Genomic DNA, 55,366 nt, shown 5'->3' on the forward strand with positions numbered 1-55,366 from the left:
TGTCCAGTGTTGGGGAATCCAGCACTTCCCTGGGGAGATTATCCCAATAGTTTTCATCGTGAAAAAATTTCCTCTTGTATCCAATTGGAATCTCCCCAGGAATAACTTCTACCCATTACCCCTCGTCTTTTCCATGTGACTCCTTGTAAAAAGGGAGCCTCCATCTTTGTAGCCACCCTCTGGAACACAGTGATAAGGTCTCCCTTAAGCCTTCTTCTCTCAAGGCTGAACAAACCCAGTTCTCTCAGCCTTTCCTCATACCGCAGGCTTTCCAGTCCTTTGATCATCTTGGTGGCCCTTCTCTGGACCTTCTCCAGCCTGTCCACATCTTTTCTGTATAGGGCTGTAGGACTGTTGCACCTGCAAAGTTCAAGCATGTAGAAGTGCCTGGGTCTCCCACGCTGGACGCAGTCCCTCCTGCCAGGGGACAAGGCTCCACCTTGCCCAGCTCCTTCCTTGCTGCCAAGCTCTGTGGACTTCTGGTGGACCGGCAATGGGTTGCATCCCCATGCAGGAGGTCTTGCTGGCGTTTGGGAGGTGAGCCGTGCCTCATTACCTCTGCTGGGACCCGGCATGTGACCCGGCACAGCCACCGGCGAACAGAGCACTTTGTTCTCACCCTTTGCACTTCCCCGCGGCGAGCTGCCCTCTAATCCCCCCCAAGGAGGGATTTTCCTCTCCCACCCCGGCTGCCGCTACCTCCGTCCCCTTGGAGAGTGCCAGCAGGGTAATCATTTACTTCCTGCCACAAGCCACTCCTTCGGACTTTTCCTTTGACCTTCAGACCGAATCGCCAAAATAAAAACAAGGGGAGGGAGAGGGGTGCGGGCTGCGTCCCGCACTGGAGGTGGCCGTGCCTGCCGGCCCCGCTGCTGCAGCCCAGGATCCTCACTCTCCGCAGGTAACGCCGATTTACTTTCTCTGTGACTATCGCGACTTTCCCTTCTCTTAATGAGGTCCAGAAGCTGTTTGGTAGAAGCAGAGAGGTTTGTGAAGGACTCGTCCCTCGCTGCCAGGGACCCAGCTGGCCGGCGGGAGAGCTGCTCCCCAGGGGTCTGCCTCAGGGACAGCAGCCTGAAGAGGAGGGGGTTTGATTTCCAGCAGTGAGTTTCTTTCCCAGCTGTGGAGGAATCCAGAGAGAAGACGATCAGCCTCTTTGCTCCCCCTGGAAATATTGTACTAGGTTGGAAAGGTTTCTTGTATTAACTGTGCCTCCCTCAGGAAACTTCCATCACAAGGAGCTTCCATCAATCTGCTTGTGTCCGCAGCCCTGCACCAGCTCACCTCCCTGGGTGAGCTCCCGTGGGGAGCAGCCACGAGTGTTTCCGAGGTAATTTCAGGAGCTGGCAGATGAGCAGAGGTAGCTGGTGACTGACCGTGCATGTCCCCACATCCCTGAGCCACCTGCACAGGGAAAGGAGGCTCGGGCTGCACTGGGCTTTTGCAGCCAGCACCAGCAGGGTGAGGGTTGCACCAGGAATTCCAGGTGGTTTTGGCCGTGGTCTCCTGGGCTGCGTCTCCGTGGCCGGGCTCAGGGGTGCTGTGTCCAGCATCCCTTTAACGGGACATTCCTTCATCCCTTGCTGGCAGGACAGGGAGGGCTGCTGCTGCTCGGTGCCAGAGCAGGGAACAGAGACGGGCTCAGCACATTTCAGCTCGAATCTGCTGCTCTTCCACAGGGGCTCAGGGGTCCCGACAATGCCTTGAGCAGTGCTTGGCCCAGTTTGGACTGGGCTGCCCGCTGGATCCAATAGATATAGAATAATAGAATGGTTTGTGTTGGAAGACGCCTTTAAGATCATCCAGTTCCACCGCCCTGGATGGGCAGGGACACCTCCCACTAGACCAGGTTGCTCAAAGCCCCATCCAACCCTGAACACCTCCAAGAATGGGGCATCCACAGCTTCTCTGGGCAACCTGGGCCAGTGCCTCACCACCTATTTCTTCCTAATATCTGATCTAAATCTCCCCTCTTCCAGTTTAAAACTGTTCCCCCTCCCTGATCCAGAGTCCCTCCCCATCTCTCCTGGAGCCCCTTTAGGGACTGGAAGGGGCTCTAAGGTCTCCCCGGAGCCTTCTCTTCTCCAGGCTGAACAACTATATAGCTCTGCTGGAGACAATCTCTGGCTGTGCTGGCACCAGTTGCTTCCCAGGTTTTGCATGTGGATAAAAAGGGGTGAAAACATGCATCCCATGCCGTGGATCGAGCAGGGTGGAGTGGAGGCATTCCCGGGGACGCTTCACTCACAAGCTTTCCTAAGGAAGCCAGAGCTGTGCCAGCAGTGAGGGGCCTGGTTTCGGGCTCTCTGAGCCGTCTCCGAGCTGCTAAGCCTTGTTCAATCCGGCCGGGAAACTGCCTCTCTGCCCTTGTCCCTGCCAGGCCGGTCACACTCCTGGCTTGAGCCATGGGTGGTGGCCCTGAGCGTGCACCCTGTGCCAGGCTGACTGCGCTGCAGGAGAAAAGGGGTGCTCAGACCCAAAAAATAGCACTTTTTTTTTTTTAAAAAAAAAAAAGGGCTCTAAAACATAGGCTGTAATGTGTCCTGAAGTCCTGCTGGGGAGGAGAAGAGCGGACACCTCTCCTTGCACCTTCTCGGAGGACAAGGCTGGCCAGTCAGCAGAGGAAGTGTCCCTTAGAGTCAGGCTGCTTCGTGTTATTTATTCACTGAGACTGTGCCTACACTTAAAAAACACTCGGGGGCAAGGAAGTCCCAGCTAACTAATTTAATGGCAATAATAAGATCAGGCGTTTATTCCTCTGAAGATGTAAAGGCTTTAAAAGAGATCCATAATATTCTGCCACGTTCATATTTGTAGAAATGGAGGCACAGAAAGTTGCGAGAGTTGCTCAAGCCCACTTCAGCCATCCTTCAGAATAAAAACCTGATTCCCAGTGCCCTCCTCTTGGCTCCTTTCACTAAAACACGGAAAATTCCCAGCACCCATGTGGCACTCCGTGGCAAAATCAAGGGCAATGCAGAACCCTGGCTTTTTGAAGCTAAAAGAAAAATATAGAGAGGGAGGGAAATATATTTTAAAGAACCCCACCAGTCATCGGAAGTCTATTTAATCTTTCTTGAATCCTCTTAAGATAAAGAAATAGGCTCTGACCTTTCAAAGAATACCCTATCCTGTCCTATCCTATCCTATCCTATCCTATCCTATCCTATCCTATCCCATCCCATCCCATCCCATCCCATCCCATCCCATGCCTATCCTGTTCCTTACCCAACAGAGATAAGTGAGTAGCCAAACATTTCGGGTCACCTTTCACTGCAGGTCGATGGAAACTTGCTGTGTGCCCTCTAGAGAAATATTTGTTTTAATCTTATCTGGACCTTTCCCTGCAATTCCGATTGCTCAGGACTGCACGGCTCCACTTCAGTGACACGTTTATGATTATGGTTATGGATATTGCTAGATAAGGACATTAAGATAGTACATCTTTTCCTATAAAGTAGCATATATGCATAGCGTATAAAATGTTATACACTTCTCTGCGTGTAGAGGCAACAGGCTGGACCTGTTGTCCAGCCCCCGAGAAGCTGCAAACGTGGCTTCCCCAGGGTGAGCGGCACTGGCCAAGGAGGGACCAGTGGCCACAGCTCGAGGGGCCACGCAGCCCTCAACCCTCTACAGGGCTTGGGGAAGTAGAGGCAGCTTTCCTCCCTCGGGGTAAAGGGAAAATGTTTCCAAGCACAGGCAACATCTGGAGGCTCCGTGCAGCTGAAAAAATCACCTTTCTGTGCCCAGGGCTTGTTCCCACTTTGCCTGATTTTGCCCCCGTGGCCTGAGGGAGCCCAGCCCAGCGCACAGAAGGGGTTAAACCACCCGAGAGCTGCTCAGCGCCTCTGGACCCTGATCCAGCCAGAAGTTTTCCTGGCATGGATGTGCTCTCTGGAGGGCAGGGGAACACCGCCCCCGCACTGAAGAAGACAGCAGTGCTGGCAAAAGCTAACGCTGACACAAGTTGGCCTCTGGCTTTACTAGAATTGATTAATTTTGGAGCGTGTGGGTGCTGGGCAGGGGAACAGGCCAAGCCCAGCGCAGCGTAAGGGGTGCACGGCCATGTCCAGCAGTACCCGTAGGGAGGGGTATCTGCGTGCCAGTATAGTCTATGTGCCTTGCAAGCGCTCCCACATCCAGCAGCTCCTTCAACATGGCACTAAGGTGTCCTGTGGTGGGCAAGGGGCAGCGCTGGGCAAGGGGCGATTGCTGCTGCTGGCTGTGGGCAAGGGGGAAAGTCTCACCTCTTGTACGTGGGGAGGGCTGCCCGGGTGGGCAGCACACTGGAGGCTGACCCTGCTCACATCTACCTGTCCCACTCACGTCCTCCACCATGGGGACAACCGCTTGCCCAGGTCACCTCTCCAGGGCGAGTCATGGGGCTCTCCAGGGCAAAGCCCTCTGCAGTTGCCCCAGGCATCTGGTGGCATCTGGTGTTGAATCCTCAGGTGAGGACCTGCCCTATGCTGGGGATTTAGTGGCAGTCCATGTGTCCTGTGTGCTTCCAGGGAATGCCTTCTCCTGTGCCAGGGAGCCACCAGTGCCAGGGCAGTCACCGTGGGTACAGGGAGGATGAATTGGGTCTCAGGTCCTCAAAACCATCAAACAACAAAATCCTTTCCCGAGACCAGAAATCTGTGAATTTAACAGTCGTAGGGTAAATTTCTTCTGTTGCACAGAAGTCAAACAACCAACCAGTACCACCCAGCTCTCCTCCAGTGCCCTCCATCGGCCAGTCCCAGAGCGCTTTCCAGAGGAGTGCAAAGAGAGGGATACCTGAGGGGTGGCACAGCACCCTGATGATCTCCACCAGACCGAGCGCTGGGTGGGTGCTGGCCAGACGAGGCTCAGGGAGCCGGCCCCGTGTCCTGGAGCCGTTTACCCAGCTGGTGGGCAGCCAGCACTGCACCCCAGAGCTTTTTTCTCCTCTTACTCCTCTGCCCTTCGCCTTTGCAGCCGGAGGAACACTGGGGGTCTGCATGCACTGCTTCCTGAGGACGCCCGGTGCCGGTGGCTGAGCTCCCATCACAGCCCTAAGGAGAGGGGACTATTTCAACTGCTTTTATGTACGTGGCCTGGATGGAGCCCACCTCCACTGCCCTGGGGAAGACAAAGGGTAATGCTCCTGGCTGGTATGGTGTCACTGACCCCCCCCCCAGGGATGGTGAGAGCATGGAGGAGGCTTCCCCATGGAGGTCTCCTGCCAGCGCTGGGTTGCGGAGCAGCTGGCAGAGGGCAGAGCCCCATTGTGCGCCTTCCAGGTGGGCTCCAGCGGGGCTCACCCTTCCCAGCATGGGCTCCCATGGGACCCACGGGGGAGCCGGGAGGTGGTTGTGTGTACGGAGGGTGGCAGCTTCCCATCACGCATCTGGCCCTGAGCTACAGCCAGTGCCCGCACAGCCCATGTGTGCCAGCGACCCTTACAGACGGAGCAGGCAGGATGGACAAAACCAGCCCCACCTTTGCTTCGTCCATCAGTAACCATTATCACTACTGGCCACACTCCAGATCAGGCATTTTATGTATTCTAGCTGGTAAAAAAGTTTCCTTGCAGGACCCTTCTGCTTTCTCTTCTTTGGATAGAAAACGGGTTTTTAATGAAAGATGGCTTTCTGTGGAAAATCAAATCAAGTAGATTTTGTTGTTAATACCAAGGTTTTTATTGAACAAAACAAAAGCAGCAGATATTGATTTGAAAATGTAAGTTAGCTGCTGAAAGTATTCTGAAACTTGACCATTTCAATGAAAGCTGAGGCAAAACCAGAGAAAATAAACACATAATAGGAGATACTTTTAAAAGCTGACAATGCTAACAGCTTGAGGATGTTGGCTGAGCAAAAAATTCAGGCTTTGACCTGAGAGAGAACAATATTTCAAGCAACACACTGCATTCCCTCTCTCGTTACACATGGCAACGAGCACATTGGATGTTTCAGATGTTTTCCTCCTGGTAGCTACAGTCTGGGGTTGGGGACCTGTCCCACCGTGATCAGCCCCTCCGCTCCCCCGGGAAAGCTGGATTTTCTCCTGCTGCAGCCACACATGGGAGATTTTATAAGAAATGACAACAGAAGCAAAAAGAGAATGTTTTATTTTTAATGAAGAGAGAGAGAAGACACCAGCTCCTTTTGCTCAGCGCTTAGTCTCTGTTCTCTCAAATCACTGCATGCCTCTGAAACCAGGTTTCCCCCTCCGTGCGTGTTTATGTTTGCATTTAATACTGCTGCAAAGTGCCGGTGTGGCTGCCCTGGGCTGCAACCTCCCCGGGTCGGTGGAGAATGTTGGAAAGAGCAGCTTCTTCTGGGTTTGACCTGAACCAAATGACAGTTTTGACCTTCCTCCAAACTACAGGACAGGGGACAAATTTCCAGCTTATTACCATGTGTAAAAATTTGTTATGAACACCTGGGATAGCAGCCAGGGTGTAATTGGCTCCTACCCACCACCTGCACCCCTCCCTCCTCATCCAAACCTACCACCCCCACCTAAATTCTCACTCCTTGGGTGGTGTCTCTTCATTTTTTGCAGCTGATCAGCTTTTCCTCCTCTCTTTAAAGGGCTGCGGTGAGCTAGCAGCAGTGGCATGCTTGTCCTGGGAAGGTGGGGGTGTTTGTGGGTTAAATGAACTGCTGCAGGAAACAAAGCTGGTCCCCTCTGAGTTCTAGGAAAGAGCCTTGGGCTCTGGGTGTGGTGGGGTGGGCTGGTGTGAGGATGGGGAGTGAGGGGTCTCTGTGCTCGCTGGCCGGGAACTGCTTCCCGTGCTTCAGGACGCAGCCTCTGCTGGTAGACGTGCTCCCAGGTTTGTTGGATGCTTTGTTCTCTGTTTTCATGGGATTGGATTTTCTGCAAAATGCTGCAAGCTTTAGCCACCTACTTTTTTTTTTTTTTTTTCCTCAGCTCTGCATGTAGCTTTTCTCTAAAGTATGGAAGGTTGTTTGCCTGTGGGCTCCAGCTTGCTCAGAGCCAGGGCTGCTTAGCTGGGGTTCCTGCTCTGGATTGTGGTGTCCTGGGGTGTAGGGGTAAGGATCTTCAAGAGAAAATGGGGCAAGCCAGAAGCTCTGCAAAGGGCAGCTAAGAAAGCTTCCCCAAGCGAAGAAGGCCTTTAAAGTCTTTCCTAACCTCTTCCTGGGCTTGCTGTAGTGTCTCAATGGGAATGAAAGTGGAGCTCAGTACTGGCCTGGAGCTACCTCTTAGATGTGTACCAGGGGAAAGCTTGGCTTTTTTTTTCTTGCCAGTAAAAGCATGTGTTTGCAGGAATCCTCCTTCCTACCTCCCCCTGCGCTCCTTCTCTGGGCTGAAACTGGGGCATCTCCCCCTTTCGCTGCATGCAGCCCCTCTGCTGGGTGAAAGCTGTGTGCTGCCTTCGGTACCCCTCTCTCAGCCTTGCTCCTCCAAACCCCGCGCTTCTGCCAAAGTGTTGCCTGCCATCCCGGTGACAGCCTGCCAGGCCTCCTTGCCTCTCCGTGCTGGCAACCAGCCCTTCCAGGAGCAGGAGAGGATGAGGCACTTGCTCGGAGGGGTTTGCAATCTAGGTTAGGTAGGAAAGGATGCTGAGAGCTGTGACATCAGGGAAGAGGGTGGGAAGCAGCTTGCAGATGACGAGTCTATGAGGTTGCTGCTCCGTGCAAGGTACGCGTTGCATTAGTAATGTGTTTGTAGCAAATAACGCTGGGCTAGCATGGGAATGTGGGTCACCGCTGGCAGAACTGGTGAAGGAAGAGGGAGCTGCTTCTGCTGTGCTGGGAAGAAAACGTATGTTACTGAGGGATGTTTGGTGGGGGGGGGATTTAGCGGCAGTAATGTCTCCAACTTGTAAGTAGCAGCTTTATCTCGTGCGAGCGGGTGCCTGCTGCCTGGGGGATGCCTCTGGTCTGGGCGTTGGGGTGAAATGGTCTTTGAGGAGGGGGCTGTGGGGTGCAGCGGTTTGTTCCTGGTGTGTAATAGTCACATCGGATCAGGAAACTCCTTGGTTTCCTTGCTGATGCTCTCTGTGGCCCTGGCCGTGCCTGAAGCATCCCTGCTGCCCCAGCAGGCACGAGGCGGGATGCAGCTGGGCATGTATAACCAAGGATTCCAGCGTATTTTCGTGACCTACTTCTGATTCTGTTGTTCAGCGTGTGTGCGCTCAGGAAATCTTTGTGCTTCAGGGGGAGTAGGGTTTGTTAGTGATAAGGAAAAGTCTGGCTGCTCAGGAGATTTAAACTGGAAGCTGACCTGGCTTTGGAGGTGGACTTGGGCTGGAGAAGGTGGCTCTGAGCCTGAAGAGAAAGTGATACAGGATGGGGATGTACGTTATCTTAAATGTGTGGGATACTTCATTGCAGAAAGGAAGTCTTGTCTCAGAGCAAGTGCATTGAATGAAATAGCGTTGCTGGAAAACGCTGCCCTTGGTCAGCAGGGACTTGTTGAGTAGCTGCAGTTCCAGGAAAGCAGCAGTGGAGCAGGACGGGGCTGGTGGAGGGAAGCATGAAGGGGCTGCTGGGCTGTGGCCCTGGAAGTTTTGCTCAGCAGCGATGCTCCTGCCCAGCCGCAGTTGTGGAGACCTTGCTAAAGCAGCCTTGTCCAAGCCCCTCGCAGCAAGCCAGGAACTTGTCCTGCATCCCGTGCTGCCAGCAAATGCCCCCAAGGCAGATGGATGTGTTTCCATGAGCCCATGTGCTCCCCACAATGCCGGAGCTGTGACATGCCCACCTGAGCCTGAAGAGAGTCTCTTATGTTCCCCTGAGTCTGGGATGAGAACAGTGTCTATGGCAGCAAGCTGAGCCCAAGGCCAAACCCAAGCATGTGGAGGGGTTCAGATTTGGAGGTCAGGGTTGGTGTCCCTCTGCTGTGACCGTGATATTGGCTGGTCTGTGGAGCAGCCTGTGGGACAGACGCAGCCCCTAGGCAGGCATTGGATGACCTTCAGTAGGGCTCGGTGAGCCGAGGAGAGCCAGACTGTCAGGGGAATAAGGACTATGCCCGGTGGGAGGAGATGGGGATTGATCTGTCTGGGTGCTGCCCACATACTGTCCCTAACTGGTGGGTGCCTGCTGGGACAAGTTCTCCTACCTGCTGCAGGGCAAAGTATCCGACAAGGTCAGGGTCTCAGACCAGCCTGATGTTGTAAGCTCACCCACTGAATGGTTTGTGGGTTTTTCTTTCAATTCCTGCTTTCTCCTCCCTGTCCATTCAGAGACTCTAAAATCGCAGCCTGGTTTTTGGCTCCTCATTAAATCTGCCCTCAGGTCCCAGAACTGCTGGTGCTGCCCGGTTCAGTAGCTCTCTGGAGTGCGCAGGTCCTTCCATCTGGCAGATCCTGCGGGAAGAGCTCTGTAAATGGGCTTATGTTTACCTCAAAACTTGTCATACAAACCCCTTGCATGGGGAGATGGGCTTTGGCACCCAGTGCTGCCAAGTCCTTGGCCCATAGAAGAGCTATTTCAGGATGAAAACTTGCTTGTGTCTACAAAGGCACCTTTTTTTGGCACATATGTTTCTGTGAATGTTTTGATTCTTTCCAGTAGCAAAACTAGGGCTGAGCCAGGGAGTAAAACTGAGTCTTGGAATATTTTTGTTATCTGCTCCTAAAGCAAAACAAGGAACTCCTCGGTACAGGTTGCACTTCTCAGGCTCTTCTCTTGCTGGCCCTGTGCTGGGAGGAGTGGGTTCAGGGCTTTGCCTCTCTGCGAAAGGAGAGGTGTCGATGATGGGTGATGGCAACCACTTGCATGGCTGAGCAGCAAGGATGCTCCACGGTGGGAATCCCAGCGTCTGGCACTGGCTGTGTGTCCTTGGGCAAGTCACTTACTTGCTGCGACGTGTGCGTGCTGGCTTACCTCCTGCAGGGCCCTGAAAGGTTTCATTCATGTCCCTAATTACTTGCAGAGTCCTGAATGAAAGGGGCAGTGGATGTGCCAAGTGTGTGACGTATCTTAGTACAACATTGTCCTTGTGAGCACTCTCCTCATCCCTCCTGGGGACCCAGGGGTGGCTCACGGAGGCTTGGCGGTGATGCTTTAGCCCGAGTCCCCTCTGCCATGGGAGACGGTGTCTGTTTTGTGGGACTTCTCCCTGTCCTGTGAGCTATTGAGGGCTCCTGGCAGGGCTGGGAGGGGAGCTGTCCTGGTTCCTATAATTTCCTGGTTATTTCGGTATGTGGGTGGAAGGGGGAGGAGGGCAGCTGTGGAGAGAAGAGCAAGGTCAGTGAAGAACAAATGTGCCTCTGTGCGCTTGTGATCGCGCCGCCAGCTAATCGGCATCGGTGCTCCAACTTTCCTCGCAGAACTCATCAAGCACGGCCGCGAGAGGTTAGGACAAACCATCAAGGCCTCCGGCTCCAGGCTCTGCTCATAGTGAGTACAAAAGGCTCCCAGTGGGATGAGAGCCCTTTAAAAGCTCATCCCGATCACCCTGGGCTGGCTGGGTGGTGAATGGAGCTGGCTGGCACCGGCCAGATGTGGGCAGTCCCCGGGGACAGCCGCCAGTACCCGCTGCCGCCCAGCATCTCCTGCCATGGTCAGCCCGGCCGGGGAGCAGGGGGGCTCTGGGATGGCCGTGGGTCTCTGCCTGGCGGTGCGTGGGGACAGAGAGGGGGAGCACCCACAGGTGAGATCTGGGGGAGGCTGGTGGCATCTTCGGGCCCCTTTTTTGGAAGGGGCAGGGCGGAGGGTGGCTGGGGGGGACAGGGGCCTTCAAAGCCTCCCTGGGATGTATGAGAGCTTGGTGGGGCTGAGGTGGGGGATCGACAGAGCTCTCTGGGGCAGGGGAGAAGGATACAGAGCTTTTTTCTTTTTTCTGTCATCTCTTTAATCCCAGCTTTTGCAAGGAGTGTGGGGGAACCCTTCAAACCAGGGGGAGGAATCCCTGGGGTGGCAGGACCTCTCCCTCCCCAGCGATGCTTGAGCAGGGAGGGTCCCAACCAACGAGTGTTCAAGTCCAACTTTTCCAGCCCCAGCTGCACTGGGCAAGATGAGAGCCCTGTGCTTTAACGCTGCTGCTCCCTGGGCAAACCCTGGCTGCCACAGCCAGCCCCTCTTCCCTGCAGTGTCAACAGCCCCAAACTGCCTTAGCCTGCCCTGGTCCGGGGGGGCAACCTCTGGCTGCTGCCAGCCTGGATGGCACGTGGTGGTGGGACCCAGCTGGACCCTCCTGGCTGCCCTGTGGGGACACTTGTCGGGTTGCAGGTCTGGGTGCCACAGCATCCCTGTGGGGGGGGGTGGGGGCTGTATCTGGCCATGGCCAGGAGGGCTGCAGCCTCGTCTGGCCCTGATGCTGTGTCACTGCTGGGGCTGTGCTGGTCTTCACGTATCAGTGCCCTAACTCGTTGCTGCCATTCCAAATCTAGGGCTAATTGTGGCATTAAATATGCTTGTGCTTGTTCAAATCACTTGTGCACCCAGGCACCTTTCCCCCCCCCCATATCCTGTCAGCATGCCCCCCCTTGGGGGCAGCTGGGGAACTCATCTGAGGTCTCCTGTGAAGGAGGGGAGCATGCGCTGGGGTCTGTGCTGATCCCTGGCAGGTTAATGGTGCGAAGCTCTTTCTCTCTTGGATTTTTGTTTCCAATACTGGCTTGCTCTTCTTTTCCCAAGTGCTGAACGAGTTGCTTTTTTAATGGATCGTTCCCGGAGCCCGGACAAAAGCAGCCAGGTGAGATCATGGCTCTGAGCCAGCAAGTCCTCACCATTGGGATGAAGAGAGGGGCTGGTACCTGTAGGAGAAAAGCAAGGAGGAGAGCCTGTGTTAGCTGGCTGGGAGTCTTACTGCTGCCTTGTCCCTGTGGGTGATGCTGGGTGGAAAAAAAGGAGAGCACAGAGACCCTATATAGCCTTTTGGACAAGGCATAATGCTCTCAGGGTCTGGGGAGGGGAAGATTCCAAGAGAGCAGGAACAGGAGGAAGACTGTGTGTATATATACATAGGGAGGCTGCAGCTCTGTGGTGCTGGGTGTGCATAAAGCCACCTGCAAGGCTCCAGACTTGGCAGTTTTGGGGTTTAATGGGAGTGGGCAGAGGGCTGCAGGGTCTGGGGGTATGCTGATGTCCTGCCGCAGGAGTGCTCCTCCGTCTCAGAGCTGTGCACAGGGCTTCTTGCTGAGCACAGGCAGAAGCACAGACTTTTGTCTCGGTGCTGCGGTGAGCGATGGAGCCACACAGTGCCTTTTTTCTGTGACGGCACAGCAGGTCTTGAAAGCCTCAGGTCAGGAGCCAAGCAGTCGCTTAGTACTCTTTTTCTTTATGCTAGTATGGGACAAGGACTTCAGCACAGACTAGCTTAGTACAGCCTCCAGCTTGGGGATGATAGTGCTGTAGTGCACAGCTCTGTTCTCCCTTTCCCCATCACTCAAAAGCTTGCCAAAGCATCCACTCTGTCTCTTGCTGATGGATGTTTATCAATGGCTCTGTGCAAGTGATGCTGTATTGAGGAAAGGAAAGTACAACCTGCAGCGAGGTCTTTGTGACTAATGTGATTGTTATCCTCCCTAGCCTTCAACACCAACTGACAACATCAACCTTGGACCTTCTGCTAATCCAAAGTAAGCTCCCTGCAAAAGCCAGGTAGGGTGTGAGCCGGAGCTTGCAGTGAAGAGATCTGGCAGGGGAATGCAGTTGCTCCCTGTGTCCTGCATGGGTGGTGCCTGCGAAAGTCCTAACAATTACATTACTTGGCCTTTAATACCATGTGTATCATCAACACACCAGCTCTCAAGACATTTAGCTATAGCTGGTCCCTGTTATCGTAATCATCCTCTCCTGCCCAGGACTGCAGCCCCTTGTGCCATCTCTCTTCAGAGGTAGTAAGGGAAGATCTTCCTCATCACTGCTGGCTCCCTGACTACCTTTCTCTCTAGAAATGGGGATAAACTGGGTCCCCTGTAAAGGTGCCAGTTGGTCCTGGCAGGTGCTTTCACCTGCTCCTGTGTTCAGCAGGTGGGGTGCTGAGGTATCATCATCCTCTGCTGGGCACACTGACATAGGCGGTGCAAGCCCTTCACTTGCTGGCAGCTGGGAGCGAGGGTCACCCGTCCAGTGCCCTTTAATCCCTTTCACAAACACCCGTGTATACAAGAAGGACCACTGCTCTGATGGTAGCGTTGCTGTTGCATGGTTCTCTCCCAGAAACATTAACTTGCTTCATTCTTGCCCAACAGTGCCAAGCCAACAGACTTTGACTTCCTGAAGGTTATTGGCAAAGGAAGCTTTGGAAAAGTAAGTGGATTTGTACAGGTGGGCTGTAGCTCTTCAGAGGCAGCTTGGAAAGATTTCCTTGCTGAAGGAGTTCCAAGCTGTGTCCTTTGCTTGCACCTCTCCTGAGGAGTTTGGCCTGAGTGGGCCTGAGACCAGAGGAGTTTTCATAGTCCATTCTTACTTTGAGCCAACCTGCAACCTCGAAGGACAGAAGAGTGAGGTGTTTTGTCGTCAGGGTAGTGACGGTGAGGAGCAGTACTTGATTTAAAATAAGCCTCAGACTTGTTCAGCTAGCAAAAGATCCCTAGACAAAACTGTGCCTTTTGAGATAGCAAAGGTCCACTTCAAATGGGACTGTCCCCAGATGCTCCAAAACTACTTCCTATTGGGTGTGTAAGAGATGTATGTGGAGGTGTTGCGTGCCTTCTTTCCGGGAATTCAGTGGGATGGAGCTTGGTCTTTAAAACCTGACCCTCTGAAGCTGTAATCTGTGTATGGTCATTCACAAGAGTGCTCAGCTAAGGAAATGCAAGTGGTAGAAGGTGAGAGACTCAAACCTGTGACCAGGACTTTCTGTTGCAGGTTCTCCTGGCCAAACGCAAGTGTGATGGGACTTTTTATGCTGTGAAAGTCTTGCATAAGAAAACCATCCTAAAGAAAAAGGAGGTATGACTGCTCTCCTTGGCTGCTTCTGCAAATAGTGGTCAGTCTATGAGCAATCGTTGTAATACAATTGAGATATCTTGTGGCTGGCATTCTTATAGACAGCTCATGTGTTAGTTTTCTCTGTGCCACAGGGACATGGAGACGAATCAGGTCAGACAGAGTGTGGTTCCCTTTCTGGGCCTGGAGATGACCCTCTTGGGCTTCCACTTGTTTTTAAAACAGCAGTCAGCCCCTACAGCAGACTGGACTAGACCCTTGCCTGAAACTCTGTTGTCTTGCCTGTTTTTTTGATAGCAAAACCACATCATGGCAGAGCGTAATGTGCTCCTGAAAAATGTCAAGCATCCCTTCCTTGTGGGACTCCATTATTCCTTCCAGACCTCGGAGAAGCTTTACTTTGTGCTTGACTATGTAAATGGAGGAGAGGTGAGTGTGTTTACAGGCTTTACCTTAATCCTCTATTTGGTCCTTCCCAAACACGCTGCTTTATTGTGTAAAACTGTTTCTTGTCAGCAGACAATGATGTTGAAGTAGGATGTTGCTTTGACTGCTGGCAAGGACCAGCCAGGAGTAGCTCACCTGTAAATTGAGTGAAGATCTTGCTGGCTATGCCTGAGTCAGATGATTCCCAGGGCAAGGATGCTAAGCATGTGTTAGGGATGTTTTAAAATCCTATGGAGAATAAGGGAAATACTGATGTTGGTGAGCTTTAGGCAAAACCCACTTGTGGGACAGTTCTGGATCCCAGCGTAGTGCTTGGGTGATGCCACTGCAGGATGCTAGATTTCTTTTTTCTGTCCTGCAGAAGCTTACCTTTTTTCAGCTGTCTTTCTGTGCTATCTGAAACTGGCTGGGAGAAACTGTTAACATGGATGTCTTGCCCAAATAGAATTCATATTGGGGATCTTGGTCTGCTCAGCTGTGCATGTATCACTTTTCATGGCTGGACTACCACTATAACGGGCCTGTGAGTTGTAGCAAGCTAGGAAGCTTAACTAGATCAGCAGATGACCATGTTTTTGGGCGTGAATTCTTCAGTGAGATGGTGATATAAGAGGAGGACAAATGAAGCAGTTTCTAGAAAGGTGTTTAGAATGCTTAAAATCACTTGGATTGGACTTACTTGGTGTGGTTCTTGTGCCATTTGCTGCAAATCAGTTTTCAGTTGAGTAGCCAGCTTTCAGGCTTGCTCTTGATATCCTTCAGATTTTTTTTCAGGGAAGAAATGATCACCCTTATGATCTGTTTGTAGCTCTTCTTCCACTTGCAAAGGGAGCGTTGTTTCCGTGAGCCTCGGGCCCGATTCTATGCTGCAGAAGTCGCTAGTGCAATTGGGTACCTGCATTCTTTAAACATCATTTACAGGTAAGGCACATGTCCTCTCTGGGGACAGCAGGGACACCAAGTCTGCCCAGCCAGGCTGTGTGCAGTGCTGGGGAGGAAAAGGGCTTCACTGGGGTCCTGCAAAATGCAGGACAGGAGTAGCTGAAGAATGTCCTACCCCAGACAAGACAATGCACTGCTGGCACTTATCCTGCAGAAGGGGTGCCATCTGCATGGGACCTGATGGACAATAAATACTCCCAGCCTGACAGTGGGAAGGAGAGAGAAGGGTTAAGTGTAAAGATCTTACTTATTGAGCTAGGTTTATTTTAGAAATTGTCTCTCAGTAGCAATTTATGCTTAGATAATGCAGGAAAATGCAGGCTAACACCCCATAGAATCACAGAATAGTTGGGGTTGGAAGGGACCTTTAAAGGTCATCTAGTCCAACCCCCCTGCAATGGGCAGGGATATCTTCAACCCGATCAGGTTGCTCAGAGCCTCATCCAACCCGACCTAGAACGACAGCAGTCTTTCTGTGTTTGCGTGTGTTGCATGTTGACACACAGCAGTGCTGGGGATCTGCACTTTAGGGAAGTCTCGGTGAACTGGCTTGGGAAGCGTGTGTTTGTTTTGGTTTTTTTTAGCTCCTGTTCTTAGCTGATGCTGTTTCAGATCCGGCTTTTCTAAATATCTGGCCAAATCTTCTCAAACAGCACTCTTTGTCTTGCAGGGACTTAAAACCTGAGAACATCCTCCTGGATTGCCAGGTATGTTCACAGCTTGTACTGCCTTCCTTCTGGCTTTAAAAGCATCAGGACCATAAGCAGAGGGCTATGGTCCTGCCAGCTGGGCTATAGCTCACTTCATTGCCTGGGTTTTGTATGTGTGCACCACTGCGTTTCTGTGCAGACCCTGCAAGAGGGAGAGAGCCCGCCCTCTGCGGAACCACACGCTTGGGGACCTCTCAGCTTGTTCCCAAGAGCTGGGACCTGGCTTTTGGGCAGGGATCAGGGATGTAAAGAGCAAGTCACTGCTGCTGCTCTGGTGGGTGACCACCATATAAAACCATATAAAGTGGCTCTGGGATAAATCAGTGGCAAAGCACAGCAGTGCTGGATCTCTTCAAAGCTATGCAGTTGTAGACAAATATTAAAAAAAATCTAGACTCTACTTTCTATGGGCTCCTGTACTTGTACTATAGGATGCCCAGAAGGTGAGGGAGGGGAAGCAGATGAGCAGTGGGGAACTAAAATAAACACAAGATGCGAAGTGAAGACCAATGCTTGGAAATCCTGTCTCCTCTCTAAAAAGGGTGGGCCAAGCTGAAATTTCTCCCCCTTCTTTTAGGGACATATAGTATTGACAGACTTTGGACTCTGCAAAGAAGGAATGGAGCAAGAGGAGACAACTTCTACTTTTTGTGGCACTCCTGAGGTACAGCACGTGCTGGGGTTTTGCTGTGACCTGGGGGCTGGAAACCTCCAGAGACTCGCTGCTCTGGGTCTCAGGCTTGCATGGGTGCTCAGCATCTCAAAACATGGGCTCTGTGAATTAGATCATCTTGGGCTCTTGGAGGTCGTCAGCTGTTTTGGAGGTCGTCAGCTGGACAACTAGCTAGTTGGAGTTTAGATAAGCCTTCCCTGCTGTGCCAGGCCATGTGTACTCTGAATCTGCTGTGTTGTCCGTGGCAGGGATCCCTGCGCTTAGAAATGGCCAGTTCTGTGAAACTGGGGCTGCTTCAGGTGGCTGTGGAGACAACCTTGACCCTGGGAGCCCGTGAGCAAGCGTGTAAGCAGGCTGTTTACCTGCTCTGACACCCTGGAGCCTGCTGGTACTGACACACACAGGACCTTGCTATGCCCTTCTGCGTGTCCTTGGCATGCAGGAGCTGCGAAACACCCTGTGCAGACGAGAGGACCAGGTTCTCCTCAGCAATGTGAAAAATGCTTAGAGTGGAGGAAATGCTTTTTTTTTTAACCCCTGATGTGCCTCAAATAGGTTTTGCTAAAACCTATCTCCAATTTGGCTTCTTGGAGGCTTTTTTCCTGCTTCTTACTGAGATGGGGATTTTGGTAGCACTTTGGCCTAGGTAATACCCCTGTCCTGCTGCCCTTCCTCAGGTAGCTTGAGGAAAGGTCTGTAAATGAGATACATTTCATCACTCCAGCTCAGTAGAAGTGGGCAGAATTTCCTGGTGGTGGCCCTTGGCTTGCAATGGGGACCTGCTTGTGCAATAGTACAGCATGAACCAAGCAGGAATGTTTGAGCTTTGTTTTTGTGTGGGGTTTTTTTTTTTGGTGTGCGTTGGTTTTTCCCTGCCCTAGACAGGGAGCCTGATAGTACACAGAGATAATGCTGTGTGAGACCAGCCTTGATGTGCTGCTTGTTCTGCAGGCCACTTGGATTCTTGCCTGTTGGTGGTGGTTGGTGCCTCCTTGGTGGTGGTTATTGGTAGTTTTGCTGCCTCGGGCAGACTTACTGGGGCTGAAAACTCCAGCTTTCTCAAAACCGCAGAAGCGTCTTGGAGGTGTAATGTGTCAGTGCAGGACAGGTTTGGTGGTTGAGTTGTGGTGGGTGGCAAATCCTTGTACAAGTCTTCTATAGGAAGACAACCTTCTGCAGCCCAGAAAAACACTTTAGGGGGTTTGGTGGGTGTCTTTCAACCCCACTTCTCTGAAGCAAGTGGAGAGTCCATTAAAGCATAGTAGGAACTGCATCTGTGTGCTTCCTAATGCAGTTGCTCGGCTTGAACTGCACCCAGGTTTGTGTACTTATGAGGAAGAAGCCCTTGCTTTATAATTTGACTCAAATATTTGCTTCTGACTCTTCTCAGTACTTGGCTCCTGAGGTGCTAAAGAAGCAGCCGTATGACAGGACAGTAGACTGGTGGTGCCTGGGAGCCGTCCTCTATGAGATGCTGTTTGGACTGGTAAGTTTGGAAGCTGTCTGTTTTTAGTTTACATGGTGGAGAATTTATTTTCCAAAGTAGTGGTGTGAGGTTGGTCTGCTGTTCACATGGTGCCTGATGCAGACAACTGAATCCTGAATTAGATGACATGGTTCAATAATGCCATTGCCCTTTTAACAAAGATATGGCAGGTCCCCCTCATGTACTTGCTGCAAGACTCATCTTTACCTGCGATGTGTGGTTCCTTATGGTAGCTGATGTTTTACTAGGCTGCTTCTCCTCTCTTTCAAATTAGCCTCCCTTTTACAGCCGAGATGTGTCTCAGATGTATGACAACATTCTTCACAAGCCACTCCAGATCCAGGGAACCAAGACTGTGGCAGCTTGCGACATCCTCCAGGGACTTCTCCACAAGGACCAGAAGAGGAGGCTGGGTGCCAAGACAGACTTTGTAGGTGGCCTCCATTATGATCAGGAGGGAGGATGGATAGGAAACCTTTCTATTCTGAGCCTTTCTTTAATGATAATAGTATGGCTTTGGGGAAGAGCTTTCTGTGCAGGTTGATGTCACTCCAGCCCCCTAAAAGGGCCCTATGGGGTTGACTTGGATTTCCAAAGGGAAAGGGTTGGTGGCAAACTAGGACACCAATGTGTGACGGTGGCATCTCACTTCAAGGGATTACTGGACCATGACCCTCATGTATTAAGGATTTGCTACGTAGCCCCTATGTGGAAATGTGGTAGCTCCAAGTTTTGCTTCAGCCACTTAATTCCATGAAGCCAGCTGGTGGGTGCTGGAAAAGGAGGGTTGGCAGAAGAGTGACTCTTTTTCCCCCTTGCTTTCTATGCAGCTTGAGATAAAGAACCATGTATTCTTCAGTCCAATAAACTGGGACGACTTGTACCACAAGCGGATTACTCCTCCGTTTAACCCCAATGTGGTAAGTGGGTATTTCTGTTGGTGTCTGTTATACAGTGGTACAAAAGGAATCCTCTCCAGATGTCTTATGCTGATACTTGAGGGATGCTGAAATGGAGGTTAGGAACTGCAAATGCAGTGGTGGTAACTCTTTTGGAAGAGCAGCTGTGTTTATACTGTCTGAGCACAAGTGGTTGGTTGGGGTCTGCTCACTGGAAATGACGATGTGCCTCTCTGCTCCTTGGCTTAGGCTGGTCCAGCTGATCTGCGACACTTTGACCCAGAGTTCACCCAAGAAGCCATCTCCACCTCCATCACCCACACGCCTGACCTAGCAGCCAGCAGCTCCAGTGCCTCAGATGCGTTTTTAGGATTTTCTTATGCACCAACTGAAGAGGACATCTAGGTTTTATAAAGGCTTTGAGAAGCCAGATTTTAACTGAATGTGGTTTTATGTTTGGGTTTTTTTTTTTTTTGAAAGGATTGGTACTGTCCCTTCCTCATGGTTTAAGGAAATTGGGGCTAATACACTAACTGGTTGGGATGGAACAGAGCTCTTAACTTTTGCTGCTTGGTGGATTTCCCTCTAAATGACTGTTCCCCTGGCAGGGAAAGTGGGACACTTATTATTGTTTTTTTTTTTTTTCCCCCCCCTGAGTGTTTTGTGCTACTGGGCAGAATTGTATTCACTCTGTGGTTGCATTTATGGTTGAGGTATGTACCATCATTCACATCAACAGCCATGTCCCTCTAACTGGCCACTTCTTTTTCTTTTGGTGGAGCAGCTCTGTCCAACTGCTTTGTCCCCCCCATACAAAGGGCAACTCTTCACTCTACCAGAAGCAGTGGCTTGCTTCCTTTAAATGGACTGTGCCAGTTAAGCTGCTCATCCCGGACTGAGCTGGGCTCAGAAACAGTTCATTGGTTACTGTTCAGGTCTGTAAATCCTGAATTGTGCTGTGGACTTTGGTGCCAGCCAAGTGCCTCCCCAATGCCAGTGGATCATCTCTTGCCCAGGATTGGGATGCTGCTTAGGCAACAAGGAGGCTGTTATGGAGGAGCTGGTATGTGTGTGGAGAAATCCCAGATAAAATGGGTGGGGAAGAGGCTGAGCTCTGCTTGGCAAAATAAGAATAACCTTATGGCCAACCCCTGCTTGGGGTGGGGGATCCTGTCACAGCTTGTGAAAGACACACTGACACTGGTGAAATGAGCACAATCCAGGGGAGCGTTGGGGTGGCCCTGGGACCTTGCATGAGGCCTCCAGCACCCCTCTGAAAACACCCGTCACTCATGTAGAACAGTTATTTATTCTGCCTTAATTTAAATGCTGGTATATTCCTGGCATGCCACTTCCCTTTTCTTATTTGTTTTGTTCTATTGCTGTGGGGAGCAGAAAGGTGAAGAGCTTCTACCTGCCACAGGGGGCTAAAGCTGTGTGATGATGATGCTCATGCTGGAACAACTTATTTTTTTTTTATCTGACTTTATCTTGTACATGCTGAAGTTGTCAGAAACATGACACAGTTTATATTAAAGAGCATACACAGATATATGTCTATCTCTGTCCTGTGTGTGTTAAGGGAGGGTGAAGAGACTGGGACGCCTGTTCCTGTGAGCAGCTGTACCGCGACACGTGTCGTCTTGCTGTTGTGTTTTTTTTTTTTAATTAAATAGAACCTCCCTACTTTAGGCTAATACGATTGGGATTTTTTGCTTTTACCTGGGCCCAGAAATACGTTCCGGGGGCGGGGAGGGCCTGGTCCGGGGCAGGCGCGGGCGGTTCCCGGCCTTGGCCGGCGCGCGAGCAGCCGGGGCCTCCCGCCGTGGGGCCCGTCCGGTGCGCGGGCTCCGTTGTCCGTCCGTTCCCCCCCGCCCGCCACAGTGGTACCGTCCGGCCGCTCCCCCAGTGGAGCAGGCCATGGCAGCGCCCTCCGCGCATGCGCCCTTGCTGCCGTCCCGTTGCCAGGCGGAGCGCGCCGGGTAACGGCCGCTGGGCCTGCTCTCCCCGCCGCTGCGGCGGGCAGGGCCCCGACCCGGCCTCCGACCCCGGCCCCGCGGTTCCCGCCGGGGAGCAGGGGCGTGGGAGGCTCGCTTGGCGTCCCCAGAGCTGGCGTCCTTCGGTAGCCCACCCCCTCCCCGGGTAACCCTATGGAGAGTGGCCTGCGGAACGCCATAGTCTTCAACGCGTCCAAAGGGGAGGCGTTCACCCTCGCCAGCAGCTACAAAGCCTTGCGGAAAAGGCTTCGCGGTAACTGGAAGATCCAGAGGTGAGGGGCGGGTTTTCCAGTCCCTCCCGGCAGCTTGCCCGGGAGCGCTGGGGCGGGAGAGGGGCCGCCTTTCCGCGGCCGGAGGGGCCGTTACCTGCAGGGCCGAAGTCGCACCTGGGCTCCTCGCAGCTGGTGGAGGAGAGGCCTCCCTCAGCCCAGGATCATAGAATAGAATCATAGAATGTGTTGGGTTGGAAGGGGCCTTTAAAGGTCATCTAGTCCAACCCCCCTGCAGTGAGCAGGACATCTTTAACTAGATCAGGTTGCTGGGAGCCTCATCAAGCCTGGCCTGGATGTGTGGATGCGCCTCACCTCCCCGTCCTCACCTCCGCTTCCCGAGAGAAGGGGCCGCGGCCCGGGAAAGGAGTCAGGGCACCCGCGGTCCCCGGAGAGAGACTGAAACTGGTTCGTGGTCTGCATCCAATACCCAGAGTGTCTTGAGTGGCTGTCGTAAGCGAACATCTCTCTTGCATTGACTGCACTCTGTGGCATTAGCTGTAATTTCACTGTCGGACGCTGTGCATAGTTGTCTTTGGAGCTTTTTGTTGTTTTATCTGTGGAACAGACAGAGCATAAGTTATAAGGATAAAAGTCCTGATACAAGTTTTTGAGTCTGTCTTGATTTAGAGTTTAGGATAAAAAGAAATCACCTCTTGTAGATATTATATTGTTTATCTGTCCACTACACAAAAACAGAAAAAAGAATAAGAGGAAGCTCCTCAGGTGCAAAGTTTAATAGCAGCTATGACAGTTTATACCAGTTCTGGATCTGCCACAGTACCTCGTTAGAGGGGCTTTACTATTTAATGGGTTGAAATGTGTAAGGGTTATTTTCACTGGAACTGTCAACTTTAAACTCAGAAAAGGATGTGAAGTGACTGAAGTGATTGCTTTGTGTTTATTTGCTACTTCTTAAAAAAAAAGAAAAAAAGGAAATTAAGTTGTGGTTCAGGACTATATCCAAGAATAACACATGTCTTTATTAATCTATTCATAGCTTGAAAGATGAGATCACATCTGAGAAACTGTTTGGGGTAAAATTGTGGATTACAGCAGGGCCAAGAGAAAAGTTCAGTGCTGCTGAGGTAAGAAGTCAATAATCGTTTGCAAATTAGTCACGTTTCAAGATCTGCTTAATGTGAAATAGAAAAGAACATCACAGAGGAATATGGAATAGTACTGCTGTATGTGAGTTTACACTAATTGAGGTTTGAGTGCTTTTCTGATAGGATCATATTCATTGCAAGTAAATGGAATCATTTACTTTCCCTCATCTCCATATAACTTTCCTGCAGTCTTGTGTGTAGCTTCTTTCACATGTATTTTTTTCTGGATCTTTGCTGTCTTCTAGTTTTCAGTTCTGAAGAAATTCCTGGAGGATGGTGGAGCCATCCTGGTGATGCTCAGAGAAGGCGGAGAGACACGATATGGCACAAATATTAACTTTTTGTTAGAAGAATATGGGATCGTTTTCAATAATGGTAATGGGTCTCACTAATAACTTTTATTCTTCTGTTGTCAACAAAACCTAAAGAGCGGGTTCAGCCTTTGTAGATAGAAGCCAAGCAGATCCCTCTCACAAAGTCCCTGTTGGTCGAAGAGGTATTTCTTCTTGAAACCTACAGGTACATGGCAGAGTAAAACTGAAGCACACAAAGGCTTTCCATGGAGACAGTACCTTGATAACAGCTCGGCCATCTCCATTCCTTTGCCATAGTTGTCAATTTTAATGGTATTTACTAGTAAGAAATAATTCTAGTGGCATTTCTTGGTTAAAAACCCTTTCATTTCAGACATTATTTCCATGTTTTTGCATGAGTTGAATCACTTCATGCTCTCCCTGAATAAAGAGTGGCACTTTTCTTTAGCAGATCAATAAAATGCCATTCATTAAGTTTTTTTTCTGGCAATGTGGGGAAAAAAAAAAGAAAAAAAGAAAACAACTATGTCTCAGTGTACATAAAATGTTTTTAGGGTCTTTGGTGGCATTTCTAGACTATGCCTGTTTTTTGCATCAGCAGTATTAGATTCATCGTGCTTTTGGAAGGTGTCTAAAAAAAGAATTTGAATTTGCTTTGCAGAAGACATGGAGACGTACTCATTTTTATTTGAACTTGCAAATATTTTCCTGTTCTAAATCTGTACGTCCAAAAGAAAACAGTAGAGAAGGCTGATCTGAATTCTTTTGGGAGCCCCATGCCAGCTTTGTGGTGTTAGAAGCAAACACTTAGGAATTCTGAGAGCTAAACTCATTTTTCTTTGCTATATCTAGCAGATCGATTGGCTAAGATGTAAATTTCTTTATTTTCTTGCTTTGTTCAAGATGCTGTAGTACGAAATGTGTATTACAAGTACCACCACCCAAAAGAAGCATTGATCTCTGATGGAGTTTTGAATAGGTAAATATTTGGGGTATATAAATCTTTGCAGTAAACTCTTAGAATCCGTATTGTTTTCAGTAAGTTTTGCTTTTCAACATCCTGTAGGGGAATCAGTGAAGCTGCAAGAAAAACATTGCTTGAGACAACAGATGAAGATGGAAGTGGACATGACTCACAGTAAGTGTTTTCCTTTGAGGAAGCTAATGTGAAAAGATTTAGAATAATTCGGAATTAGCAGGTTTGCAATCTAGCAGGAGCGTGTTGTGCTTGTGTTGAGGTTTTCTGATGTATTTCTTACATCAGCTTCTTGCTCCTCAAGGTTCTATCGGGAAAGGAGAATGTGTTTAATAACGCCTGATAACCAATAGAGGAGCAAGAGTGAGAGGTTTTGAAGGGAATTACTACTCTCCTGACCAGATCTGTTTTTGTCCCTTGTCTGTGGATGTGAATTTGATTAAACAATGTAAATATGAATAACCTCTAGATAGTAAGTGGTCTGGCTGCAGGCACGAGCAATCCTACATCTTTAAAGAGCCTTAATCCAGGGTAAGATAGATATTTACTGCAGTTTTTAGCTTTCCATCTATCTGTGCTGCAGAGGAGTGAAAAGGCGTCGAGAAGAACGCAGCTTTTCAGTAAATAACTAGAAATGTTTGTATTCTTCCTTGCAACTAGATTTTAGACTAATAAATGGCCATGTGGTCGATTACAAGGAAAAATGTAAGTTTAAAAACATTTTATGTAGTTTTGTTCCAGAATATATATTCTTCTTTGAGTTAACTACCCTTCTCTCGGATACAGAGTGTGCATCCAGAAATCAAGTGTTCTTTGTTCCTTATTTAAGGAATCCGGAAAAACCTGTAGAAAGAGACTAAAATGTCATTATAACGATCTGAATGTTTGAAACCGTGCCTCTTGGCATTCCGCAATTACGGTTGGTCACATTTTATAAATATGTCTGGCCTACCTGATATGTGCAGGTACTTATGGAGTTCCCGTATTTCCTGCAGAGCGCTCACTTTTGTGTATCCATTTGGTGCCACACTGAATGTGATGAAACCAGCGGTGGCTATTCTGTCAACGGGATCTGTCTGCTTCCCGCTCAACAGGCCTATTCTTGCTTTTTATCAGCACGAGGTATGATTCTGCGTGTAACAAACCCTGCATTCTCCCCCTGCCCCACACGGAAATTGTGAGTGGATTTTCTGGGAGTACTTACAAACCCACTGCTATTTTTTGATGCATCTGCAAACTCCAGATGAGCCTAGTGACTCCTCCCTCTTTTATGGAAAACTTCTTTGCATGGGGTTTAGAGGAGAATTAATTTGATGGTCAGCACAGATTATATATTTATTTGGTTGACAAATAGATATTTTTAGTTCTTTAAAGTTGGGTTGTTTTTTTTCCCCACTGTTTTATTGATCGCTCAGTAAGAAAGGTTATTATTAGCTTCATAAATATGCCATACTGAGTTAAGGAAGAGGACTATCACTTTGGAAATAGTAGATTTTTAAGTTATCTTACACGTCCAACCCTGTCAGTTTATAAAAAACTCTAGTAGTGCTTTATGGGTACAAAGAATTAATATTGTTATGAACATAAACACATTGACACATTTTTACTATGTTGATTAATCTGTAACACTACTGTGTTTTTTGATATCTTCATTCCCCCATATTGTAGCTGAAATAAACCCTATAAATCAAAGCAAATACAGCAACGTGAGGTGAACTTAGAGTTGCACTTGCTGCTCACGTTTTATCTGCAGCTGTCAGAGTAAGATATAATAAAATCCCTCCACCCACACAACATTTGCACATAGATCCAATGGACCCATAGACTCATGCCTAACTTTGCACACGTGATGTGCCTATTTATGTGGGGTCTCATGTGCTTCACCTAATCGGTATGGAGAGGAGCGTTTTTTTTTTTTAAGAATTATAACAACTAAATTAAGCAGTAAGGGAAATCCATATAACTTGCTTGCACTTTCATGAAGTGTGCTGCATGGATTGATCACTGAAGCGTGATAGGTTTGTGCTGTGGAAACAATTACACATCATACTGATAGTTCTTCATTTGATACGATACCATGACATGAGCATCAAATAGATGGCATCATTTTTCCTATCTAGCTCAAGGAAGTTATAGACACAAGGGTAGAAGATGAAGCCAGAGACAGAGGTTGTCTCCCAAGCAGAGCAGAGAAACTTAGTAGAAGGAAAACAAGATCTCATGGAGAGAAAGAGAGATATGGTAAAGAAGAGCAACAGAAGGTGAAGGAATGGAAAGTAAGAGCAGAGGATGCTACCTAGTTATGCTATTGTGGGTAAAGCACGTAGAATTCAGGTTAAAACCTTGCAAAACATGGAACATCAGAAATTTGTTAAACAAACTGGAGCTTTGTTTGATGTATCTTCAAATTTGTTACAGCAGTATCCATTGTTATATTATGCTATGAGTTTCACAGTTGGTGCAGGGAGCATTACAGGTTTCTTGTTCTGTTGAAAACTGACCATTTCTTATGTGAAAGGATTAAGGGGTAATCTTAGAGAAGTATTCCAAAGATGTTTCATGAATGTGTTTTCATGCATGTTTAATTTAGCTAAATTAAAATATTTTGCATTTTACTTTTTTATCTTACAAATAATAAAATTACCAGACTCTTCTCTCATTACCTGATATGACTACGTGCTATATTGACATGCAGGTCACTAGCCGCTAGGTTGACATTCTGAACACGGAAGAATGGGTTGCAGAAAGTTACTAATGCGTTCGCTTTTCTTTTTCGCTTGATTGAAAAAAAAAAAAGAGTGTTCTTTTTCTGCAAAAATAACCTAAGTGCAGCTGGTTTTGATTATATTCTCTGTTTTTTTTTTTGACTGCCAGCCAGTTGTCTGCCTACTCTTATGAAATGCAGATCAGTATTTTTAATAAATTTATGAACCTTAAAAGCATATACACCTACGATGCTGCTGTGCTCTTGTGAGCTTGCGAAGTTTGAAACTTCTTTTGTCACTACTTATTCTGAAATTTCATATTTCTTTAAATCACTTTGTAATTAGCATTAACAATTGCCTCTAAAACTGTGATTTTGAAGGATTTTTTGCTATATTGTATTCTTTGTTGGTAGAGTCAAGGTGGAAAGATGGCAGCGCTGGGATCTTCCCACATGTTCAGTGATCAGTATTTAGATAAAGAAGAAAATGGTAAGATCATGGTAAGTTGTTTGTTTTGGTTTGGTTTTTTTTAAGTTTTCTTAGTGGATATCCTCATCACTTGCAAAGCAATCCAAGTTCACTGGCTTCGTTTTAGAGCAAGGCAGCTATGAAACGGATTCAGTATGGAGATTCTAACCCAATGCTACCATCCTGAGGAATTTGTTAGAGCACAAGTAGCAGGAAAGAGTTTTTAAAGATATAGCTTATTATTTATGTTACAGGACTCTGAAAAGCTTTTCCAACTTCTGTTTGCTACTTTATTGTTTTTAAAAATTTAATATTCAGTAGGGGATTTTTTTTTTTGTTTACTACTTTTTCATAGCTTCCTTAGCCCTTGATTATGGCTACATGATTAATAATAAACGTTTGCATATGTAGCTCCTGATACCTGGAGATTGTAATGCGCTTTCCAAAGTGGGGTATGTAATGTTGTTATGTGTAAGACGGGGAGTTTCCTGCTGAGGCGTTCCTGAAAGTGTGTGCCTCATACAAAGTATGCTCATTGCCATGAAGCATTGGTTCCAGATGTAAATACAAATAAAGCTTGTATTTTCTCCCCAGATATTCTTTGATTTATTACCTTTTTTTTTCTTCCTTTATGCTATGTTATTTAATAGATTTAATATGAATGTTTAAGCATTATAATAGATTACTTGGACCCTCTAGAAATTAAGTCTTGTCCTTCTCCAGGATGTGCTTTTCCAGTGGCTCACAACATCAGATATCCATTTAAACCAGATGGATATGGAGGACCCTGAGGTAAGAGAGATCCATCACGAGGAAGTAAGTAATAGTGTGATCCAGCAGCACAGGTTTTGGCAAACCATGTATTTGGCACAAAATGCTTAACAGCTACATGGATGCTGTTGTTGTTGCAGACCCTTTATTCAGGGTCTGAGATTGAGTAGACAGATGGACTAGGCATAAAAAAAATAATGGCATTGTATCTCTGTCAGACTTGGATTGCTGTTCATTAGCAGACTTCATTTGTGAAAGACTCTTCCCAATTTGCCCATCTGTATGAGATCATTTGCTGCTCCAGCTTAATAAGTTTCCACTTCGCTCTGAGTCTTCGGACAAGAGGAATGTCCATGAAGTGAAAGCAGGCTTTCTGTATATGAGTGGGGATCAACCTGTGTATCAACTTTAGTTCTTTTTTTAACAGATGTATGCAAATACTATTTTTATTTGGGAATATCTGTGTTAAAATTGTATATTCTGCATAAAAAGAATTAACGGTCTTGCACAGTTGACTAGTAAGCTGTCTCTTAATTTTAAAGAATTAACAGAAATCCAGATAGAATGTCCATGTGGTGAGTAGCTTTATAGCTAATAGAATAGAGTTTGCACAGTCTACTAATGTAGTAAGCTGCACTGCAAATGGTCATAGCTGATAAAGAGGGAAGTAATTATTTCTAGATGAGATTTTAGGTGAGAGATAAACTAGAAAGAGACTATGTCAATGGGTTGGTCTTTTTAAATCATAGGTGTGTGTACCTCTGTGTGTGTGTGTTCAGATTTCAGACTATACCATGCTCCCAGACACAGCCGCACTGTCTGAGCAACTGCGAGTCTGTCTGCAAGAAGGAGATGAGAACCCAAGAGACTTCACAAAGCTGTTTGATACATCCCTGTATCAGCTGGATACAACTGCCCTCCCTTCAGTTATCAAGTCAGCAGCTGTGATTTATTGATTTATTGATTTATTTTTCCATTGTGCATTCTGCATTTTCTGTTTGTGCTTAACTGTGTCTGCCTAAGAGCAGAAGAGGCTGAGCTATAGGCAGCATTCTGAATATGGAGATACCAGAAGATTGATTTGCGCAGTGTGACAGTGATGTTTTTCCTTGCTTCTTGTCTTAGCTGTAGTTTCTGACATGGTTTTCTGTTTTTTTCTGACTATTGCTGATTGAGTGGCCTGATACTTTTAGTGTAACTGTCTGCAGTTATGTTGGGTACTTTGTGGAATGATAACTGAGAGCTCGTTGTTCTTCCACTTTTGAATTACTTGGCCTTTACTGAAGCTGCATTTCATTCATCTTTGCATTTACCAATAATTGTGTCTTGAGATTTATCTGCTGCTCAGTTTTACGAGTTTTGTATCACTAGCGGCTTTGTCCCTCATAACGCAGCTGTTACCCACATCATGTATGAACACGTTGAGTAGTAGCAGGCTTAACACAGATTCCATGAAACTCCACTCTGTTGTGGACACTCTTTCTTCTTACTCTATTCTTGTATTTTTGCTATGTGAATTCATAGTGGGATCTCCCTTCTCATCCCATAACAAGTAACATTTTAAAATAGCTTTTGGTTATGGACTTCCTGAAAAACCTTTCTGAAATCCCAAGTCTGCTCTTTTTGAACGGGATCATTTTTTCCTCATGCTCATTCATCCCTTTAAAAGTTGCTTGAAGAGGTGTGACATCCTTCTCTTCTACCATCTTATATATCCACCTATCATTATCTTCTTCTCTGTCATAATTTTAACTAATTTACTTGCTGTAGAAGTCAGTTATTATTGATACCTAGTTCTCTGGGGTCCTTCTAAAATTAGACATCGCATTTTTTTAATGCTATGACTGTGCATAACGTTGACCCTGGTGTCTTCATAAAAATTCATCTCTATAGCCTTTATGGCATGCAAGTGGAAATGGATGTTGTATCGTTTCTTGTCTCATACTGTGTCTTCCTCCGTGTGCAGAGCTTATGAACAGCTGAATGTGAAGCATGAACCCCTCCAACTCATCCAGCCTCAATTTGAGACTCCGCTACCTGTCCTCCAGCCAGCTGTGAGTACATCTTCTCACTCATACAGCACACGGAGAATCCTTGTGTTTCATGTAAAACCTCTGTGTGTCATTTCCGTAGTCCTTTCAAAAAAAAAAAATAATTGATAAATGCTCTTGTAATAATTAGTCACTTGGGAGTTGAATACATTGCAGGGATTATCGTTTAGGAAAGAACACTTATTTACACTTTTAAAGTTTATCAACAGAGCTTGAAAATGTTCCATCTGGTACCGTAGGAGAATACCATCTGTATACAAGCCTTCAGCTGCGTAGCTGCTCCCAGTCTGGTGAGGTGCTGGTTCCACCTTCACTGTGCAAAGAGAACGTGGTATTTCAGAAAGCAGCAGTGCTGTAAGCAATACACTGGCTGCTGCCAGGGGAGGAGCCCATCTGTCCTGCTCTTCCATCTCCCATCTCCTTTAGGGAAGTAGAAAGTGGAGCGCTGGCCTTTTATAGCAAGGGCTGGCCAAACTTTTACCAGCAGAGACTTGGGCTGGCAGCAACAGCACGTGCTACAGCAGTGTCAAACTTATTTTGAAAAGCAGGTATTTTTGAGTATCTTTGAGTTTTGCCATCATGGCACCATCCTTCTTTACCTCGGCCACTGAGGAATCGTCACTGGGATCCTTACAGCTGCAGGGGTGCAACTGAAAGTAGTGTCTCATGTGCTGCTCTTTAAAAACACAAGTCCAGCTTGTGACATAAGTGGTGACTGCATGAAAAAGAAAATACCTTTATCAGAATTAACACGAATACGTTTCCAAGGTGAACTCTTATGGTGAGCTTAGTACCTCAGCTGTCTCGGCTGTCACCTGGGTCTCATGGAGAAAAACTAAAGCCAGACAGCAAATGCAGTGTGTCTAGTTATGATGCTAGCTGATAATTCTGGCATGCTTGTGACTAAACTCTTTTGGAATATTCACCTATTTTTGCAAAATACAAGCAGAATTTTTAAAAAGGTGTACCTCTGTACTGTGGTCTTTGGAGTTGCTTTTTACTTTATAAACAGTTTCTTCAAGTCCAGTGTAAGTCTAAAATGGTTGTCTGGGAGATCTGTAAAGTGTAAGAAAAATATTTGGCAATAAACTATACTAATTATTCTCTTCAAGGTTTTTCCACCTGCTTTCAGAGAATTGCCTCCTCCCCCTCTGGAGCTGTTTGACTTGGATGAAACTTTTTCTTCTGAGAAAGCTCGTCTTGCAGAGATTACAAACAAATGTAAGCAGAGCAGGCTGATTGTTTACACATTTATATATAAAGTCCAAGTTCTTGGAGGAAAATTGTCGTTATGTTTAATTTTAAAACATGGGCCTCATTAATGAAAATCCACTGGTCTCGTCCTGGGCCAAGAAATTGGAAGGCCTTGGAAATCGATAACATGACTATGTACCATGACATTTTGTTTGTTACATGACATTTTATTATGTTTCTGCCTGCTGTTTCCTATATCATGCATAAACTGCTTTGCACAGTCTTGCTGATTAATTTTGCATCTTTTTATGCTTTGAAGTTAAAATGTTAAGATTATTCTAAACACTCCTTAAGTCTAATCAAGATGAGAAAGTACTAGCTGCAGGAATACGTCATGGCTAGTCCACTGAATTTACTTGTAGGATTTAACCTTCCAGAATGCCAACAGGAAATGGAGCTTTGTAGTAAGTTTTTGCCCAGCTGATACGGATAGGTGTGATATTCAACTGCTTTCTTCCTTGGGATGTTTGTTTAGGTACTGATGATGACCTGGAGTTTTATGTACGAAAATGCGGCGATATTCTAGGAGTAACAAGTAAACTCCCAAAAGAGAAGCAAGATGCCAAACATATCCTGGAGCACATCTTCTTCCAAGTGGTTGAGTTTAAGAAACTGAATCAGGTATTTTTAATTACAGAATTGCGAGTGAATAGTTGGTGGTATCTGCACTGGGAGCGATATATCTTTGTAGCAGCCACATTTGTCACAGGCAAGAGGTACAGTGATGTGTTAAGACATTTGTTGTGTAATAAATTAGACCAGTGAAGTGTAATCCAGAATACTTAACGACTGTTAATCTGTATAGAATGCGTAGTGCTCAATTTATTAAGTCTCTCATTTATTTTAATTGGGGGATTAATACATGCAAGTGTAGTTTTGGTAATGTCAGCTCAATATGGTTCATGAATGGTGCATTGTGTAACAGCAGTGTGCCCTCATGAATGTTCACAGTGCTTGCTAACGCTAAATGTAGACGTGAAACCATGAAACCAGCTGTATTACTCACAGGCAGTACTGTGTTGAAATAATTCTTTATAGTAAATTTGATGCTTCAGAGTCTGTTTGGAACATACTGGCACATCAGCTGTTTCTACTAACAAGTATTCCCTGTTTCTCAAATAGTCTAGATAAGACAAAACCCTGCCATTTCTACCCTATTGTTAAAATTCTTTTTTTTTTCTTTTTTCTCCTTTCTCCTTTCCTAAGGAACATGATACTGACACAAGTGAAGCTGGATTCCAGAATGGTAACTGAGACCTGGCTTTCCCCAGTTTGAGACAGACCTTTTAGTAAAAACGTACTTTTCCATTTTTTTTCAGCCTCTGTGTTTGGTATACTGATTGGGACCATCTCAGTAGTTCACTGAACATTCGGGTCATTTCTGTGTAGTAGTTTGGATAACTAATGCCTTTTTGAGGAAGTGCTTGTATTTTGCAAGCACTTTCCAAATATTTTCCTATTTTTCTACTTCTTTATTGAAACTGTAATTTTGTAATATATGAAAAAAATCTTATATTAAGAAAATGTGGGTTTGGTCTTTCTGGCTCCAATATCATTTTCTTGCAGTAAGGCTTACTGCCAGTTTTCCTGGTGTACCTGGAGTCCTTAATTGCACTGTGGGAAGACTGTTGTTTTGTGAACTGTGGAAAAGAAAATACAGCAATAAACACAGGAGCTGCTGAAATTATGTCAGACTGTCACCCTGAGGCAGTCTCCTTTTGTCTCTCTGCCAAAGAGAACCAAGGAGAGGTGGGTTTGTTACTGTAGAAGGAAAACATTTCTTCCAAGGGAGGCAAGGAGTCAAAATCAAGCAATAATGACTTTGTTGCAGATTGCTGTCTCATATAAGATTGGAAGTACATAATTTTGAAAAGAAGGGAGGGCATTTGGGTGAAAATGACTTTAAGATTTAATGGATCATTATTAAGACAATGTGATACTGTGCAGAAACTCAGAAATATTTTTACTTACAGTTATTTGATATCTAGCCTATTCCCAGAGATAGCGAGCCTAGATAATGCACAAGAATAATGAAAATTCAAGTGAAATTAATTGACCACAGAATGTTGAAGCTCAAGGCACAGCAAAAATAGAGCCAGGGAGTGGTGAGTGGTGAGAAGAAAAGATCTGTCAACATCATTAACACTGCGTGTCTGTGTTGCAAGGACTCTTTTTTTATATCAACACTGAGATTGCACTTTGACATCCAAAAAAATTTGTATTTAATCTGACACCCAAACTGTGAAGCTTAAATTCTTCCCCAACTCAAGCCTTCTCTGCAGACTTTGTGCCACCTGTGCTTTATCTTGCTCTGCCATGCCTTTTTAATGTCAAAGCTGTTTTTTCCAAAAGACCTGTTCATCTTTCATCCCACAAAAAGTCATTTCATTTTACATTGCTTTATGCTTTGGGTGACAGCTTGGCACAGGTTTTTCTAAAGGAGGTGCCCCAAAACACCTGCAAAGTTGCAACCATTTCTGCTAACATTTTATTAGCACACAGTATCTCTTCTTCCACTGCAGACATTCCTTTTCCATAGCAGCATGTTTGAAATTTTTAATTTCCTCTTTCACTTATTTTTCTTTAGGGCATGGTTGTGTTTGTGACACAGAGTACTTTGTACATTCCAGCTACAGATTTACACAATAAGCTTAATCTTTCCTCTGCAGTATCAACACCAATCAGTCAACCGGCACAGACTGCAGTTGAACCAAACAACTGTGCAATCCTCTTCCTAATTATAGATCTGGTTTGTTCCCTTCTGCAGTGTTTATACTTCAAACTGTAAATACATTCTCTTTCTGGGCCCTTTTTCTGAGTTGTTTTGTCACCTGTTCCTGCTGTTGTAACATGGTTTAGAAAAAAGTCATCTGAGCAGAGGGAGAATACAAGCAGCACCCTGTTTACTGTTTGTCTGTGATGCCACTCTGACAGCTGAAGCAAAAGAACAGATTTTTTTTCACTGAATGGATGCTTTTTTGGCTAGAAGCTCTAGTGTGAAATGTATGTGGAAGCAACAGCTTGCATCTCTGTCGAAGCTGTTCCTTTGGCCCTCTAAACTGTTATTTTGTAAATGGACATGCTTACTTTGGTCATGGGAATATGGTATGCTTAAAGTTTATGGCTGATTGCCATAATTTTGAGGTGAGGGCTTTCAAGAAGTGAGGCTCAGCCACTGTAGGGTTAGGCATGCAGCTAGCCACGGGGTTTATATATAAATGAAATTATTGCTGTAATTTACAAAAGTTGGCTCCAAGCAACTGTTGCTTTCCCTGTTTTTGTCCCTGCCCTCTCATGCAACATGACTTCTCATCCTGTAATCCATCCCTAACAGAAGAGGGGGGAGTGTATAGTGGTTCCTCAGCAAACTGTAAATGCCCTGGAAGGCTGGTTTTAACGAGTAATTCTCCATGCCTTTGTGTCTGCTGTAAGCAGCGATGGGAGAGGGGAAAAAAGGAAGGGGAGCAAGTGGCTGTGGAAGGTGGGGAGCTCTACTGGGAGAGCAAGAAAATCGGTAAGAGGGGTGGCTGTGTTCCTTTGATAGAATCAGAATCGTTATGGTTGGAAAAGACCTTTTAGATCATCGAGTCCAACGGTTACCCCAACGCTGCCAAAACCACCGCTAAACCATGTCCCTCAGCACCACATCTACAGGTCTTTTAAATGCCTCCAGGGAGGGCCACTCTACCACTTCCCTGGGCAGCCTGTTCCTTTGACAACCCTTTTGGTAAAGAAATTTTTCCTGATACCCAATCTAAACCTCCCCTGGTGCAACTTGAGGCCATTTCCTCTTGTCCTATCGCTTGTTACTTGGGAGAAGAGACCAACCCCCCCCTCACTACCCCCTCCTTTCAGGGAGCTGTAGAGAGCGAGAAGGTCTCCCCTCAGCCTCCTCTTCTCCAGGCTGAACACCCCCAGCTCCCTCAGCCGCTCCTCACCAGACGTGTCCTCCAGACCCCTCACCAGCTCCGTTGCCCTTCTCTGGACACGCTCCAGCATCTCAATGTCTTTTCTGTGGTGAGGGGCCCCAAACTGGACACAGTGTTTGAGGTGGTGCCTCACCAGTGCTGAGTACAGGGGGACCATCACTGCCCTGCTCCTGCTGGCCACGCTATTCCTGACACAGGCCAGGATGCTGTTGGCCACCTGGGCACACTGCTGGCTCGTATTCAACACCCCCAGGACCTTTTCTGTTTCCAGCCACTCTTTTCCCCAAGCTTGTGGCATTTGTGGAGTGGTTGTGACCCAGGTGCAGGAGCTGGCACTCAGGCACGTTGACCCTCACACCACTGTCCTGAGCCCACTGGTCTAGACTGCGTGTCCCAGGCCGTGGGGGTCACACAGCGAACCCTCCCGCAGCTCTGCCCACGAGGCTGAGCTCCTCCAGCTGGGACAAGGATTAAAATCCTGCATAAAAGTGTAAAATGGGGCTCAGGACCCCCCCGTCGCCTTCCCCGGCCCGCTCCCAGCCTGCTTTTCTCACGGCGTGCCAGAAGAGGGATCCCCAGCCCAGCCTCGCCGCCGCCTCCCGCGGGCAGCGCCGGGCCCGGCCGGCCCCGCCATGGCCCGGCGGCGGGGGCCGCGCTCCCGCAGCCTTCCTTCACCGAGACCTACCCGGGACCCTCAGCCAGGTAACGGGGGAGGGCGGGCAGGCGGCTGCCGCGGGGCCCGGCCATTTTGCCGCGGCGTCTCGCCGCTCCTCAGCCAGCCGCGACGGGAGGCGGCCGGGCCCCCTCCCCTGGAGCTCCGTGTCGGCAGTAGGGCCCCCCTCGCGGGTGGGGAAGCGCCGGAGGCGGCTGTTTTACCGGCAGCTCGGCCTGTTTACCTCGGCCCGGCTGGGGCTGGGCCCTGCACCCGTGTGCGGCGGAGCGCAGCCGTGGGCCGGGCGGGCAGAGAGCAGAGACCACAGACAGAGTGAAATTTAAATCTTTATTGCATTAATACAAAAGACAGAGACCGCGGAGGGAGGGGGGGGGGGGGGCAGCAGGGCTTGCTGCTCAGCTGGTGCTGGCTTTCGAGGCTGCTGCCACCAACAGCCGAAGCTTCCTCCACCCAGCAGAGGCGTTTCAGCCGCCCAGGGCTGGAGGATTGAACCACCATGCGGTCCACCATGCGGTGCCACCAGCCAGCGAGCTCAGGGCAGGAGGGCTTCATCCTCTGTGCTGCACCGGGGGTGGCAGCCCCCTGCCCCTCCACAGCACAGAGGGTCCCCGTCTGGCAGCATCACAGAGCCTGATGGAAGAACACGGGGACAGGCTCGAGGTTGCTCGGCTGGGACTCGGGGGTGGCAGACCTGTGGATCAGCACGGGGTGCCTCTTGAAGGCTCCAGGCCAAGCCAGAGGAATTACTACAGAGGTCTCCAGGGATGACGCATCTGGTTTGGAGCATCCCAGTAACCGTAACTCCTCAGTGCTCACATCAAGGGACAGGCTGGTATCCAGGGGGGCTTTTATTGATGAGATCTCCCAACTGGGTGTAGGCATCTTCCCAAGGGTTGAGAGGTCGCCAGTGAGCTCGATGCTCTTGGAGAGCAGGCTCTCCAGCTGCTTGGGCTGCTTTTCTTTCTTGCATGGCGTGGAGGTGTTCTGCGATGCCACGTCCATCAGGCAGCCGGCTCTGCTGGGGTGCTCACAGGGCAAACCGGACAGGTCAAAGGCAGCCTGGCTGTGGTGGGTCTTGCAGAAGCAGACAAGACTGTGGTCGGAGATGCCCTGGGTCAGGCTGTGCAGGTCAGTCTTCACACAGCTGCTCAGAGACTCTGACTGCTTGACAACACACACAGAACTGCCTTTTGCTGCATTGTCCAAGTCCATGAGAAACTCCCAGCTGTCTGGTTTGGAGGCATTGCTATTGTCTACGTAATAAGTGCGAATGGGAGAAGAATGGGCATAGCTGGAGGCCCCAGCCACAAACCCATTATCCAGGACTTCCTTTATGGTCAGGATGCTGGTACCGTGCCTCTTGGTGGACAGCATGGTGCAGAATCCCACCACTGTCAGGCTTATGGAGACCAGGATGTCCCTGTTAGAAAAAACATGCTATTGCTCATTACTGTTCATTAATGAGTTGCAAGCTTAGAGTAGCTGAACTGATCTGCTGCAGAATCCCGTCTCAGTCTTGCTTAGGAGAGTAAGGAGCTAAGTGGGATCCAGGACAGGTTGGTGGGCATCCAGCCTCTCATTGTCTTCTAGATCAACACAATTGCACCAAGGCCTGTTTATTGCTCAGAGGTCATCACAGAGCATCCCTAGAGTAGTGTTTATTCAGCCTCAGCTTGTATACCACTACTTTTAGCTTTGTACCCCTGGGTGTGGAAAGTCTCAGTAAACCTCTCCATCTGCTCACAGTACTAAGATGGAGCTGGTTTTCCCTGGAGGTACAAGACACTTTATCCATGTTCCTTGAGTCAGAGGACCATTAGGGTCCATTAACCAATTAAAGTTGAGTCCTTTTAGGATTCTAAAGCTGGTCTCTGGTTAAGATGGGAGAGCAGCTCTTAAGCTTAGCTTCAGTCCCACATGTGGTATCCCCCACCTGTAGGGTCCCACCACCCACACAGGGCACTGAGGAAGGTCTTTGGAGCCTTCTACTCCATGGGCAGGAACTGCCTTCATGCTCCCCCTCCACCCAGGAGGGAAGTTCTCACCGCAGGCTCAGCCAGCGGCTGCCTTCCTAGAGGGAATGGAGCAGGTCAGGGAAGGGGAAGGCATCTCGTATGGTCTGAAGCCATTTCTTACACTGAATGCATTAAAAGCAGAGATAAAAAGCTAGTAGATTTACTACAAGAGGGGACTGTATGGTCAGACTAGAAGGAAAGTTTTCTTTAAGAGATTTAAATACTCTTTTTTTTCTTAAAGATAATTTAAATAAGTTAGTATGCAAGAAGTACCAGGGAATAACAGGCATGTGCTAAGAGGATAGACTAAAAAGCACTACTTACCTTCTGTAGAGATCCCCTTCAAGATCTTGATCCTTTTTTGCTAGTGTTACTTACGGCGGTTTTATAGTTCTGGTGGTTAATTAACAGGCTAATTTCCTAATTAAGCTAGTTTGGGAGAGGGTGGGGTCTTTGTCTGTTCCCTTTGAAGCGCAGGGGCAGTGACTGTGGGCCGTGGGCAACTGCTGGGGGCAAACGGGGTCCTGCCAGGGCTGGGGTGTGTGTTTGGCCGGGCAACCTGGAGAGCAGGAGCCGTGGTCCTCTGCTGTGGGAGGAGGAGGGCACACGGAGCTTTCCTACCCAGGCACAACACTTGGGGAGGGTCCCCAACAAGGTGACATGTCTCTTAAGTTTTGTTTGCTCCCTGTGTGCAGGTTGAGCATGGACGTTCCAGTTGGGACAGGGACACGGGCAGGTGCAGGCAGAGCACGGAACCACCAGGGATCCTCAGTGCGGGTGTACGGAGCCACCAGGGACCCGATGGCACGGGGGGGGGTGGCAGCTCCCTCCCACTTTCCCTACGCGGTGGGACAGTGTGACATTGACAGTGGGACAGTGCCACCACCCGGCACTGCATAGAAGACAAGGGTTTTACAGCCATAATTATTTATGATGAGAGATTGTACGTTTAGCCACTTCTGTAAGGGGAAAAAACCACCACAACAAACCCACAAAAATGGTTTAACTTTTATTAGGGGATTCCAGAGGCAAAAGAAGCCGGGGGTGTGGTGACGCGATGTTGTCTCCCCGGCAGCGCCAGGCCCGAGCTGTCCCGCGGGGACCCCATGGCGCACCCCCGGAGCGGGACGTGCCGCAAGAGCCACGTGGGGAAGGCGTTTGATGTCAATTTGCTCTTTTTCCGCCCTTTTTGATGGGAACCGGCTGCGGGGGGCCTCGTGGCCGGTTGTCGTCCGTGGCGTGAGGTGACCCCCCAGCAGCGCGGTGACAGAAGCGAACCCCTTCCCACAGCTCGGCAACGCCGTGAACTGAGGGGGTTCCCGGTGCACCCCCAGCCGCCATCCCGGCGGGGCTGCTGCGGGTTTTGGGGGGCGGCAGGTGACCAGGGCGGAGGGGGGATCCTCCTGCCCGCGCCCAGGGCTGCCTGCTGCGGTCGTTTCGGGGGGCTCGGCTCGGTGTCGTCCCCCCCCCGGGCCGTAGGGATCTCACCGGGGGTCCCCACTGTCCCCCCAGGGGCGGGGCGGGCGGGCGCCCTCCCGCGCGCGCCTCTTTGTGCGGGCGGGAGGCGGCAGCGCGCATGCGCGGCCCGGCCCCGCGCGGGCGGGGGGGCGCCGTTGGCGCGAGATAGGAAAGTGCCAGTGCCGCCCGGCCCCGCCATGGCGCGCCGCAGCCGCGGGTGAGTGCGGGCCCCGCCGCGGCTACCGGGGCTCCGTCTGCCGGTTCCACCGGGGTGGGCGTGAAGGGGGGTGTGGGGCAGCCCTGTGCCTCACCGCCGCGCGGCCACCTCTACCCCCGCCCCGGACGGCCCGTTCCCGCTCTCCGGCCGGGTGGCGGGAGGGGCCCGCACCCCTGGGCCCGCATCTTCGGGCTCCGCGTTCTGCGGGCCCCCGCTCTAAGGGCTCCTCTTGGCCCCACCCGGGAGCCGGGGGTGGGCCTGGCGTTGCCCGCTCGGGAGCGGGGGGGTGGCCGGGCAGGCCGGGGGGGTCCGGCGGGTGATGTGCCGCACTCCCGGCACTCGCTGGCCGGCTCCTGGCTGCTTCTCCTGTCCCTTCTGTCTGCTCCAGCAGTGTGGGAGACTGGTGAGCTGTAGAGAGGGGAAATGGTGCCAGTCCCTAGACACAAAGCCCACCCAGAGGGACAGAAGGGAGCAGAAATGAAGACAAATGTTCCTTCCCCTGCTCTCGGCAGCATTAAAATTGCTAGTGTGCCCCGGGAGCCCAAAGCTGAGGGTGCCCTTTAAACCTGGGGTGTCCATCGGAATGCCTGTAAGATGTCAGGGTCCAGTGCTGGAAGAGAGATCTGGAGCACTGCTCTGCAGGCTGCTCTCTGGAGCTCTGCTCTACATGGTGGAGGTTGTGCTCTCTGCTGCATTTTCATCAGAGGTGGAAAATATAACCTTTGTTTATCCTCTAGTGAGGACCAGGATGAGCTGCATTACCAGGATACCGACTCGGATGTGCCGGAGCAGCGGGATGGGAGGTGCAAAGTCAAGTGGACACAAGAAGAGGTGAGTGAGAGCCCGATGCTTGCTGGGAGCGGGTGCTTTGGGACAAGGCCTCTGGCATGGCACCTGGGGCATGGCCGTCTCCCACCGGCCATGACACCACCTCCTGCTGTCTTGCCACTGGAGAAGATCATGTATCTGTTTTGCTGATGTGAGCTGAGGTCTTAATGAGGCTGGGACTTTGAAGTGTAGCCTGGAAAGCAACAGCTCCAACCACTTTAGCTTTAAGCCTTGAGTGAGGCATTTGCATCCTGCAACGCTCTTGTGAGCAGAGAGGCTTTCCAGAGGATGTCTGAGGCCTCTAGAAAGCTGAATTGTGCAGTGGAAATGTCCTCCCTTTTCTGTAGCAAAAGCAGGGAGCATTGAGACTTGTGGCTCAGTCATCCTGGCCGAGAGCCCAAATTAGTTTCGATATTCATAGAATCGTTATGGTTAGAAGGGACCTTTAAGATCATTGAGTCCAACAGTTAACCTAGGACTGCCAAGTCCACCACTAAACCACGTTCCTCAGCACCACATCTACCCATCTTTTAAATACCTCCAGGGATGGCAATTCAACTGCCTCCCTGGGCAGCCTGTTCCGATGCTTGACAACCCTTTCAGTGAAAAAGTTTTTCCTAATATCCAATCTAAACCTCCCCTGTTGCAGCTTGAGGCCATTTCTTCTTATTCTGTTGCTTGTTACTTGGGAGAAGAGACCACCTGCCACCTCACTACAACCTCATTTCTCTTCCGAGGGGTCTGAACACCCAGTAGTGTGGTGTGTGGAGATCAAAGCCTTGGGCTTGTGTTTGGCAGGGAATTATTTCGTGCTTCTGTTTGTCCAGCCAGAGCACTTGGGCAAGGACACCTCTGGCAGGCTTTTTGTGAGCTGTAAGAGTTGTCAAGCCTGGGCTATAGCGGGGTTCATGAAAGAAATGCTGTAGAGCCCAGTAGCACTGAAAGACAGTAGACCACTGGGCTAATGGTGATACACTTAAACCAGTCAGCTTCCTTGGCCAGGCAAAAGCGGTGGCTGAGCTGGGAGATGGACTGTCTGGTCAGGGATGTACTGGGGCTGGATAAGCAAGTAGCCTTGGCCACACGGTTTGAGCCAGACTGTACTGGAACAGAGCTGAGCTTTTGTTTTCTACTCACTGTATGAGTTTGTCCTAGTACAGAGCCCAGAACCAAATGATCTGTTCCAGTTGGGCTCCATGCAGTGGAGTGTTGCTAAAGGACGGAGTACCTTCCAAACGACAAAAAAAACCTTCTTGACAGTTTGAAATGCGTAGCTTGTTCTCTTGATGCCGTCAGCCCAGGGGTGCCTGTGGCGTGTGTTGCCTCAACGTATCTGAAAGTGCATGTCTTTGTTCTTTGCAGGATGAGCAGCTGAAGATGTTAGTAAGACATTACGGGCAGAATGACTGGAAGTTCCTGGCCAGTCACTTTCCTGTAAGTGACCCCTTGCCCAGCTGGGAATCATAGTGTTTGCATGTTGCTGCTTGTGCTCAGTGCGCTGGTTCCTCTGTGACCGTGCAGCACCTTGCACAGTGGGACTCTGTTCTGTGACTGCAGCTCCAGGCTGTGAAACGGTGCTCCTTCAGGGCAGGGGAGATGACTTTCAAGGGCAAAAGGATGAGGAATTGAGGTTCCTGTCCCTGTTTTCTGTGCCCAGTGCCCTAGTCTGTGTTCTCCTTGTGCTTCTGCAGGTTTTCTCTGTGTGTATGGACTGCTGTTGCATTAGGGGTTTTTGGAGTCTCTGGTCTAATGCGTGACACTCTCATTCCTTTCCTAGAACCGCAGCGATCAGCAGTGTCAGTACCGGTGGCTGAGAGTGCTGAATCCGGACTTGGTTAAGGGCCCTTGGACCAAAGAAGAGGACCAAAAGGTGAGTGGGGGCAGGAGAGGATCTGAGCATTGGACTTTCTGCAGAGAAGATGGAGGTGTCAGACCCTCATGTCTTTTCTTGTGAACTTTGGGTAATTCTTACCAATGGTGGGTACCCATGAGAGCAGCATTCTGACCTGTTCTGAGAGACTAGTGCAGCCATGGTCATGACGAGCATAAACAGGTCTAGGCCTCTTTAGCTAAACACCTTCTCCCTTTCACACAGTACTGCTACAGTAGGCTGCCAAGGGAGAGACAGAAAAGGGAATTAATTCATCTGCCTGCTGGCAGATCTCTACCTGACCTGGCCATGTTGACTTAAGAGAAAAATAAAATTGGCATTTCCTGTGCCACAGTAGAGTTCTGTGCCTGAAGTGGACGTCTGAGGTTGGCTTGGTGAATCATGACTTCTGTGAGCCTGTTTCTTTGCTGATTCCAGAGTGAGTTGAGAAGGAACAGCTCAGATAGACTCATCTTGATGTACTTAAGAAAAGTTGGAATGAATTCCAACTTCTACCAAGGTTTTCTGCTGCAAAATTTACTAGTTTGTCATAGTCTCTCTAACACTTCTGCTCCCCTAATTCATTCCCTTTTGATCCCATTACAGGCTGTTACAGTCCCTTTTGCCTGCCATCTGCGTGTTATGTCAAGCACATCCTAAGGAAGCTTATCATGATGTCCTTCCACCTTCCTACAGCAGAGCAATAGCTGCCTGCTTTCCCCTTCCCTTTGCGTGTCCTGACACTGACAGCCTACCCAGTCATGGTGCCTGCTGCCATCCTGGCCAGGCTGGGCTCCAGCTTTCTCCTCCTGACACTGCACATTGCTTTGCCCTGCAAGCACTCCAGCTCCTTGGCCTGTCGCTCAGTTTGGTGTCTTTTGTCCATTTGTCTGTGCTTGATAATCAGGATTTTGTGGTAGGGACATTTGTTATAGGCCAAGAGCACTGTGAGCATCACCTGGCTACCGTACCTTTCAGCTGGGCGCAGCTGACCAGGGTAGAAATGCTTTTTGAGAACCCTTCAGCCTCCTCTCTAAGATTTTGATGGGCTGAAAGTTGCAGGCAATAGATTGTTTTGTTCTGACACTGCTGTGGATGTATCTTAGGGCCTCAGAACAGATTCCCTGCACAGAAGCATTTGCACTGAGCCTCAGACAGAAGTGAGAAAGCGCTGGGTGAAGGGGAAGTGGCAAAGTGAATGGCTCTTAAGTAAATATTGTTAGTTCTTGCTTTGGAGTTTTCACTATGTGTCCTGGTGCCAGTGGGGCATGGAGCTGCAGGCCCTGGCATGTCCTAGGTATAGCACCCTCTGTTATAGGCAGGCTGTGCCCCTCTGTCCCAGCGGGCAGATTGTGCAGAGCTCATGGGGACTGTTATGTGGCCAGGTCCTTGGTAGGAGGGAGGGCAGAGGAGCTTGGCCCTCACTCAGAAGCAGGCATGTGTGTCTAAATCTGGGCACCTCTGCCTCTGGTGCTCCTGCCGGTCTCCACCTCATCTTCTGTGAGCGGTGATCTGTATTGACATGCCATGTGGCAAAATGTCTGTGTGGAAATAGCCTCTTTTCGACATTCGGCTGAGTTGTTGCTCACAAGTGTTAGTACACCTGAGTGTCAGTGCTGGATCCCTCCAGCTTTTTCTGTTTGCCCTTACCTGGTCCCAAGAGAGGTGAAGAGCAAAACCTGAAGATGACTGTATTGACCTTCCCCTCCTTTATTCCTTTTCCTTATTTCCCTCCCTCTCTCTTCGAAGGTAATTGAACTGGTTAAAAAATATGGCACCAAACAATGGACGCTGATAGCCAAGCACCTGAAAGGGCGGTTAGGGAAGCAGTGCCGGGAACGCTGGCATAACCACCTGAACCCTGAGGTGAAGAAGTCCTCGTGGACAGAGGAGGAGGATCGCATCATTTTTGAGGCCCACAAGGTCCTGGGGAACCGTTGGGCAGAGATTGCCAAGCTGCTGCCAGGGAGGTAGGACCTCTTTGCTTGCTGATGCCTTCACAGCTGGGTGGCCTGTGGAGATCCATGTGTTGGGCTCACAGGATGGGGCTGGAGAGCATGTAGGAGCTGTTAGCTGTGCTTTAAAGCTGCTGCAAATGGTGATTTCTATTTCCTTCTGCTTTCTCTGCAGGACCGACAATGCTGTGAAAAATCACTGGAACTCCACCATCAAGCGGAAGGTGGACACAGGAGGCTTCCTCAATGAAACTAAGAAGTCCAAGTCACTGTACTTGCTCGTGGAGGTAGATGACAAGGAGAGCCAAAGTCAAACGAGAGCTGGGAGCCAGGTACTGCACCAGCACATTTGCAGCAGGCAGCCGGGTCAGTCCCCTGCTCTGCTAATGCGTATCAGAGCTGCTCATCCACCCTTCTGCTGCCTCTCACGCTGCCTTTGCCACAGCCTTGTGTCTACATAGACAGTCTGTGCCTTCTCCCAGCCTTCTCCAAGACTCCGATTCTTGGGAGATCTCTCCCTCCAGGAGCTAGAGGTGTACTGTGAGCCTGAGTGTGCTATCCAGGCAGAGGACAGCAGTCTGCTAGCGCTGTTACCTTGCCAACCCCAGCATCGGGTCTGTCTTGGAGACCGAAGATTTTTTTGGCTCTCTTGTGCTGTTGCTGGTGGGAGAAGGAGGTTGCTGCAGACAGTGTGGGGGACATGGTGAAGAGGTATTGTGTTCCTTTTCTCTAAAAAAGGAAGTAGGGGAAGTACACCCATTTGTTCTTTCATGAAGAAGGCATGTAGTTTTCAAAGGCAGACTCTTGAAAAATAGGAAATGCAGAATTAGTGGTACCTGCTGAGCCTTCGTTCAACTCTTTCCTGGGATACTATTAAGCGAAATCTTCAATTAAATAGTCCTGTGCTCATTCTGTTGCATGGACTCCTGCTTGGATGGTGTATGGGACAGAGAAGTGAGGGAGAATGGGGATGTGAAACAAACTGAATGGCAGGTAGGAGAGCAGGCGGAGCTGAATGTGTCCAGGGACCCTTGCTTTTTGTCTCCAAGAACTTGATATTGTTCCCTTGGTTTCTACTAATGGCTGGACTTTCTTTGTCGTGTGCACAAAGACTGTCCTGCCAAACTGGCCAGTCAATATCTCTGAAATAAAGGAAGAAGACGTCAGTGATGAGGAAGTGACGGGTGTGCAGGAGTTGCCCTCGGAGCTGCCAGCTGCCGAACTAGCAGAGCATAACGCTGAGGGGACCCCAGATGATGCGGTGCCTGAGGATGCCTCTTCATTTGTCACATCACCGTACAAATGGGTCGTCGAAGCTGCCAACTACTTGTACCCAACATCTGTGCCAGCCTTCAATGAAGCTCTGGACATGATTGAATCTGTAAGTAACAGACCCTTGCTTCCCCAGCTAATATAGGGAGACTGATTGCTACCCTTTTCCCTTGAGTGAACTTATTGGGTCCCCTTGCTCATCACCATGGGCATTCTGGGGAGGGCTGGGTCTGTCGCTGGCTTGCAACTTCCCACTGTTTCTTTTCCAAGGCTGGATTAGGCCTTTCCAGCTCTGACAGTACTGCTCTGGGCTTGCAGATTCCCCTAGGTGGGTGTCCTTGTGCATGGACTCTGGTGGTGTGGGAGGCTGTAGGTGCTGGCAAACCTGATCTCAAGCTCTCCTCTATCAGCCAGAGTGACCCCAGCTCCCCCTTTCATAGCAGTTCAGGCCCATGCTCGTGGGCTTTCCTTTCCCTCCTGTTATGGGATGGGATAGCACAGGACAGACTACGAACAGGCCAGGCCCACCTGTTGGTAGGACAGACCCCTTCACACTAGGGTGATGCTACCACTTGCTTTCAGTGGAGGTAGCTTCACTGAAACTAGTAATTTTGGGCCAGTCCAGCAGTGCTGTGGTCCCCAGGGTGATGGAGTGACACCAGGGCAGGAGGCTGTCTAGAATCAACAGAGCACTTTGCTGACATCAGAGGCAAATGTCACTGCAGTCCCCATCCTGCCTGAGGAACTTATGAGCTGATTATCTGCGAAGGATCCACTTTGCATGTGTATAGAAGGACAGAGAGTCTCTGCCCAAGGCTTAAAGGCCCATCTGTGGGTCCTTAGGGGCCTGCTTGTATGGTACTTGGGGTATTGGTGGGGTTGAGCTGCGAAGCATCGGATCTCTGAACTGGTCTGGTTATTTTTAATCTACTTCTAGCAGTGGGTGTTACGGCAGAGCCCTGTGTCCAGCTGCGTTGGTGTGCCCAAGACTGTGGTTTGGTGTTGGGTGACAGTCGCTTCATTCAGCCCCTGTCCCCAGACCTATCCCCAGCTGCTTTTTTTGTCCCCTCTGTGTGGGGGTGCAGCTGTTTGTGCAGCTGTGCTGTGAACTGAACTGGGAAACCAACCTTGCGTAAATAGAAAAATCTGCCCTATGCACAAGCAGCAGCTTTTGGCTGGGTCAGTTCCCTGCTCTGGTTCTCAGCTGTGCTGGCAGCAGATGGGAGGAGGACTCGAGCCCTTCTTTAGCCAGGCTCCTTGCAAAAGCCAGTGCAATCTCATACACCCACTTATTTCACCTCCTAGTTCATCTCTGCACCTGCACCAGTTGGCTGCTCAGCTTTCCTTCCTGGGCTGCTTCTAATGGTTTCCCTTGTCTGCAGGACCCAGATGGGTGGTGTGATCTGACCCAGTTTGACCTCCCTGAGGAACCATCTGCCGGCAGCAGCAGTAGCAGCAACAGCCCAGTGAGGCAAACCCCCAGCAAGCCGTTGCCGTCCCTGCCCAATGTGACTGAGTACCGCCTGGACGGCCACACCATCTCTGACCTGAGCAAGAGCAGCAAGGGGGAGCTCATCCCCATCTCTCCGCACGCAGAGGTGAGCTTTGGCACTCCGCCCTCTGTGCTGAAGAGGCAGAAGAAGAGGAAGATCTCCCTCTCCCCTGTCACCGAGAATGCCACCAGCACCAGCCTTTCCTTCCTTGACTCCTGCAACAGCATGACGCCCAAGAGCACCCCTGTCAAGACATTGCCCTTCTCTCCATCTCAGGTATGGAGCAATGGCAGAGCCCAGTCTGTGCTCACCTGCTTGGGCTTCGTAATGAGCTAATAAGTATGTTAGTGCTCTATCTGCTTGCCTTAATCCTCGTATTCCCATCAGCTCTGCCAGCTTTGTGTTTCTTCTCCCTTGAATGAGGCAGTGCCAGTGCACAGGGTGTGTGTCTGCTAAAACAAGGTGCAGAGCTGGGTTTTGGCTCTGCTCGTCTTCACTGATGCCCTTCCTGTGGGAGCAGCAGCCTGTGTCTGCCTCTGGGAGCACTTGCAGTGTCGGGGAAGCCCAGCTGCCCTGTGTGAAGGACAGGACACGTGCTTGCTGTGAGGAAGGAAAAGCACTGTGCAGATCTACATGCTTTCCTGCTCCACAATCGCTGGAGAGCCCGATGCTTCTGTCCCCCAAACAGGGCATTACTGTCCCCCAGGGCATTACCCAGTTGTGGGTAGCAGAGTGGCAACAGGGGAAAGTGGCTTTCCCTGTTTGTTTCCAGTTAAGTGAGGCAGACAGGCTCAGCAGCACACGCCTTGTGCAGATCTCGAGTTGCTGTGCTTAGGAAAATACTCCTGGGCTTGTCTTTGTTGCAGAAGAGACTCAGGATATTTCAGCCTTTGTCGTGACTCCTACAGTTTCCACGCACGTGTGCACACATGGTCTCTAATATACATCATCTTGTAGCACTGTGGTGTTCAAACCCACTGGTGTATTGATGTGGAGGAGTTCTGTCTATAAAACAGAATAAAGGCTGCTGCGTTCTCCAGCACAGTTCCTACAGCTGCTCTGTTGTTCAGACCCTGTCTACTTGTGCCTTCCAGGCCATTACTTCTGCTGTTATTGCAGCCCTGGGTGGCACATGAGAGAGCACCAGAGGACAGTCTAATGCTCACGTTCAAGTGGACCTTAAGTGCAAGGCCAACAAGATCTGGGAAATCAGAGTGGGACCCAAAATGTGTGTCTCTGCAGAGTGTAAAAGGCTGGAAGGCCTGGAGTGAATCTGAGAAGGCAAATGGCATGTCCTGCTTCTCGGGCTGAGCATCAACCATCAGTGAATGTAACACACACAGCTCTTCTCCCAGTTCTCTCCCAAGGCTACAAACCTCATTCCTCATGGGAGTAAAGTTGTCACTTAATAGCTGTTGTGAAATAAAATCCTAGCAGAGATGAGACAGTTTGCCATTTTCTCACAGTTTAGGCTGAAGACAGCTCAATGCAAATTCTGTTAAATTGTACACTGTTGTGTTACATGGACTTCACTCACGTTTGCTAACCTGAGGTCAGAAGAGACCTTTGGTGGGCTGGCATTACCTCTCCTTCACTATTTTGTTTGGCCTTATCTGGATCAGTGCTGGGAAAGACTCCACTCCCACCCTGTAGCTGCTTGTGGTCATATCAGCTCATCCCTTATGGGAAGTGAATAATATTTATAGGAGTGAGGCATCTTCTGGCAGCTTCCACGCGTGTCGTGTGTATCCATGTACAGGACTCAGTCTGTAACAGCCATCCTGATTTATATTGGGAGAGATCCCTCTTGTGCTACTCTGTATGGGAGGATGGTCCCTACTCAGGTTTTCCCCTATATTTAGGAAAAAGTAATGACTTGTGATTCTGTGCTGGGATGCTTGAGACTGAGTTTCTTTTCTTTCTGTCCTGTGCTGTGCAGTTCTTAAACTTTTGGACCAAACAAGATACACTAGAACTGGAGAACCCGTCTCTGACCTCCACACCTGTGTGCAGTCAGAAGGTGATTGTCACCACCCCTCTGCACAGGGACAAAACCCCTCTGCTCCAGAAGAACTCAGCGTAAGTCCTTTCTTCTTCCTCCTTCTCCCCCATCCCCACCTGACCAGCGTCCTTTTCCACTCAGGAGTCTGCAGCCAAGTGACCACCATTGTGCTCAGCTGCTGGGTGGGCTGTTGCCTTCTGTGCACGTCGCCCTGGGAAACAGAGCCCTGTGAGCCCTGTGCCAGCAGAGAAGGGATTTGATTTTCTCAAGAGCTGTCCAGATCCATCCCTTTAGCTCTGCACCCTCTGCTCTGCCTGACCTGAAGGGCCGTCCAGGGCAATGATTACCCGAGGCACTGTACCAGGCAGGCGGGAAGGGGTGGTCTGCACAGAGAGTGTTTTGCTGGTGGACTGAAGCAGCACCGTGTTTGGGGGTGCTGGCTGTGCTAGTGAAACGGCTCTGTCAGCCTGGTCCGCAACAGCTCCCCTGTCCAGGAGGTGCAAGCTGGCTTGGCTGCTCTAAGTGCATTTGCGCCCAGGACTTGTGCTGGTTCAGCTGTGACTGTCACAAGCCCAGGAAGCATTGCAGAGCAGGGCTGGCCTGCAGAGCTGCGCGTTGCGTGGTTCAGAGGTGCTGTACCGCTTTCTGATGAGGGTGCTTGGCAGCTGGCAGGATGGAGCAGCATAGTTGGTACGTCTGAAGGATGTTTTCTCGGCTAAAGGCTCCTCTGTGCCTGTTTGCCCTGCTCGCACCCCAGAAGCACTCCAGCCAGGCAGGTGGCTTCTGCTGCCACCACATTGAGACTCTGCAGTTGGCTCATGTAATGAGAGGGCTCAGAAGGATGGGGGTTACCTTGTGTGGGTTACAGCATGTCTCATCCTTCATCTTTCCCTCTCTGCTGCCAGGTTTGTCACACCAGATCAGAAGTATGTGGTGGACAACACACCTCACACCCCGACACCTTTCAAAAATGCCCTGGAGAAATATGGACCAATTAGACCTCTGGTGAGTATTGGGCAGGTCTGCTGCTTGCTGGTGGAAGAGAGATAATTAATGCAAATGGGACGTGGGGTAGATTGCAGTGGAGCTGTGAAACAGCCGTTATCTGTGGCGTAACAAAGTACAGTTTGGTAGTGCTAAGCTGAGATGGGAGGGTGAAGGGGACATTATCACAGTGAATATGTCATGTTAAGTAGCTACAGGACTTCTAGCTCCTCTGTAAATCAGCTAAAAATGGCAAAACCTGCCCTTTAATCAGGCTGCAGTGCTTGGCTCCTTATGACCTTGAGGAAAAGCAAGGAAATGATCTACCTAGGCATCCCTGTGGAACTGGGTCTTTTAATGTGGGTGTTGTGGGGATGGCAGTTTCCAGTATCCCAGGCCTTCTGTGCATGCTGGTCTTTGATGGCATGTTTGGGGTTCAGATGATAAGAGTCTCTCATGTTCATTCTCCCACTGTGGGCTCCCCTGGCTCCGTTATCCATTGAGGGAAATAGTAGGGAGTCTCCCCAGCATACAAATTATTTTGTCTTGTGCTCTCTGTCCTCCTTTTCGCACCAGCCGCAGACTCCTCACCTGGAAGAAGACTTGAAAGAAGTGCTCCGAAGCGAAGCTGGCATCGAACTTATCATAGAGGATGACATGAAGCCTGAGAAACAGAAGAGGAAACAAGGGGTGAGCTGATTTTTGCATACAATACCTGCTGCAGCGCTGCCCTGTGCTGTTGAGGGGTGTTTTGTTCATCCTGCTGTTAATGTCAGAAAGTTTGGGTTTGAAGAGGTGCCTGTGATTAAGGCCTGCTTAAAATACTACCAGATGTGTCCTGGCTTGTGCTAAACTCAGGCATGCTAGGAGATCCCGTGTCCCTAACCTACAGGAGGGACTCATGGCACACTTGAAGCGTCTGCAGCAAATTGGGCTCCCAGAAGGCTGTGGGCTGATGCGCAAAGTCTCTTGTCTCAATTGCCCTGGTCGCCTTCCTTTCCTGCTGAAAGGGTCTTCCTCCTCTAAATTGGTGTCTCTTGGTGCCAGGAGGAGAGCATTGGAAGCTGCTGTGCCCTTTGGCAGAGAAGGCTGCAGCGTACCTTCTTCCTGAGGTGCTGGTGCACTGCAAAGCTGGGGTGATGTGGGCTTGGTGTGCACCCTGAACCCCGAGGATGTCAATTCACCGGGTTGATTCATGCTGACACTCGTATTTCTGTGTCCCCCAGTTGCGCAGGAGTCCCATCAAGAAGGTCCGCAAGTCTCTGGCCCTGGATATTGTGGATGAAGATGTGACGCAAAATACGCCTGCCCTCCCCAAGACTATCTGTTTCAAAAGAGCCCAGGTGAGGGGATAACTGTGCTCGGAGCAGGGGTGGAGCTGGCTTCTGCTCCAAAGAAACCCCATGCAAAGCAGCAGCAGGAGCTGTGCCACCTGCAGCTGCCTTTGAACAGTGCATGTGGATGAAGGGCTGGATTTGTTAGCTGGCCTTTTGGCCAGGCCAAATATCAGTGCTGTTAGGGCAAATTAACTTGTTTCCTTATTTCCCCCCTCTCCTCCTCCCCTGCTTTGCAGCCTGTGAATTTCCTGTCGAGGTCCCTGAACCTCTCCTCCTCAAGCAGGAAGAACGACAGTGGTTTGCTCAACAGAGCCTTCGTGCAAGTGCAACCAGAGAAAATGTCCTACACGAAAATGCCGAGCCATTTCAGACCACCAGCACCGGTAAGCCCTGCAGCCACTGCCCTCCCAGTCAGAAGGTTAGCTGGTAGTGCAGCCCTGGTCCCTCCTTGGGAGGAGGAACAAGGGGACAAAGCTCTGTGCAGTCCTGCGTAGAGTCCTGTCCTGAGACAATCCTCCATGCTGTCAGGGCTGTCTTTGCGCCCAGGCTTGGGTCAAGTCATGGGAGTGCTCTGGTAGCATGAATGAGGATGGAAATACGTGCTCTCCATGGCAGGGCGTGAAACTGCAACTGGGGCCAAGTGTGGGGGTGTTTTCAGGTCCCAGGAAGAGCCCAGTTACAGTGTTGTCTTCACTGAGCAGCCTTGGCTCAACTTTCACTAAACACTGCAGCAAGGAGGGTTGCAGCCGTCCTTGGATTAGAGCTGTCTGTTGTGAAAGCTCTTTCTCCTGACAAATAAGTACTCCTGCGCCAGAGTAATTCCTTCCTCTCCTCAAAATAAACCCTACTTAAACACTTCCATTTCTCCTCCTGTCCTAAGCAGGGTTGTATTTTCCAGAGAGCTAATAGATCTGTATAAATAAAGCTTTGGGAATGACTTGAAGGTGACAGTAAGGCAGCTTGCATGGCGTGCAGTGAAATCCCATTGCCCAAAACCAGCAGAGCTGTCTGCGATGTTGTTAGGCTCTCAGGATTTATTGTGCCGGACTGGTGTTGCTAGCAGTGGCAGTTATTTATTAAGGAAGCTCACCTAGCTGTGGGCTGAACCTAAAGCAGTCCCAGAGCCATGCTATGGCCGCATGAGGTGTTGTTACTGTAAGCAGATGCTGAAGCTCAAGCTCTGGGTGTTTGCAGTGCACGTTAAACGGGTATTTCCAGTCCAGGGAACTGTGTATCTCTTGGCTGCATTTATCAGAGGATTTGCAGGGGTTTTCCTAGAGGTTCAAGGCGCCTCATGGGAGCCCTTTTTGCATGCAGTTGCTGAAACTACAGGCATCGAATTGCTGTTAAGGATGGTCTTTGACCAATCTAGACTTGGAGATAAGCAGCTCGTGTAGGAATTGAATAAACCCCAAAGCTGTTCTTGAATCCCTTCCATCCCTCTCGAATCTGTAGCACAAGGAGCTTCACTGGGTTTGTGCTTTGGGGGTTTTGTCTCAAGCCAAGTGAGGGGAAAACCCTGAAAGGATACATGGGTTGTCTTGAAATGGAGCACCCACGTGGGAAACTGCTGAAGGTACCCTCCCTGCCTTTGCTAGAAATGGCCATCTCAGCTGTCAGGAGCAAGTTCCTCCTGGCTGCAAGATGGGTGCTCCTAAGTCCCAAGTTTTATTTCCCTTGGGTAGAAGATAGCTGTTAGTTTTATTTATTTTTGCAGCCTTTTAAAACAGGATATTGACATTGTGTTTGTCCTCTCCCTTAACTGTGTTGTACATGTGCTTTCTTTTCCCTTTGTAGATGACCAGGTCTTGGAAAGCGGTGGCCTGTGGTGGAACCCGAGACCAACTCTTCATGCAGGAGAAAGCTCGACAATTTTTGGGCATGTTGAAACAGAGTCACACATCAAGGACCTTAATCTTATCATGAAGGATTGTTCTGCTTTTTTTTTTATTTTATTTTTTTAAAATGTTTTTATAAGGGGAGGGGGAGCCACAGGAAAAAATATCCTCTGCCAGGCTATAGTATGTATGGGTGGTTTCTTTCCTTCCGTTCCCAGGTAGGTCTATATTGTAATAAATTGGGCTAACTGCTGGCTAATGTGTGGAATGCAAATTTTGGGATCATTACAGAAAGGCAAATGAGGGAGGGGATGGATGGATGGAGAGCTAATGGCAAGACCTCTCTGTGCAAGACCTGGGCTCTGCAAAAGTAGAAACAGGCGGCCGTGTTCCACCTTGGAGCAGCGTGTGCAGCAGGCGGCGGAGACCGGCCTCGCAGCCTGCCTGGATTTCACGTTGGCTGCTCTGGTACCTTGGAATGGCTTTTGTGAAGGTTCCTGCATGTCTTGTGTCCCACCTTCTGGCCTTCCCGGGGATGAAGCGGTTCCCCCTCACTCAAGGAAGAGGGAGGGTGTTGTGCACTTGTGGGAGATGTGCTTCGGGGTGACCTGTGTTTGGTGTCGGCCCTTTGCTCCCTGTGGGGCTGTTTGTACTGCCGTGCTGCGGGGAGGCGGGGAGCGGTGGGTGCCTCTCCTCAGGGCTGTGCTCCGTCTCCAAATAAACGATGGTGCTAACATCACCCTGTTGCTCCGACTCTGACTCTGCCTGGGGCCTCACCACGCTCGGGGGGAGGCAGTGCTGTGCCGGTGCGGCGAGATGCAGCAAAGCACTGGTTTTCATGTGGGATCTTTTACTTGCTGGCAAATGGCTGAATTCTTTTTAGCTTCTCAGTGTGGGGGGAGAAAGGGATGGTTTCCCCCCAACCCTTAGTAGGTTCATCAGCTGTTTCAAAATGGTTTTGGCTACTTCATGGGAAGGTGTTTGAGCTTAGCGTGGCTGGGATCTCTGCAAAGCTGCAGGAGTTGGTGGAGGCTGCAGAGAGCCGTGGGCTGGAGAACGGCACCAGGAGCGCGTGATGTAGCAGAGCCTCTTCTGTCCTCCCTTCGGAGGCCAACGCTGCATCCATGTAGCTGTTTCAGTGCGATAACAGTAGTACAGTGTCCTGTTTTGACATAGCCAAGGATGGAATGTGTCAATTGTAGCAGTATATTAGCTTTTTTATATTGCAGTATATTAGCTTTTGCAGTTGGAAAGGTGCTGGAAAAAACTGAAGAGCGACTCGCCGGTTAGAGCAGCAGATGAACAGCTCTTTGGGTGAGCTCTGGGGCTGTGATGTGCCATCCTTTGTAAGCCACCAAAGCCATTGGTGGCAGATCTGCGTCTGGCTGGGTGCAAATAAGAGGGTCCGTTCAGCCCTGTGCCCCCTAATGGGGTCAGTGTCTGCAGTCCCTTCGCAGGGTGGAAAAACAGCAGGGCTGTAGAAATCTTTTTTTTTTTTTTTTTTTTTAAGGTTGTGGCTTACATTGGAAACAGTAAAAAAAAAAAAAAGTCTTTACTGACAAACTTGTTAATAAAACCTTGGATCCTGGGAAATAAGGGAGTTTTCGAAACCCAGCTCATTTTTCATTTCTACAAGCTCTGGGCCAAAGTAAATCCGTGAAGTCATTTTTATTTCTGTTTCTCAGCGCTGCAATGTTTGCTTTGGAAAGACGGCTGGGACCACTTGTCTGAAAGCCTGGCTTTAGCTGTTTCAATTCCTGTTGTTATTTTAAGAGAAATCATCATAAACCCATCCCTCTCTGCTCAGGTTTTAGCAGGCTCAGCTGTTCCTGCACTAGGTCACTTTCCAAAGCTAAGCATAGTCTTGCTTTTCCTTCCCGGAGACGCCATGAGCCGGGAGTCCTGAGCAGGCAGTGTCTGCTGGGGAGTAAATCAGCAATATGTAAATCCCAAACATATGTTTGGGAGCTGCCCCTAAATTAAAAGATTATGAAGCTGAGAAGTATTAACTGCTGCTCTGATGCTGTAAATCCAGATAGCGCCGGGTCTCCTGCGTTGCAGAGTGTTCATTAAGAAAGACTGAGGGGCAGAAAAATACCAAGGAAAATTACTAAGGCCTGGCATGGGCATGGTTAATGAGTAAGAAGGCAATTAGCTTTTGATTGGGAAATGGAACTCCTAGTGTGGATGGTACCAGCCCAGCTTGGCTGTCCTGGGGCTTGGGAATAGGCGCTGCTCTGCTGGTGGTGGGGGAAAAAGGCCCTACTTAAAATCATAGAATGATTTGGGTTGGAATGGACCTCCTTTAGAGGTCCATCTAGTCCAACTGCCCGCAATGAGCAGGGACATCTTCAACTAGATTGGGTCGCTCAGAGCCCCGTCCAACCTGACCTTGAATGTTTCCAGGGATGGGGCATCTGCCACCTCTCTGGGCAACCTGGGCCAGTGTCTCACCACCCTCAGTGTAAAATATTTCTCCCTTATATCTAGTCTGAATCTTCCCTTTCTTAATTTAAAGCCATTACCCCTTGTCCTGTTGCAACAGACCTTGCTAAAAAGTTTATCGTCTTTCTTGTAAGCTCCCTT

General features: G+C 49.4%; 4 protein-coding genes across 12 annotated transcripts; 3 read left to right on the forward strand and 1 right to left on the reverse strand.

The window, feature by feature from the left end:
* The first annotated feature begins 777 nt into the window (after window positions 1-777).
* Window positions 778-20,673, forward strand: SGK2 (serum/glucocorticoid regulated kinase 2). 2 transcript variants are annotated; one of them, XM_054218808.1, is made up of 15 exons: window positions 778-901; window positions 4,963-5,122; window positions 10,271-10,340; window positions 11,580-11,637; window positions 12,474-12,523; window positions 13,139-13,196; window positions 13,758-13,841; window positions 14,136-14,267; window positions 15,094-15,206; window positions 15,898-15,934; window positions 16,515-16,601; window positions 18,001-18,096; window positions 18,371-18,526; window positions 18,927-19,016; window positions 19,245-20,673. In XM_054218808.1, the coding sequence occupies exons 2-15, from the start codon at window positions 5,071-5,073 to the stop codon at window positions 19,398-19,400; spliced, it is 1,239 nt and encodes a 412-aa protein (XP_054074783.1). In that variant the 5' UTR covers window positions 778-901; window positions 4,963-5,070; the 3' UTR covers window positions 19,401-20,673. The 2 variants fall into 2 exon arrangements, with proteins under 2 accessions (XP_054074783.1, XP_054074784.1); XM_054218809.1 differs by having other exon boundaries at window positions 4,963-5,072.
* A 283-nt stretch (window positions 20,674-20,956) lies between these two features.
* On the forward strand, window positions 20,957-32,593 carry IFT52 (intraflagellar transport 52). Of its 6 annotated transcripts, none has more exons than XM_054218354.1 (15): window positions 21,136-21,264; window positions 21,500-21,669; window positions 22,262-22,349; window positions 22,616-22,745; window positions 23,588-23,663; window positions 23,751-23,822; window positions 24,656-24,782; window positions 25,781-25,936; window positions 26,779-26,865; window positions 27,557-27,625; window positions 28,384-28,538; window positions 29,571-29,658; window positions 30,768-30,876; window positions 31,385-31,530; window positions 32,116-32,593. In XM_054218354.1, the coding sequence occupies exons 4-15, from the start codon at window positions 22,664-22,666 to the stop codon at window positions 32,161-32,163; spliced, it is 1,215 nt and encodes a 404-aa protein (XP_054074329.1). In that variant the 5' UTR covers window positions 21,136-21,264; window positions 21,500-21,669; window positions 22,262-22,349; window positions 22,616-22,663; the 3' UTR covers window positions 32,164-32,593. The 6 variants fall into 6 exon arrangements, with proteins under 6 accessions (XP_054074324.1, XP_054074327.1, XP_054074329.1 ...); XM_054218355.1 differs by having other exon boundaries at window positions 21,183-21,264; window positions 21,522-21,669; XM_054218349.1 differs by lacking the exon at window positions 21,500-21,669 and having other exon boundaries at window positions 20,957-21,264.
* Window positions 32,594-36,132: 3,539 nt separating this feature from the next.
* LOC128916720 (uncharacterized) lies at window positions 36,133-37,881 on the reverse strand. The gene is made up of 2 exons (XM_054218737.1): window positions 37,851-37,881; window positions 36,133-36,931 (listed from the first exon to the last, which is right to left on the reverse strand). The coding sequence occupies exon 2, from the start codon at window positions 36,883-36,885 to the stop codon at window positions 36,133-36,135; it is 753 nt and encodes a 250-aa protein (XP_054074712.1). The 5' UTR covers window positions 36,886-36,931; window positions 37,851-37,881.
* Window positions 37,882-39,136: 1,255 nt separating this feature from the next.
* On the forward strand, window positions 39,137-53,502 carry MYBL2 (MYB proto-oncogene like 2). Of its 3 annotated transcripts, none has more exons than XM_054218346.1 (14): window positions 39,137-39,201; window positions 39,939-40,032; window positions 41,392-41,463; window positions 41,807-41,899; window positions 43,649-43,869; window positions 44,030-44,186; window positions 44,966-45,235; window positions 46,509-46,895; window positions 48,559-48,698; window positions 49,527-49,626; window positions 50,182-50,295; window positions 50,832-50,948; window positions 51,179-51,325; window positions 52,740-53,502. In XM_054218346.1, the coding sequence occupies exons 1-14, from the start codon at window positions 39,182-39,184 to the stop codon at window positions 52,866-52,868; spliced, it is 2,061 nt and encodes a 686-aa protein (XP_054074321.1). In that variant the 5' UTR covers window positions 39,137-39,181; the 3' UTR covers window positions 52,869-53,502. The 3 variants fall into 3 exon arrangements, with proteins under 3 accessions (XP_054074321.1, XP_054074322.1, XP_054074323.1); XM_054218347.1 differs by having other exon boundaries at window positions 39,139-39,201; window positions 45,008-45,235; XM_054218348.1 differs by lacking the exon at window positions 39,137-39,201 and adding an exon at window positions 39,725-39,790.
* Window positions 53,503-55,366: the final 1,864 nt, after the last annotated feature.

This window comes from Rissa tridactyla, chromosome 12 (genome assembly GCF_028500815.1).
Source record: "Rissa tridactyla isolate bRisTri1 chromosome 12, bRisTri1.patW.cur.20221130, whole genome shotgun sequence".
NCBI classification, from domain to species: domain Eukaryota; kingdom Metazoa; phylum Chordata; class Aves; order Charadriiformes; family Laridae; genus Rissa; species Rissa tridactyla.

Bases quoted from the DNA above. Each gene is read 5' to 3' on its own strand.
- SGK2 (XM_054218808.1), top strand. From the start codon at position 5,071: ATGTACGTGGCCTGGATGGAGCCCACCTCCACTGCCCTGGGGAAGACA. The intron at 5,123-10,270 runs GTAATGCTCCTG...CTTTCCTCGCAG, and splicing joins TGCCCTGGGGAAGACAAAGG to AACTCATCAAGCACGGCCGC. The intron at 16,602-18,000 runs GTACAGCACGTG...GACTCTTCTCAG, and splicing joins CTTTTTGTGGCACTCCTGAG to TACTTGGCTCCTGAGGTGCT.
- IFT52 (XM_054218349.1), top strand. From the start codon at position 21,146: ATGGAGAGTGGCCTGCGGAACGCCATAGTCTTCAACGCGTCCAAAGGG. The intron at 25,937-26,778 runs GTAAGAGCAGAG...CTTTGTTGGTAG, and splicing joins AGAAGGTGAAGGAATGGAAA to AGTCAAGGTGGAAAGATGGC. The intron at 26,866-27,556 runs GTAAGTTGTTTG...GTCCTTCTCCAG, and splicing joins AAGAAAATGGTAAGATCATG to GATGTGCTTTTCCAGTGGCT.
- LOC128916720 (XM_054218737.1), bottom strand. From the start codon at position 36,885: ATGCTGTCCACCAAGAGGCACGGTACCAGCATCCTGACCATAAAGGAA.
- MYBL2 (XM_054218346.1), top strand. From the start codon at position 39,182: ATGGCGCGCCGCAGCCGCGG. The intron at 39,202-39,938 runs GTGAGTGCGGGC...TTTATCCTCTAG, and splicing joins ATGGCGCGCCGCAGCCGCGG to TGAGGACCAGGATGAGCTGC. The intron at 40,033-41,391 runs GTGAGTGAGAGC...TGTTCTTTGCAG, and splicing joins TCAAGTGGACACAAGAAGAG to GATGAGCAGCTGAAGATGTT.